This window comes from Glycine max, chromosome 14 (genome assembly GCF_000004515.6).
Source record: "Glycine max cultivar Williams 82 chromosome 14, Glycine_max_v4.0, whole genome shotgun sequence".
NCBI classification, from domain to species: domain Eukaryota; kingdom Viridiplantae; phylum Streptophyta; class Magnoliopsida; order Fabales; family Fabaceae; genus Glycine; species Glycine max.
The window spans coordinates 9,921,774-9,993,862 of record NC_038250.2 but is presented as its reverse complement, the minus strand read 5'-3'; the positions used below and the strand labels follow the sequence as shown (position 1 = coordinate 9,993,862).

At 31.0% G+C, this 72,089-nt stretch overlaps 3 protein-coding genes and 2 pseudogenes across 4 annotated transcripts; 1 reads left to right on the top strand and 4 right to left on the bottom strand.

Moving 5' to 3' along the window:
- Positions 1-2,232: 2,232 nt before the first annotated feature.
- LOC100500666 (alpha-crystallin domain-containing protein) lies at positions 2,233-2,986 on the bottom strand. Its single transcript, NM_001250695.3, has one exon. The coding sequence runs from the start codon at positions 2,905-2,907 to the stop codon at positions 2,428-2,430; it is 480 nt and encodes a 159-aa protein (NP_001237624.1). The 5' UTR covers positions 2,908-2,986; the 3' UTR covers positions 2,233-2,427.
- Positions 2,987-5,609: 2,623 nt separating this feature from the next.
- On the bottom strand, positions 5,610-6,347 carry LOC100500503 (alpha-crystallin-Hsps_p23-like superfamily protein). Its single transcript, NM_001248371.2, has one exon. The coding sequence runs from the start codon at positions 6,266-6,268 to the stop codon at positions 5,789-5,791; it is 480 nt and encodes a 159-aa protein (NP_001235300.2). The 5' UTR covers positions 6,269-6,347; the 3' UTR covers positions 5,610-5,788.
- Positions 6,348-13,472: 7,125 nt separating this feature from the next.
- Positions 13,473-17,993, bottom strand: LOC100797681 (solute carrier family 25 member 44-like; annotated as a pseudogene).
- A 5,707-nt stretch (positions 17,994-23,700) lies between these two features.
- On the bottom strand, positions 23,701-28,938 carry PHD4 (PHD finger superfamily protein). 2 transcript variants are annotated; one of them, XM_026125230.2, is made up of 5 exons: positions 28,606-28,938; positions 28,378-28,410; positions 26,202-26,430; positions 24,762-24,894; positions 23,762-24,279 (listed from the first exon to the last, which is right to left on the bottom strand). In XM_026125230.2, the coding sequence occupies exons 1-5, from the start codon at positions 28,694-28,696 to the stop codon at positions 23,995-23,997; spliced, it is 771 nt and encodes a 256-aa protein (XP_025981015.1). In that variant the 5' UTR covers positions 28,697-28,938; the 3' UTR covers positions 23,762-23,994. The 2 variants fall into 2 exon arrangements, with proteins under 2 accessions (NP_001237867.2, XP_025981015.1); NM_001250938.2 differs by lacking the exon at positions 28,378-28,410 and having other exon boundaries at positions 23,701-24,279; positions 28,606-28,858.
- Positions 28,939-71,870: 42,932 nt separating this feature from the next.
- LOC100797136 (calmodulin-binding transcription activator 4-like) overlaps positions 71,871-72,089 on the top strand; it is a 4,035-nt pseudogene continuing 3,816 nt past the window's right edge.

Genomic DNA, 72,089 nt, shown 5'->3' with positions numbered 1-72,089 from the left:
ATTAGCTTTTAAGAAGAGCTGGACTAAATGTCGTTGCAGTCTGATTCCATTTTTGTTGTTCCAGCTTTTAAAATTCTGAATTTATTCCTGGAAGGTTTAGAAATATATAGATGGTTTAATTTTTTACATTTTACTAAACATTAAATTTTAAAATATCTCATATTTTTGGTGAAGGGAAAGTGTACATGTATAAGTTGACCTCTCACATAAGCAATATACAAGAATCTTGTTGGTGGGATATTACTTGTTTTATTAGGAATGAATTCACTGTGGTGATAGTATTTTGTTTCGCAAATTACACCTTAAGACTGGCCCAATGATTAAAAGGGCCTAACTTTATTTTTGAAATTTATCAATGACAAATTTTGAATTAATACTCAAATAAGAATAAGTCATATCATTTTTTATGACTTCTAATAATCAAATCATAAAAAGTTAAACGACTTCAGTTTTTTTTTTTTTTTAAGTTGTAACAAGTGAATCACTTCTATTTTTTTAAATTTTTATATGAAGTCATAAAATAATTAACAAGTCCAAAGTTGTTCAATTTTTTTAATTATTTATTTGAAATTATAAAATGTTATACAACTTTAAAGTCATCCTAAATTTTTTATTTTTAACTTAATTTCTAACAACTTTAAATTAAATTAATATTTTCTATATTTTTGTATATTGTTTTATTTAATATTTTCTATATTTTTTTACTATTAAAGATTATTATTTGTTTTTTAAATTAGAAAAAATAATGTAAACAAAAGACTTAAATTTAAATGAAATAAATAAATGGTATATATATATATATATATATATATATATATATATATAAAAGTTGAAAAATATTTATAAATTTTATCCGCATTAATTTCATTCCCTTGAAAATAGAGATAAATGACCTGAATATTTAGATCTTATTTTATATCTGATACTTCAAAACAAAAAGACACAGTGAAAAGACCAGTTATTAGTATAATGAGATGAACGAATCAATTCCAAAAAGACCTAAGAAATATTTATTGTATAGAATATAATCACAATAATTATTCATACAAGCATGTTGACGACTAATATTATTTCTACTTTTTAATTTTATATTTGTGTTTAATTTGTATTGTTCATTTTATATTAATGTATTCTGTTATTTTTATTTTAACAACTACTTTTATTATTAAGTTATTTTTTGTTGTTAATATTAAAATAATTTTATGAAATAAAATTCATTAATAGTGCTATACGGAATTGTTAGTTTACTTAATGTTAAATGTAAAAATTAATTAAAATTTTAAAAAAATTAATATTATTTGATAAATTTTAAGTTAATATAATTTAAAAAATATTTAAAAAATTTAATATTACTCGATAAACTTTAAGTTAATATTAATTTTTAATATCAGTCATTTAAAAATAAAAAAAATTGAAGTCACAAAAGATTTTATTTAAAGTAGTAACGACTTCATATAAAAAAAAAAACTAAAGTCGCTCAGTTTTTTCAGTTTTTACGACTTCAATAAAAAAAAATCAATTTTTTATAACTTCATAACTCTATTTAGGTATCAACTCAAAATTTGCTCCCATTTAATAAATTTCAAAAGAAATTACCCTTTGGTCATTTCACCATTTAGATAGATTTCATGGGTTTGCTTAGATGCAGGATGGATTCTATCCAAGATTTTATGTATCTGTGTCACAATAAAATGTATCGTTTTCTCTCAATGAAAATAATCAAATTCTGTCGTCCATTATTGAAAAAATATTTAATATTAAAGTTTACATGTATTTTGATTCTTTATTAATATACTAATGTTTAATTTTATTTACTTTATAATTTGAGTTTTTATTTATGTTTCTTATTTTGTTAAAAAGACAAATCTTTAAAAATAATTAAATATTTTAAATTTATTATCATAAATCTAACGCATGTTATGTTAAGATGGGTTGAAAATTCATTTAATATAAACTTATGAAAATAATATATTCAATTTGGACCTTTTTTAACTATTATTCTGTATCGTGACACCTCCAAACAAAGCTCAGGTCGACCCTGATTAGATGCCCCCCATGCATTGTTCATGTATCTCTTTTTTCTTTCCTTTAATATATTTCCAGTGTGCTGCAATTGGAATTCCTATTATTGTTGAGTCTGAGTCTTTGCCTATCTTTCTGGAAGAAAAAAAAAATAACGCAATAAGTGGCAAATTAATTTCTTCAAAAAAAAATAAAGAGTGGCAAATTAATAAAGCATTCAATAAAATCTCATTATAGTAGTAGTATCATATTTCCATACACAAGTGACAAGCCAACCTAAGAAACAGAACCACTGCAATACAAACACAGAGGAACACCAATAGTTGGTCCTCACTAAAGCTAATATTGTTCCCGTTACATTTATTCGAACAAAGATAATTGGTTCGTGAGCATTCGATTGAAACCTCAGAAAACCTTAACCTCAATGGTTCTGGGTTTCTTGGGCTCAGGAGGAGGCAATTTCTGCACAGTGACACTAAGCACCCCATCTTGACACACTGCAGAGATTGCATCAGTGTTGGCATTCTCAGGTAACACAAACTTGCGCATGAACTTCCCAACCCTTCTCTCCATTCTCAGATACTTCACCCCTTCTTTTTCTTCATCCCTCTTTCTCTCCCCACTAATCAGAAGCACGTTGTCGTCTTCAACCTGAACCTTTATGTCCCCAGATTTCAAACCCGGCATGTCGATCTCGAACACGTAGGAGTTGGGATATTCCTTCACATCCGCAGGTGTTGCAGCCATTGCTTTGGCGTCTCGAACGTATGACCGTGTCGGAGCACTGTACGTCTTGTTTTCCCCTGCAGCGTCCTCTGACATGTCCATCATGTGTTGCAGCGTGTGGAACAACGGAGGCTCCAAACCCATCACTCTGAAATCCATGACTTTCAAAAAAATTGAAGGTTGCCGAAAGTAGAGTTTGTTGGTAATAGTTATTTGCTTTTGCCTTTATTTTTTCTTTGAGGACGAGAAAGGGTGAGTATGGCTATTTAAACGGGTAGATAGATTACTCGAGAAAGAAATGGAAGTTTCTGGAGAAAACATAGAGTGATGTGGAACTTCCAGCAGGTTCGGTTACATACAATAGAAGCTTTCAAATCCATCACGCTTTCCTTAATTTTCGATTGAGTCAGAGATATTTTTGGACATTCTGCCCTTAATTAATAATGTGTATTATATAAGGTTATTTAAAAGATTATCCGTTTTAAAGTTCTTATTAATTTTTTAAATTAAGGGCATCTTATTTTATGAATTTTTTAATGTGTAAATCTTAAAAAAGTAAATATTTTTATTTCTATAAAGACCAAAATAAAAATATCAAAAAGTTTAAAGCGTATCATTTTGTATAAAAAGGTTGTAATCCACCAATTACATATATAATATTCTATTCTAAAATGTTATCATTAACAAAAAAAAAAGAGTGAAATTATTTATTTTTAAGACCAATTGTACATATAAGAGTACGAATTCTTTCAAAAAATATTTGGCATTTGAATCCAAGTACAATTTTGCATATCAAGATTTTCTCTAAATCATTTTCATAATGGTTATTAAATTTGATCACATGGAAACTCGTTCAATTCGATTTAATATTGATAAAAAGAAAAAGAGAGAGAGAGAAAAGGATCTAGATCCACTAATTAAAGGAAAACTTTAAAGAATCAATCTGATTCGTGATCTCTAAAAACAGGTGGTATAACTATAATTTATATAAATGTAAGGAAATATAAGTTTTTTAACTGGTCACATACTTAGAAAGGAAACTCTTATCATTAGGGGTGGAATAGGTCAAGCCAGTCTATAAGTGTCTATGACCTGAATTACATAAAGTCTGGTCTGAACTGACCTATTTAATTAAAAGGTTAGGCTCAGACTTTTTTAAAAGTCTATTAAATTAAAAGTTTATTAAATTAAATAGATCAGACTTAGACTTATTAAAAAGTCTTATAAGCTTGATAGGCCGGCCTATATATATATATATATATATATATATATATATATATATATATATATTATTTTTTGGGCACCAATATATAATATTATTTTTTGAATACAATTAATTTTTTTTAAAACTACCAGACTTTGGTTACACATTAGTGCTCCATAACTTCTCCATAACTTCTATTCTTATAATCAAGGATTTTAATTACAATTTAGGTGTGAGTTATGTGCCTTTTATATTCCTCATTATTTTGATTGACTTTCTTTTTTTTAATTTTTCTATTACGTTCCTACTCCATCAAATATTTAGTGTGAAGAAAGCTTTTAAAAAGGCTATCAGGCCAGACCAAGTTTTTAAAAAAGTCAGGCCGAGCCAAAATAAAAGTCTTTGATAGGCTATAGACCAGACTCAGGCCTTTCAAAGCCTGGTCTGACCTATTCTCACCCCTACCTATCATGCAACCACATTTAGTCCTCATTATTTTTTTAATAGATTTACCTAACTATAGATTTACATAGGTTTCCCTCAACTTGAGTTTTGGTTCTTGTCCTCTCTAGTTGCTCTTGTATTTTGGATTCCTTTTGGATTATTAAATCTACTTTCTTGGTGAGTATTTTGAGATCAATTATGAAAAGAGTGTGAACCTAATTGAGATCTCTTGCGTTGTAAAGTCACCAACCAAGATTTATTTTAAAAAAAAGTGTGCTTATAAACACGGTTTAACTATTTAACGGTTTAGATTACTCTTTTCTTTTTAATTTTCAAAAATCAAAATTATTATCAAGATTGTTTGAGCTGCACCTGCTAGATCTGATGAAGGTTTTCTTTGCCTTCTAGTGTTATGGCACCCTAATAGAACCGTGATGTCAATCCAACAAATCAATAAATAAATCTCCTACCATTAGTCATTATTCGGGAACACAGGTTGTTAGTTCAGAAAGTTTCTTATCATTCAAACAAATACTAGAAGGGTTGAGTTCAAGCGATATATCACTCAATTAACACCCGAATTATTGTATCCAAATCTGAGTAAAAGTGACGTAGAAATTAACTTTTGAGCAATTGAAATTAATATAAATATTCATTAATTTAATTATTTATTTATTGCATCTAGTCCCCATACCAACCCGACAATTCTAGTTGAAAGTACAATTTCATTAGATTAAGGAAGAACGTAGTTTAAACTATTGAACTTAGTATCCTTGAAATGGTATGCAAATGATCAATTCTTCTTTATATCCTGTATAATTTCTATATTTAACCACTCAATACCATTTCTTAAAAAATTTCATTCATACAATCGTTGTACTTTCTTGATAAAGCATTCATCATTTAGTCCCATTAAACAAAATGATCAACTAAGGGCAGAGTAATCACGTTTTGCATTTCAACACTGCGTACATAAACATAAACACTAAAAGGAGTAATCACCTTTTGCTTTTCAACGCTGCCTACATGATTATGCAGAGTATTTGTGCTTCTACAATTATTTTGCAAATGTGGATATTATATTAATTTAGTAGTTCAGAAAACAATAAATAAAATTAATGTTCTCAATTTCATCTAAACGCATTCTGTTAAATTCTGTTATTTGGAGATTGGGATGGAAATTGGACAGCACAGAGTAACTTAGAAATAACTAAGATCAGCAAATACTAAACAACTGATATAGCATCATCTGATTACAACATCACAAAATCACAATACCATAAAACCATTGCTTTGAGAACAGAAAAACCTTCAAATCAGAAAAAACATTACTTCCCCTGCTTCTACTAGAGAGGGAAACAAACGTTTATTTAACTTCGTTCTACAAGTTGTTCAAGCAACCTTAACCTCAATAGTCTTAGGTTTCTTAGGTTCCGGTGGAGGCAATTTCTGCACTATGACACTAAGCACCCCATCTTGGCACACAGCAGAGATTGCATCAGTGTTGGCATTCTCAGGTAACACAAACTTGCGCATGAACTTCCCAATCCTTCTCTCCATTCTCAGATACTTCACCCCTTCTATTTCTTCATCCCTCTTTCTCTCCCCACTAATCAGAAGCACGTTGTCGTCTTCAACCTGAACCTTTATGTCCCCAGATTTCAACCCTGGCATGTCAATCTCGAATACGTAGGAGTTGGGATATTCCTTCACATCCGCAGGTGTTGCAGCCATTGCTTTGGCGTCTCGAACGTATGACCGTGTCGGAGCACTGTATGTCTTGTTGTCCCCTGCAGCGTCCTCTGACATGTCCATCATGTGTTGCAGCGTGTGGAACAATGGAGAATCCAAACCCATCACCCTGAAATCCATGGCTTCTGCAATATAGAAAAAAAAAACTGCTAAAAGTTGAAGATTTTTATTACTCTGGTTTGTTTGTTTTGCTGAAGTTTCTTGACAGACAAAAGGGGTTGGGTGACTATTTATATGGGGGAAATAGATAATTCGGGAAGAAATGGAAGTTTCTGGACAGAACTAATAGCGTGCTGGAAATGGAAGTTTCTGGAGAAAACTAATAGTGGTAGTAGTCTTCTGTGGAACTTCCAGCGAGTTCGGTTACTGGAATTAGTTTCTCAAGAGACCTATAAAGATAATTTTAATTAATTAATAGAGGATTTTTTTTATATGATTAGTCATTAGTACACTAAAATTAGATTCAAAGATTATTTGATACAATAAATAATTAAATTTTGGCTTTGATTAATTTGAGAATAATACCAGATTCAAATCAATTTAATTTAATCTTGTACACTTTAGATTGGATCAATTATTTTGATCTTTGTCATGTTTTTCTTTTAACTTAAGAAATAACACTGAAAAAGTGAAATTTTATTAACTAGAATATGACTAATACGTTAAATTTTTTAATGCTTAACTTTTCATTTTAGGGACAACACTCATTAAATCAAAAAAGCAAGGGTATTTTTCGTGGCACTACTACTTTCGTTATTGGCAATATTCACATGGGTGCCATTTTGTTTTATCCCAAAATTGCCTCTTGCATAAAAAATCATGATTATGTTATGTAATTGAAGAGTGAAAAAAAAAATAACAAGAAAAACACAATTTTGTTACTAAGGGTGAGTATACGGAACAGTCCAATCTATTTAATGTCTGGTATGTGAAGCCTCTGTTTTAGATGGGTTAAGTCTGGTATGTGAAATAAATAAACATTTTTTTCAAGGTCTATATTCGATATGCAAAAGTCAAGAGGATGAACGAACCAATCCACATATCCAAATATTAATTTGAAAAGTGAACAAATGAAAAGAAAAAAAGGTGTCTCCATTTCTTAAGCAAAAATCTATTACACTAAAATATATCAACATTTTAAACATAACAAAATAACAATAACAACCTAAATTAAAGATCAAAATTTTAACATAACAAATTAATAATACTTGCACATTAGACTTAGGTGGGTTAAACGGGTAGTTGACGAGTCCACAGATAAAGCTCGTTAGGTCTGTAGGCTTAACAGACTGGACTCATGAATTCAATATAATTATATGGACATTAAAAAAAAGATATGTTAATGGGCTAGTCTACAAACCTGGATTTGTATACACACCCTTATTTGTTTCACACTTATACAACAAAATTTGTTTCCGTTGTTTTTTTCTTTACTCCCTAATTACATAATGGCATCGAATTTTTTTTCACCCTCAAATATCACAACTGAATCATGATTCATTTATGATATTTGATTCCACTCCCAAATATATAATGGAAGTACAATTTCATTTTTTTTATTTTATTGTCACCCCTACTGTGCAACGAAATCATTCTGTTGTGTTTTTTGTATAAAAAGAAGTGTTTTAATTCTTAAAAAGTAAAATTTAATGTTTTTATGTTGTAATTTAACAATCATATCTATGGCTGTCTAACAAGCCAACAATGCTCCTGTAGTGCTCAATGCAATTTAAACCACCTATTTTGTTAGTGCAATCTTGGTCGTTGTTAATAATTGGGTCACGAGAAAACAATACAAGATGTCAATAAATACAACTAGTGGTTTGAGGCAGGTCAATGCTTTGTGTTGATATTCACTAGATTGGTTTGAGGATGGAAGGTGTCGTTGTTGTGTATTATGATGGTGATATGGTACCATCTTCTGAGGGGGTATTGTTTGGATGTCTTAATGGTCCTAAATTCGTTAAAATTAGCGAGGAAATGTTGCTTGATTTTATGAGGAAAGCAATTACGAATAGGGGTGGGTATAGGGACTTAGAACTGCGGACTGACCTGTTAAGCCCATGGACCTTGCGAATAATGAACCTCTTTTTTTAAAACATGCATAGTTATATCAAGTTTTTGAGTCCAACTCGATAATTCTGCAAACCTAACGGACTTTATCCATGGAAATGAAGTTAATTTGTTTTCTTCTAATTTTGTAAATTTTTCACTTTTTAAAATTATACTTCTATGAAAAACATTTTTTTCAAATTACTATTTGGGCTCGTGGACCAGTTCATTTATCCGTAGACTTTTGCAGGTCGAATACGAACCTTGAAAAATAAATTATTTTACAGACCAGACTTCTAAAACAAGGGATTTGTGGGTTGGGCCTTAAATAGGTTGGACCGGTTCGTATACCCATCCCTAATTATGGATACCATTGGAGGTGGAAGAAGCTTACATGATATTTTTAAACGTAAACATGTATATGCAGATGATTATTGTGTTGAGTACAATTGTTTGGAGCTTAAAGACCACAATGATATGGGGAAGATATTTTTCATCTTTTCACAATTTAGTTCTAAAGGACTGATCAAGTTGTATGCAATAGTTGACTGATCTCCAGAAGAAATCATTGCCCAGTTACGTAAACAAAGAAAACCAAGATTTATCGAAGAGATCATTATTTTGATGCATGGATCAATGTTGACAAAAAGCTCTAATGAAGTTGACAAAACTCTATGTAATCATGTTTTTTATTGATGAAATTTATATTTATTGTTGTTGTTTGTTTTATAAATTTAATAGTAATCTCATTCTTTGTTACATTATTAAGCGTGTGATGTTTACACATTTAAAAAGTTTTTTTTTTTTATATTACAGTTGCAATTTATATATTTTTTAAACCTAATGACAAACTTTTGGGATAAAGATTATTAAATCAAGTAAGGGAGTTTACACTTACTGACATGGAATAATGTACCTAAAACTACATTAACATTTAAATTATTAGAGAGACACTATTTTTTTAATTTATTTTTATTATAATTTAACTTCAAAAGCAATTTTCTTGCTTACTAAAATGACATTATTTAACTAATTTATTAAATATGTTATTTCATCTAATATGAGATTAATATTTTCTTACAAATGAAGTAGGAAAATTTATGAAAGCATGGACTTAATGCATGATTTATTATAAAATATTACATCATGTCAAGAAGTTTTTCATTAAAGATTTGAATTGTTTTGTGTGAATGTATGTATACATGATTTTGATGATGTCAATGATAAGCGCTTCTCAAGTTTGATCAGAGTCAAGAATTCAGAAATTTAGAAAATAACTCCTAAGAGTCACAACTCTTCAGAAAATAACTCATGAGAGTCACATCTGCTCAAGAGATTTTTGAATGGTCATCAAAGGCTTATAAATAGGTGATTTGGGACACAAAATGTATGAGAGAGATATTCCAAGAGAACTTCATTGCCAAATGCTCTCTCAAAAGAAAATCTTAGGCAAACACTTGCAAATCCATTAAGAGTTTCTCCATGGACTTCAATTGTAATATCCTTCTCTTCAAGAGAGAATTCTTCTTTCTTTCTTCTCATTCAAAGAGATTGATTAAGGGACTGAGGGTCTTTAAGTTGTAAGGATTTCTGAACATAAGGGATGGGTTGTCCATGTGTGGTTCAGACTTTGTAAACGGATTTTTATAAAAGGAGTGGAAAATCTCAAGTGGGTTGCTTGAGTACTGGACGTAGGCACGAACTTTGCCAAACCAGTATAAAAACTGTGTTTGCATTCTCTCTTCCCTTATCTCATTCATTTTATTGTAATCAATTTTGTCTTTCATGTTTAAAGAACATTATTAAATTGATTGTTGTTTCTTCTACATTCTGAGTCTATCTCTTCTTTTAGAAGGGGGTTAAAAGTTTGTTAGTGGAAAATTAATTCACCCCTTCTTAAGATTTCTGAAGCCACATGTCTAACATTTTGACATTTAAAAAAGTATTCTTTTATTACAATTTCATATTTTTGTAACCTAATAAAAACTGAATTTTTGAATTTGTCTTTCTAAAAATTAGTAATAGTCTATATGTTAATAATGTTTTTATCATATATATATATATATATATATATATATATATATATATATATATATATATATATTCAAAAAATAAAAAAATATATTTTATTGAATAATTTATAAAAATGACCAAAACAATACACCGTGCATAACATAAGTACCAAAATTAGGTTTTTTAAGTTGGACAAGTGGCCTCAGAAATTTTAAGAAGGGGGGTTGAATTAAGATTTTGTTGACTATTCCTAATTGAAAATTTCCCTTTCTTAGATATTCCCTAGATTCAATAATTTCTTTAATTGTAAATTACTCGAATAAAAAATAAGGAGAAGTAAACTTAAAGAAATATAAACACAACAGAAAGTAAAAGAGATTAAGGAAAGAGAGAATGCAAAACCATATTTATACTAGTTCGGCCACAACCCGTGCCTACGTCCAGTCCCCAAGCAACCCGCTTGAGATTTCCACTATCCTTGTAAAATTCTTTACAAGCAATGAACCACAAAGGACTTCCCTCCTTTGTGTTCAGTGATTGCAACCAAGAAGTTATTCTCACTTCTTGCAATGAACCCCAAGAAATGTTGGTCCCTTGTGTCCAGTGATAACAACCAAGAAGTTATACCCACTTCTTGCAATGAACCCAAAAGACGTTGATCTTTTGTGTCCAGTGACCAAGAAGTTATACCTGCTTCTTGCAATGAACCCAAGGAACATTGATCCCTTGTGTTCAGTGTTTGCAACCAAGAAGACCTTGTCTTGAAAACAGTCACCAAGAGTAGATCTCTTGAAAAGTTTTTTGTAAGAATGAAGGAGAGGAAGAAAATAGAATAACACAAGTTTTTGTCCAATGAACTTTTCTTGACAAAGCAAGTGTTGAACAAAAACTCTTAGAAAGATGTTGAGAATTACTGTTAATCAATCTTCTGAAATTTGTGTAATGGTCACATATTTATAGTCATTTGATGGCTCTTGAAGAACCATGTTAAAAGTTTTGACTCTTGGCAAAAAAACTAATCACTTTAAAAGTTGTGACTCTTTGGAAATTTATTTTTCAAAACCAGTCACTTTAAAAGTTGTGACTCTTGACAATTTCTTCAAAACCAGTCACTTTAAAAGTTGTGACTCTTGGCAATTTCTTCAAAACCAATCACTGGTAATTGATTACCATAATGGTATAATCGATTATACAGTTTATTTTATCAAAAGTTGTGACTCTTCATGTTGAGGTTTGAAATCCAACATAAACCACTGGTAATTGATTATAAATATTGTGTAATCGATTACACTATTTTGAAAATATTTTGTCACAAGTTGTGACTCTTGAGATTTGAAATTCAACGTTCAAAAACATTGATAATCGATTACATGCCCATAGTAATCGATTACTACTTTGTAAAACAGTTATAAAGTTGTTTTGGGCTTCTGGTAATCGATTACTGTCTTATGGTAATCGATTACCAGAGAGTAAAAACTCTGGTAAAAGATTTTTCTTTGAAAAATTTATTTGGACAAATTGTGTTATTCAATCTTTTCTTTGAAAAATTCTTTTTATACTTATCTTGATATTTTTCTTGAGGTTCTTGCATATCTTTGAGTCTTCTCTTGAATATTCACTTGAATCTTCTTGATTCTTTAATCTTGTTTGAATGAATATCTAATAATCTTTTATATCATCAAAATACTCTTGGAAGCTTTGCTTCTACATTTTATATTTGGGACCAAGAAAAATGTGTTTTCTTTTTTTTTTTTCTTGTATGAGACGAGAAGGAGTATACTTATAATCAAGTAGATCTTTAATTCCACATAAAGGTTATGTTTGGTAAAATTTTCTTATAAGTTATCTGAAAGCTTGTAAGCTACTCCCGTTGGATTCATATATAAGCAATTGTTTATTAGATTCAATTATAAGCAAATCTAACTAATTTTGTCATACTTCATGTTATCATTCATAAAACATCCTTCATTTAATTCTAATTTTATTTTCAATAACTTTTTTATTCATGATATCAAGTTCCAATAAAAGATATTTTAGAAATGACCTTATTATTTACTTGAGATTAGTAAAATTAAATGATGTTAATTAATTTTCTTAATTAGTGTGAAATTGGTTATTTTTGCTTATATATGAGTCCAAAGTATAAGTTAGGAGCTTAAAAGCTAACTGATTTAATTGAAAGTATTTGATAAGACTAACTAATAAATCAATTGATAAATGTCGAATGATATAAAATGACATATTTAATATTTCTAATATTTAAATTTTATTTCTAATAATTTATTATCTTAAAAAGTAGGATAATAATTTTTTTAATTTTGTATTATAAAAAAATGATTTAAATAAATTTTTAACCTCAAGGAACAAGTGGTGTTAATAATTGACGAGTTGGTTTTCATGTACATGTAAGAACATAAAATTAAATATGAATAATTTTTTAGGCAAAGAACAAAAAAGATAAGAGGGTTTTAAAATTGAATAAAAATATAAAATAGAATTTCAAATAAATTAGTAAAGATAAAATTGAAAAGAAAAAAAAAATAATTTATAAGTTAACTTATTTTCCATAGTCTACTTCAAATAATTTATCAAAATAAACTACTTGATGTAACTTATGAAAAAGAAACTACTAAAAAAATAAACTCGTTTATCAAATAAGTTTATTTTAATAAAAAAAATTATAAACTTGCCAAAAGTCTTACCAAGGCATAATCTTAGCATCCATATTCACGGCATTTAAAAAAAAAATATTAACTCTTGAATGTTATCATTAAGACCCTTCTCAAGAGAAAAAGTCCCACCGGGCCAGGTAAAAAAAAAAATACATGGAATGAAATTAATTACATCTCAATTCTTACTATATTATTTTGAAGGCTAGAGTATTTAAAAGGGGTTTGGTCTACTATTAGATTGTTGGTTTGAATTATATTACACTCAAGATTATCTCAAAGTTAAATCATGTGAAAGAAAAATACATGATGAAAAAAAAAAGAATCTCATTAGTCAGAAGATTAATCATATGAATTTTATATACCAATAACATGATTATTAAAAAAAAAAAGGAGAATTTGATCTGTTGGAAGAGTGCTTGGCCCAGAAAGTTTGAAAGTGTATAAAAAATACTGCACAAGCTCGATTCCTGCAGAAAGTATCCCTTAGGAGGAAGAAGGTTTATTCATGTCGCTCTAACTTCCAAGACTATGAAGTTCCCTCTTCAGAGTTTTCGCATCAGAAGAAAAAATCTTTACTGCTAGAATTACTACACAGTCAATCTATCTAGATTCTTAGCAGACACGCGTTTCAAGAACTCGTAGGTAGTAATCATGGTTGCCGCAGACATGGACATCGAAGCCCACCTTGGTCCCAATCCTTTGTAACAACCCAAGATTCCCCCTTTCTTCACCGAATTCCGAACCACTTGCACAAGAGTCAGTGACCTCCTTTGTCCCTTAATCTCTTCTGAATCCAACACTTGCAGCTTATGAAGCATCCACACTAACACAAAAATTGAATACGACACAGATACAGACATGTGATATCTGTCAAACACATCAAATTTAATTTAGACATGAGTGTCGTTGTTGATATCATGTCAGACATCAAACATGACAAGAGACTAGAATATCCGTGCTTCTTTCTTAACTTGTCTTGATCGAGTCAAGTGGCATAGCCACAACAGCCGAAACCCCACTAGCCATAACCGCACTCAACCATTGCACACCCACAATCACCTTGGAATCGCGTCCAAAATTAGAGTTACCACAACCACCATAGAATACGAAGCCCACCAAACCGCGTTAGAGGGAACATAAGTCACAATCGAAACCCCGAAGCCTCTGTAAAACCCCCTTGGCCCATCAACACCCAGAATTTTCCTTAATGCCTCAAAACCATTCCTGTAACACTATAAACAAAAAACTTAAACAATTAGAGACAAAATCAAACGACAAAGTCTTTTGTCATTAATACAAATTAAAAATTTATTGATAAAATTTTCTAAACTACATGTAATTTGTTTTGCTGTTAATTTTGTTTTTTATGGTCTTATTAATCAGTATCCAAAAAATACCGATTAAAAATAAAAAAATAATATTTATTATTGAAATAATAAGAGTCAAAAAATCATAAATAATATAATTTCATGTGTTTCAATAAAATTATAAAGGTACTAATTAATATCTTCTTTTTTATACTAAATATAAGCACTCATAAATATCAAAATGTGGTTGTTTCGGGTGAAAACTGGTCTTGGATGAGTTTGTTTAAATTTTAAAAAAATAATTTTAAAATAAACACTTATTATAAAAATACATTTTTTAATAAGTAGATAGAATTTGTTTCTTCAAAAAAAATATAAAAGTATTTATTTTAAGTAAAAATAGTTTAAATAAGCACATCATAAACATAAAATTGATTATTTTCTTATTAGATCTTTTAAGTAAAATTTTTAATTCAAGTTTTATATAAAAAATGTGATTAAAAAAGAAATTTTCTTTTTTAAACAAGGGAAAAAATCAAAATTGGAATGTTTTGAGTGAAATTGATATTAGATTTTTTTAAATAACATTTTAAATTTAAGTTTATAAATTTAAAAAAAATGTGATTAATAAAAAAAACTTTCCTAAAAAATAAGCAACTAAATTCTCCTACAACAGAAATTAATCACCAACTAAATTATGTAGTAAAAAATAAAAAAGAACACTCAGAATACTCAGAATTATTGAGATCATGGATTAGATTTAAATTACTTTTGTTGCTTCCTTGGACCATGAGTCTTTGGCTCACGACATCAACTGGGGTCCACAGCAATTGTGCGGGCATGCGGAAGCTAAGCCTCCGGCGGCATTAGCTATGGTAGCGGCCGAGGTATCGGAAAACCCCAAGTGAACGGTGGCGGTGCCAACGTTGGACTTTGTGACTTCAAAGGGAAGACATGTGGAGCGCACGTGCGGAAATTGTTCCCATCAAGGAAGTGCCGAAACCTCGGAAACCCTCGCAGCGCATGATGGCGCGCGACATGTTGCCGCACGAGACTTTGGCGGAGGACACTTGCTGACGTGTCTTTAAGACCACGGCGGGGTAGAGGGCGGCGGAGAGAGCGGAGAACAAGGATGCTCCGAGGAAGAAGAACTTTGACTTGTCGAGCATGTGCCACTCTATTTCTTTCGGCGCGTAAGATTGGGTTTGGGACTCTGAAATTGAATCTTCTTAGGTTGTTGTTGGAGTCGAACACATGTTGGACTTGGACACTTACTTTGATTCGTTTGTTGCAGCTTTTAGTAGGAAAAAGGGTTTACGAGGGGAAGAAAGTTAAGGCTAGTGTAGCTAAAAGGACGTACACGAGAAGGAAAGAATCGATGGAGTTGCAACGAATCTGGGTTGGGTGTGAGTGTACTCAGAAGGAAACGAAAGACACGTGTGAAGAAAGCGAAATTGACACGTTCGCTATATAGGCGACAAAATAAGATTTTATTAAGTTAAATTATAAATTTCATCATTTTTTAATTCGTTTTGGTTGTTTTATTTTAGTCATTAATGTATACCTTAATCAAATAATTTAAATTTGAATTCTAAATTGAATATGAAATAAAAATATGTTAAGTGAAGAATACTTATCTTCTGTAAGATGAACGTTAATCACCTTTTTTTAACGAAAGTTATTTAGTACCAATATATGATTAGCAAACAAAGAAAATATTTAATGGATTAAAATTTAAATAAATTTAGAAAAAATTATATTTTAAATTGATTAATATTAAATGATTTTTTACTTAGTGAAAAGTTGATTAAGTTTGATCATATTTAAGTTATGAGGGAATGGGCTTTTTAGTCCCACTGAATACCAGGAAAAAAAAAACTTAGGGAGGACTACTTGTTAATATTTATATGATAAATGTTACTAACACATTTTTTAATAATCTTTTGAATATATTTTTATTATTAATTAAAATTTATTGAAAATTATAGTATTTTTAGGGTCACACTTTTAAGGAATATTTTTCTTGAATTTGAAAATTTTCAATTAACTTTAACTCACGATTAAGTGTGTTAAAAAATATACTATTACTATTAGAGAATGTATTACTAGTGCTCCTCCAAAGTCACATATAAATAAAAATAATTAATTTTATATTAATTAAAAAAGTTAGTTGACATAATTTAATTTTATTAATCTCAAATAAAATAAAATTATTCTTGTAATACTCCTAATCTCAAATAAAAAAAGAGATATTAAAAATATAATTACAATTAAATGAAAAATATTTTGAAAATAATATTATTAAATATGATAACAATGGTTAAAATTATTTATATTTAAGTCTATCACACAAAATAACTATCGTTGTATATATTTGAGTAAAAAAAAGTATTCTTCTACTTATATTTCTCAATCTTTTCTTCTCTAGATATTAAATATATATTTTTAGAAGAAAATATTAACTAGGTTAGTATCCAACAATCTTTTTCCTAAAAAAGAACATTAATGATTAGACTTACGGTGATATAGATTATAAAATTTAACAGTTATATATATATATATATATATATATATATATATATATATATATATATATATATATATATATATATATATTAAGTCACTTTCTTCTACCAACTGAAAATATGACAATCATATTAAGAAATTGATCTATATTATTAATATAATACAGTACTAGTGTTTTTATATTCTGACTATATGTATATTAACAAGAGTTTAATGCACATAAAAACAGTGACAGATTCAAGACGCGGGTCAACAGGCTAAAATATTTTTAAAATAAATAATATTTATTATCATATATATGAAAATAAAATATATAGTAAAGTAAAATATGTTTTGTTTTTCTAAATTTTTAGAAATTCAATTTTAATCTTTCAAAAAAATAATTTTTATTTTTCGTCCTTAATTTTGAAATAAATCACTTTTAATACTTAGAACGTTATCTAAACCACTTTGTGCTGTTCTATAAAGTGTTATTTAAATAATATTGAGAAGCAAAAGTGATACACATTTCAACATTAATTAGGAGACGGAAAGTGAAAAAAAAAAAATAAAGAAACTAAATCCGAACTTCAAAAAAGTTAAGACAAAACATATTTTTCATTCTAAAGAAAAATGAAATGTCCACCAAAAGGAACAAAACATGCAAAAGAAACTAATTAATAAAAGAAAAAAATTATAAGCAATGGGTTAAATGACAAAAATAGGGGATAAAAAAAAATAATAGCACTAACTACATCCTTACATTTTCCACAAAGTCGGGTGCATCTGCACCCCTAAATTGTACCTAGGTCCGCTAGTACTGCATACGTATACATTATTAGTAAAAACAGTTTTTATACTATTAGTTTATCAGAAATTATGTTTTTTTTTTTTACATTATTCACTTTTTTTTGTACGTATCAGAAATTATGTTTGATCTCATTTTTAAAAATAACAATTATTTACTCGAAGCTGAAAAGGAAAAGAGCAACCTTTCTTATATCTTTGAGAACAGACTCAAATACTATTTTGGTCTCTACAAAATTTAGGATTGGTCATATATTAAATTTTTAAAGATAAAAATTATTATATTCATTCCTAAAAATGAAAATGTCCCTCAATTTAATTTATTTTAGATTATATTTGTGAAATGTACCGTAATGAACATGTTAGCTACTCGGTCAACCAACGTGTAATCCATCTTTTCCACACAGCTATAGTGGACACTAACTCGACAATTATCAAGTCGGTAACTGTTATGCCTATAAGCAGAGTATAATCAGATAACAAAAGCATGTCTTCATTCATACCAAAAATACATCTAAAACATTTAGAGTGTGTTTTGTTAGAGAATTTTAAATAAGGAAAGTAATTTATCAGACAATTTGAATTTTTGTAATCTAGAAGTCATTGTTTGGATGTTTCTTTTTAAAAAATTTAAAATTTTAAAATTTTAAAACAAAATTTTAAATAACTCTGAAATTTCAATTTCCTTCTAAAAATATAAAATTAAAATTCTTTTCTTACATTCTTCTTCAACAAAAAAAAAAACACTGTCTGACTCATGAAGGAACGTGTATAACTAACATATAAATCATATCTTTTCTTTTTTTAATTCATTTTTTTCACCCTCATAAGTTTAATTTTTTATTCAAACACAATTTTAAAAATAAAATTTTAATGAAATATTTGAAATTCTTAAAATTTAAAATTTTTGAGAATAATAAATTCTCCCATCCAAAGATAGTGTTATTCACTTTGGCATTAGAGTTCTTTTGTAGGTATTCTCACATTTCGCTTGGCTGAGAGATCGGCTAAAGGAGAGAACATCAAAGCATATAAAGATTAAAAAAAATTGTAGTGAAAATGAGATGAAAAAAAAGTTCATGTATAATATAATTAATCAAATAACAGTGATAGATAATTTCTTTGGTAACAATGAGAAAAACATTTATATGTTTGAGAGGTAGATATTTTGAAAGAAAATGAAAGAGAGTAAAATTTTCATTTTTAATACTTGTTAACTAAATTAATATATTTTTTAAAAAATGAAATAGACAACCTACACACCTACACTTAATGACTAATCTTTTGTTTATCTTTATAAGTTATATAATAATCACAATTTAAAAGTAAAAATGTATCCTCCCTTTCATTTTTCTCCAAAAGTACACTCTCGGGATATTCTTATAAGCTAATCTTGTAAATTTTTTATTATTAATGAATTAAATTGCTCAGCTTTATTTGAAGGACACTTATTTCCAGTTATCTCTTATGATTAAAGTTGTTGTGCTCTAGAAGTCGTGATACGATTTACTCTCCTCTTGAAGATGGTGGGAAGGATAGGGGATGTGGCTTTTACGGTCTTCAAAGGACGTAGGTCTACTAACACATTGGAAGGTCTTCACTCTTCACTCTTCACTCTTCAGCTCCAAAATCCAACCTAAACAAAAAGTCCAACCTTTTTCAATTTTTTTATATGTTAATTTTCTTTCTCTCTATTTTTCGTTTTATGTTGTAAATACAATTCCACTGCCTATCTGAACCCAATGTTTCTTCTCCATCAATCTTTGTTAGTGGCAATTTGACATTGTTAACGTGTGATCGATGAACTCTTCGAGAATGTGCTTGAAAGATGGAATTGAAATTTTAATTTTGATTTTAATTAAGCCTTTTTAGAATTTAATATAAAATTTATATATTTTAATATTTTATGCTTGAGTTATGAAAAGACTTCGGCGTAAAACTAGAGTTTTAAATGTAGTTTAAATTTTATTATTTGATAAAATAGAAATAATTAAATTAATGGCATGTCTCTTGTTTAAAATTTATTTAATATACTAATAATTAAATAGCTTAAATATTATTATTATTATTATTATTATTATTATTATAAAATATAAATTAATTTAATTATATTGGACTAGTATGTCATGTTTAACTCATTTTAACATCACTAGTTCTGAATGACCATGAATCAGGTTAAGTTTGATAAATGTTTGGCCCAAATTAATTAATTAACTAAATTATTTGAGTTGAATTGATTTTTGATAAAATATTTTATGTTCTTAATCCAAATCCAATCAACCTAACAAAATTTTAGTTGATTTGTTTTATGTTTACTTGACTAGCAAAAACGTTACTCTATTTAAAACACTAATTTGAGAAGGGCGGAAATGATTATTTGGCTGGGTCCGGCAAGTTTGAAGTTACAACGAATCAACTCAAAAGGAGAGAATAGAAGGAAAACAAGTCAGGAAGCAATACTTCAATTATTTGGAGGTTGGAAAAATATGGAAGAATTATTTACACCATTTTTTTTAAAGAATTAACGTGGATCTCTTTTCTTATTTAGAATATTTATCTCATTTTACACACTTTTTTTTTCACTTTTCATATAAACAAAAAAGAGAAAACAAAAATAATTTTCGTATTTCTATCTTTATTTTCTCTTTTATTAATTAAACAACTTAAAAAATCATGAGTTATTTTAGTCCTTTTTCTTTCACTCACCTACATTCTTTTTACTTTCTTTTCTTAAGCCAAATAGACAGTAGAGAATGGGATGAGTCAATTCACACAGGATTACTCATATTCATGCCCACTCCTATCTTTACTTTTTAGATGTGAAAGTGATAATTTTTAAATATAATGTTAATTAAGAATATATTAAAAATAAGTTATGAAATAATTTATAATTCTCTAAAATTACTATAAACTGTTATTTTAATTTCAAATCGACCATCAAGCATAAAAATTAAATTAATGAATAAATTCAATTCCAGTTTTTTTAATTATCCTTAAAACTATATAACTCCGCACCGAATTTCATTCGAAATCCTAAAATTTTGGTTTCAGAATTTTTTATTGGGACTCATAATCTCTCTTTCCACTACACCTGATCAATTAATGTATCTTATTCAATCCTTACAAAAAAATTATCTTTCAAATATATAACATTATTTATTGTAAAGTAATAAAGGATATTTGGGTAAAAAAAATTAATACAAAAGATAACTTAAAAAGAGTCTTATAAAAAAAGATAAATAAAATTTAAAAAAATATTATATTTAAGGACGAAGGGGGTAATTATTAACATTAGGGTTTCAAATTGAAATTATATATTTTATTTTATTTTCTTTAAGGAATTAATAATTGTATGTGTGAGTATATAAAAAAAATAGTTGTACATGTAAGATCTACATGATATATTTTTTTCCAGATCTACTTTATATTTAAAATGAAATGTGAAACTAAAAGTTACTAACATAAGTAGTTCGGGATTTGGACCATTTAATTAAGGTCTCAAATTCAATCCTTCTTTTAAGTATGGAGTCACAGCTATAAGTATTATTTTATTCCAAAATGGGTTAATTTAGTGGGAAAGAATTAGTTGGATGTCAAATAAGAAGTCCTTTGGTTAAAAATTTGAAATGTGAAGAAATTTAACAATTTTATCTAGTGAAAGGAGTAATGCAAAATGAAAAGAAAGATTTAAAGTTTTTAAACATTATAGTTAACTAAAGTGAATCGCCTAATCCACATTTTGTTCCCAAGATTGAGGGACTTTCCATAGGGTAAGTATTTTTCATTACAAGAAAGAAAGAAAAATGAGTATGTAAATTATTTAAACAAAATAGTAATGAAACACTAATAAATACCAACACATTTGATTGATAATTAAGTTATTTAAAGATATTATCAAGGTTTGGACTCATGACCATATGTATGGATGGAAAAGACAAAAGTCATTTTAGTTATTTTTACATTTCAAAAGGAATTAGTCTTCAACTATTGATTGAGGATATTCTTAGTGAAAACCAAAACAATAGTAATGAAGTTATTTTAAATCACCATGGCTAAGTCCAATTTAACAATCTAATTCAATATAACTTCATGTATGCAAGTATTTCATTGGGTTGAGCATTCATCCAAGACCTAGTAAAGCTATTTTATCAATACAAAAAAAAATTTCCTCCTTGCACACTTTCATCTTGTTCATCTTAATTTTGAGATGAGCAATGTCTAATCAAGGATGACAAAATCGATCCGGACCCTATGAGTACTTGCAAAAGTATTTGCAAGCGGAGAAGATAATTACTCACTTATTAAGACTAAGGATGAAAACAATATTTGCCCGCAATTTTTTGTGAAAATGGACGCATATGTGAGTAGTATAGTACCCACCCCACCCTGCTCCACACATGTCAAATATATTATATATTAATGTAATTAAAATATGTTACTTAAATAAATAATTTATATTATGTGTATACTTTTTTGTAAAATGTTGATGTCATAATTAAGGTTATTAGACTATTAAGGATTTATCATTGATTTTATTTCAAATAAGCATTTTTATATTGTGGTCAATATTATTCATATGCTTCCAAACAACATTTTGTGTATGGTAACAAGATGGTATTAGATCATATCTTATATTATATTTGCTTCACTCTAAATAAGAATAATAAATTTATGTATATCGTCATTACATAATGTCCAAATTTAATTAGAGATTCTTTTAAGCGATTAAAATATTAACTTTAAAAATCATTATATTAGATGATTATTTTGTAATGTTATTTATTTATAACTTAAGTTTACATGAATTAATGTTATGTTTGATTATTTTTAATATTAAGAGAGGATGCTTAAATTATTTAAGAATAAATTTTTAATTTACTTATAATAAATTTTTTAATTAATATAATTTTTATCAATTTATTAATTTTACATAAGTAAAATGTAAGTGATATAGATATATAGGTACCTATACAGAGATGCCAAAAACTTTGGTACCAAAAGGTAAAGAAAGTTGCATTCTATCTGGAAGTGCATGTTTGGATTTTGCCAATTTGTGGGGACATGCATTCCGAGACGCATCCAACGGACGAACGCAGAAGATACACCCCTTCGATCCATTCGCGAAATGCCATTTGAAGACCAGTCACCGGATACTCTAACATATTTCAAATTCCATTCCATCACCACTTGGTCAAGCCTACCTATGACCCTATCATTGGAATCCAAGTACGTGTCAGGGGATGAGAATATTCAACTTGGTGTCTTCTTTTCTCCACTGCCAAACACTAAAATGATCAACAACCACTCCATATCTCCATTATGTATAACAACATTTTTCATATTAAATTAATGTTATCTTAATTTTTCAAAGCTACAGATAAAAATAGAAACTTTTGTTTTAAAAAAAGTGGATAAATAAAAAATAACAAAGTTAACAATTTAAAGCATTTAATTTAATAAGATATACTCAATACTTTCATATAATATTTATAAACAGTTAAAAAACACATTATATATATTTATAAAAGCAAAAGTATTGAGTGAAAATCCAAAACCGAGATCTTGTTATATCTCACAGAGAAAGTATTCATGGTTTATTAAGAATTAGTAAAAGAAAATTTCTAAGCCAGATTTAAATTTATTTCTAAGAAAAATAGAATTGTATATACAATAAATTTGAATAAAGTACATCCTAAACTTTTACTCACCTTAAATAAAAAATAAATAGACCTATAGCCTTTTTCCCAGATTAAAATAACTAAATCTTGCACTATGGTGTTACCTACAGGCTACAGTTAAAAGATTAAAGATTATGGCGACTCCAAAGTCACGATACATTGTAAATATAATTGGTAAAGTTGCTATCGTGACACAAAAAATAAAAATACTTACATAATTTAAATTACTAAAAATAAACGTGCATATCATGTTAAATTAACTCATTAAAAACAAAAATTATCAATAATTATCTTTAAAAACCTATTTGCAAGTTATTTAAATGTAAATAAAACTAAGTCATTCTCTAGTTTTTATTTAAACAAAAATAGTCAATATTTAATGCTTGATTTTTTAACGTGTTATTTAATGAAGCTAGCAAGTAATTGTTCTACTATCAAGTAGATTCTTCCCGTCTCAAGTTTCACCCATCTTTAACATGAGTTAGAACTTGAATTAAAAAATATATATATGTATCCCAAAAAAAAAAAAATAGAGCAGAATTACACCACGGCAGATAATAAGCTATGGACACAACACAGTTACACAGCTACATAAAATTTAAAGAAACACATAACAGAACAACATTCAAGTCCACTTATGAAATAAACATCCTAATGGTAGATGAATCGACAGCAGCTCATAATATACCTAATGTAACATCTGAAACAATATACCTGAAATTCACAGCAAGACTAATAAACTTGACCTACTAAACAAATTAGTAGTCATAAAATTGCCAAGATTATAGTCACCACCATCCTAGCCATGTTTGTCAAGGTCGAGCTCGCTTGTTGCTGCAAGAAGGACATTTGTACTGCTTGATATGCTCAGCCCTTGCAGGGGTAATCTTCACGCACTTTCCATGGAACCATTTCTCGCAGATGTCGCAGCAAATCCAGAACTCATCAGCAGCATAGCTCTCTCCACATGCCCCACACAAGGTATCTCCATGTTCCTCTTCGTCTTCGTCTTCCAAACCCAAACCCAAACCCGCACCACCCTCATCATCCTCGTCCTTTGATTGCATTGCTTTTGTATACTTTGATTCAGAACCTCGCTGCATTTTTGTCAACCCAAAAAGAGATTAACAAAATGTATAGTCGAATACCAATAAGAAACCAAATCACAGTACAAATAGTGAAAGACTTTTTTGGCTCCCAAAATACTTTTCCCCTCCTAGTTCAAATGATAGCATCTAAAAAACAACGTACCACACTACTTAGTAAAGGACAATCACTTAAATAGTTCATCCCCCTTTCCCTGAATTAGAAACCCCTGCTAACACACCTAAAGTTGAAATCATTAAATAAAACAAAATGTGATTATAAGCATATTTTGATGGGGGAAGGGGGAGGAATGCTTTACCTTTCTAGCTTTCCAAGAGAACTTTTGAAAAAAATAAACAAAATATAAATATTTCTAAAATGTAATCAGTATCCAAACATGCACAAATTTAGGAACTAGCTTCATTGCTAAAAGCTATATGATACTTAGCAGACTACAGCTAGTGAGAGCAGCTTGATTTTCAGACTTGCTTACCTTAGAGTTTGACTTAGATTTGGTACTGCTATGATTTGAAACTGATGACTTTTCCTTTCCTTGTTTCTTGGCCATCCCTGTAACAACCTCAAATATTGTCGGAAGATCATTTATCATATTAAATAGTCGCTTCCTGCATGAAGATGAGAAATAGATATTACTGAAAGATGACAACTTCTCAAATTAATTACAACATAGAGAGGTAAAACCATCAATAATAAGTCACAAAAGAATGCAAACTGAAGCACTGTTGACAAACTAAAACTGAAGCACTGTTGACAAACTAAGGGCAGGAAGGAAGAAAAAAACATCAAAATCCAGTAAACAGTATTAGAACTGCTAGGTCATTGAATTCAAGCCAGGTATAGAAAGTTTACTCTTGTTCTCAAAAGCAAAAGATTCTCTACTTAATACAACTTAAAACACGAGCCGTACAACATTACAAGCAAGAGTATCTAGGAAATGAAAAAATGATTTTCTACTAAAAGGAAAGAAATTATAGGGAAACAGTAAATAACTACCTAGTTAACATTTTATATATTATTTGATATTGACATAGACAGATCCAGTGTTATCTCTCACCAAAGCCTTAATTCTCAAGTTATATCCAGCTCTACCGAGTGCAATATTCTTTTGTCTGTGCCATCAGAACTCATAAACCCCATGTACTAACTATTATATTTTTATATTAATAAACATCATCAAATATTCCATTGAGCTGCACAAATAACAAGACAAAAAACAGCATGTGCATAACATGGGTTCCACACTAGTAATAAAGAAAGACACCAACCAGAATCCCATTAACAACGCAACACAATCATATTATTTCAACTCAGTTCATTTTTCCTCAAATGAGCCAAAGAACACCATACTGAAAACCAGTAGCAACTGTCAAGGTAGACAACATTACAAGAGGCAATTAAGGACATTCAGTACTACACAATCAGATACTTCCTACTACTCTTATCTTTATTGCTTATGCATGTACCTCTTTTGTGTGTAATCATTTCTTTCTTTACCCTAATACTCTGTTTACTTACATGCAAACAAAACAGCAAAAGAAATATGTTTCTAGAATAGGTTCAAACCATCCTTGAGTTTAAAATTTATAAATGATGTGAAAACAATGTCCAATGATACAAACAGTTGGTCAAAGCCTAAGCTACCTAAGATCAGTGTCACCAATGGCGGATGGTGGAATATGGCCGAAGGCCAAAATTCCACCACATAAATATGGCATTGTGGCCTTTGGTGCCACCATAACGGGGCTTTCTTCACAAATTGCCATGGCGGTTGGCAAAAAATCTGCCATGCCATTCCAGCATGGCATCCCCATTTAACAATATTGCCCAAAATCAAAATACATGCATCACTTAAGAGAAAAAATAATAATCAGCTAAGTCCATATACATATTGAAGAGAAAAGAAAATATGTACCTATCAGCCTTGTCAAATCCAAACCTAGCACCAAAATAAAAAGCCACAGCAAGCAACCAAGCATCACTGTGTACAGCAACCAAAGACAGCCAGTCCTTTTCTTGCATCCCGTCTCTGGCAAAGTTAATGCCCAATGCTGGCTCTGGAAGCTCAGGGGGCACCTCCTCAGCTGGCAGATTGACTTCCCACTGCTCACTTGGAAATCCATAAAGGCAAAGATTTTCCTTCTCTGCATCACAGTTCACAAAGCTCACATAAGTTGAATAAAATATCTAAAGTCTCAACAAAAATTTCAACAATACAAAAAACATTAAATGCTATAGCAATACTATAATCAGCAATTGGACTATGCCAATATGGTAGCATGGTGAAACAACTTTTATCCATCACTTAGTAGATAAAATACCCAAAAAGAAAAGATTCATATTAGGTACTATATTGGATACACAGAAAAACAAAATTAAACAGATGTCTGAAATTTGTTTCCGAGAAAATAGGTCACCTCAAAGACTAAACCCAGTATCATGAGTTAAAATGTCCCTACAGGTATTCTTCATATTTAATTAATGACCTTATTCCAGTCAAAATAAATCCCTCACCTAACCCATCTATCTTCTGAAATCAAAAGTATCTATAAATTTCAAGTAACCTACACATTCCCCTTCTATTCAGATTTTCTCACTATTATGCAGTAGGGCTAAAAAGTACCAGAGTATAAAATCAACAAAACTTGCATATTATGTTTTAGCTCACATTTTGCACATGAAAACTTGCATATCATATGCCAGATTTTGGGTAAAAATTTTGGATTTGAATTTTTTTTTTTTGCACGAGAGGAGGAACATAAGATGGCCTCACATAATCCACACATCCAAAGTCTTCCATAAATTTGTATTAACCTTTTAATACTCCCCCAATTTGGACAATTTTAAACATCCAAACAAACTCATAAACTTCCTTCCCTTCCCTTTCTCATCATTTTGTTTCAAATACCACCATTTCCAACTCCCATATGTAACTATATGATCTGCATAATATGGCTTGATCGCATTCCATAAAGACCAACCCAATGGTTATCTGCACATCCCTTGAATAATCATACCTAACTGAAAGTGAATCTCAAGTCCATTAACATTAAACAAATGATTAGACACAAAAGAGGTGCATATACTCATTCCACATCATGTCATATTCATACTTCCCAGGAGGGTTAAGGATTAGGACAAATGGTCCAGAAAGAATCTACAATGCAAATAAAATTTAGCATTTTATTGTGACCCACCAAATGTAATTCATATGAAAGGAAGGGTGGCAAGTTAATAAGAAACAGCAGAGTGAACCCATTTAACAAAAACCTAATTCTCCATATTTCAAACAAAGTTTACGGGCCCATGTACAATTAAACATAATGATGCAAGCCAAAATTCAAAGCTACTAACTGAAAATTTTGCACTAGAGTTTCTTCCCATTTGTGGTAGCATATGACTGCTTCAGTCCATGCTACATTAAAGCTATAACAACTAAAAAATCAAAAATAGATATTCACAAATGACCACATTGAAAACAAAATATAGTACCGTTTATTAGATAAGAAAAACAAAAACTTCAAGTAGTAGCCATTTACGAAATTGAGAAACCGAGCAAATTAGGTATACAGCGTTTTTCCATACTTTCAAAATTTAAGTCTGAAAATCCCACACAGCCTCAATACTCAGCTAAATTCAAATTCCTTTTCATATTGAAACAAACAAAATATAAACTCCGCTTACAAAAAACATTGCAATTGAGTTTCTGGGTTTCCGTTCAGGGTACATTAAAACAACTAATAATAAAAAGAAACAAAATTCCACAAAATGACCATATTGAACAAAAAAAATTTACAGTTTCGCTTATTGTATATGTGTGTGTGTGTGTGTGTGTAAACTTCCAGTAGCCATTTACAAAACCATGAAAGTACACTTTCGAAAAATTAAGTTCGAAAACCCCACGGCCTCAACACTCAACTAAATTCAAATTCCTCTTCAAATTGAAACAAACAAAAACACAATTTCCACTCTCCACTTCAGAAATCAGTTCAATTCAATGTTCCAGACAGGGGGGAAAAAACAAAATATGAACAGACCAAAACAAATAATAAAAATACAATCTTTTTCTTTTCTACGAAAAAAAACGTTACCGGGATCGCACTGCTGGTAGAACTCTTCAACATCTGAAGGAACCACACAGAAACCAATTCAATTAGACATGCAAGAATGAGAGGGAAAAAAAGAACCAAATAATCAAACATTAGGGTGTCAAAAAAAGATTTTTTTTTATTTTTTTGAAAGTTAAGGAAAAAAGAAAAAAGAAAATTTAAAATGGAAAAAAGGGTAAGAAGAAAGAAAGAAGAAGTAGAAGTAAGAACCGGTGGTGAGGGCTTTAATCAAAGCAGCTCTGCGACCCTTGAAATCCCTAAAGACCTCTTCGACGGTACGAGGATTGTAACCTGCCTCCATGATGTCTGTCTGAGGTGTTGTGTTGTTGAATGGAAAAATGGAACTATGGAGGGAAAGAACCAAAGGTTTTAACTATTTGATCCTTTTCTTTCTCTCTCTTTTCTCTCTGTGTAAGTGTGGAGAGTGTGCAACAACACACACACCTACAACATCACATAGTGTAGTACACACTGCACTGCACAGGCTTTTTTATTAACCGGACTTGAATCGAGTAGAATTGGATTGTATTAACCGGATTTGATAAAGCCCATCGAGTCCGTTGCAAACTCAACACTTAAACCCGCTTACGTTTTTTTCTTCTTCTTTTTTTCTTTATGCCCCTTTTTTCGTCTTTTGGATTTAGATACGGATTTGAATCGGGAATAATTAAGTGCGTCTTGCGGACTCGGGTACTAGGGCTACTAGTCCGGGCGAGTCCGAATTTACGGAACTTAAAAATTACTTTTGAAAACTTTAATCTAAATATTTACTAATTGGTAAATTAGATTTTTCAATAAAAATTAATCATTAATAAAATTATTTATAATTTAAAAAATATAGTTAGTGTATCATTCTATCTCTAAAATAATGTATAAAGTAAATGTATGACATATGTTCCGATATCACATGTCATTAATTATTTTGACAATTTATATTTAAATATATACATGTATTATTAAAAGTTATAGAATTTATTGATATTTAAAGAAAAAATTAAATAATTTTTAATTACTATAAATATAATAAATTGGGATTTTAATTTTTTATTTTTTAAATAATTTTAATAGACAAATTTGATGTTTTTGAAAATAATCTCCGTCATCATTTATTAATAATATAATATTCATTTAAATATATCTTATTAATGATTACTTAACATTAACATATTTGAATGCATGTCAACATAAACGAATCCAAAAATACATCAAAGGAGTTGAATCATTAAATTTTTTTTACTAATTTTAATATATGAATTTAATGTTTTTGAAAATAATCTCTTTCATCATTTATTAATAATATAATATACATTTAAATGTCTTATTAACGACTATATTGACATGACATCTAACATATTTAAATACATGTATTATTAAATCGTTATAGAATTTATTGATATTTAAAGAAAAAATTAAATAATTTTTAATTACTATAAATATAATAAATTGGTATTTTAATCTTTTGTTTTTTTTAATAATTTTAATACACGAATTTGATATTTTTGAATCAAAGAAGTTGAATCATTAATTTTTTTACTAATTTTAATGTATGAATTCAATGTTTTTGAAAATAATCTCTTTCATCATTTATTAATAATATGATATGCATTTTAATATCTTAATAACGATTATATTGACATAACATCTAAGGGATGAATCTAATAAATTTAATGATTTTGGAAATAATATCTTTCATCATTTATTAATAATATGATATACATTTAAGTATGTATTATTAACGACTACTTTGACATCACATCTAATATATTAAAATGCATTTCACCAAGGTTTTAGTCCATGGTACATTAAAACAACTAATAATAAAAAGAAATAGAAATCCACAAAATGATATGTAATTTTTTTCTCAAGAATCAGGTTGAATCTTCTTTTAATTTTTTACTATTTTTAATACATGAATTTAATGATTTTGGAAATAACATCTTTCATCATTTATTAATAATATGATATACATTTAAGTATGTCTTATTAACGACTACTTTGACATGACATCTAATATATTGAAATGCATGTCACCAAGGTTTTAGTCTATGGTACATTAAAACAACTAATAGTAAAAAGAAATAGAAATTCACAAAATGATATTCAATTTTTTTTCTCAAGAATCATGGCTAAAAGTTTTAAACTTTTCTTTTTTTAGTCCCGCCTTGATCTTTTTGTTACAAAAATGTTAATTTGATTAGGCCAATGTGTGTCATAAAAAAAGATGACATCAACATATTCCATTTTAGCATAATATCATGTTTGCAAAAAAAATCATGTCATCAATATCACATTATCATTATAACATGGAGACTAAATGAAATAAGAGAATGTATAGGGACTAAAAATAAAATAAATAAAAAAGACACATATACTAAAAGGGAAAAAAATGACATATTAGTATACATAAATAATAATTTAAGCATTAAATACAATGTATAAAATTAATTTAAAATTATCTAAAATAAAAATAACAATAAAAAATTATTTATTTTAAATTCATGCATTCTCTCAACCTTCCTCCAAATTTTCCCAATGTTCAACGCTATAAGGTTACTCGCACATTGCATAAACAGGTTAGGTTCTATCGCTCCCCTCATACATCATTCATTCTCTCTCAAATGCATATTCTTCACATAAAAAAAAACACATTCCATACACTTTCAATAGAAGCACACACACAAACCATTAATTCATCACTTGTTCTATTTTTTTTCTCACTTAACAATCTTACACACTCATTTTTTCTCACATTTCTTTTATTATCATTCTTATTAGATATGGGTGAAAATAAGTAAGGGCCTACTACTTGACTAATGTGAGGCTTGACCTATTTCTTCAAAAGGTCAAATTTAGGTTTTCTACAAAGCCCCTTTTTTTCTCCAAAAATAACCTATTAGGTTTGATGGGCTTAAACTTATTTGTTTAATCATGTATTTTTCCATTGTAAAATAAAATTATAGATAAAAAACATTTTCTTCTATTATTTACACTTTGAATATTTTTATATAAAGGCCGAGGGAAGACTAAGCATCAAAATAGTCTAAATAATTCCAACTAGGTTGGCACCAAAAATACTAAATCATATGCCAATAACCTCAAAAATATTGTTAAACCAAAGATAAAAAGTACAAGGCAAGTAGGGGGACAAAAACCAAAAACCCACTACATAATTAAAAGAATTTGTAATTGGGTAAACCAATTCTATCTTTAGCATAAACCTCTCTAATAAAATCAGGAACTTTATCCCATCATGTGAGACTGGTCGAATGAAAGTTTGGCTTGTTTTATGAGCTTATTTAACAATCATGTTTCTCTAATAAAAACATTTTTTCTCCATTACCCTATGAAAGCTCTAAGACCATGGATAAGACTTTTTATATTTATAACCAATGATGGATTTAGAGGGGGGCAGGCAGGGGTCCTAGTCTTCTCCTCCCCCTCTCTTGGTACTTCTTATGTAAATACATTAATGCATATGTATTTTTTTTAAGTTAGTTAGTGTAATTGTGTAAAATTAATCTTATATGGTGCAAAATAGTGGTAGTTAAGGTTAGATGGTGTAAAATTATGACAAGTTAGTTGTGTTTATTGTTATTACGACAATGGTTAAGGTGATAACTAGTGTAAAATTAGTTGTGTTTGTTATTATTATGATAATAGTTAAGATTATTCTATTTTTAAAAAAATATTTCAATTTTATGTTTAAAAATAGTAAATATTTTCAAAAAATTAATATTTATTAGAAGTTAGATATTTAAAAATGACAAAGGAAGAAAAAAAAATTATAGCCCCCTCTAATAAATTTATGGATCTGTCCCTATTTATAACTCATAACAAAAACACAACCCATGACTTCAAGCTAGTAAACTTTTCCTTGAATTGTTATAGGTGGAGATTTTTCATATAACTAACAAATTAAAGAAAAATATATCATAGATCATCGACATTCAAGAGTACATACCTTACAATAAAAGATTGTTCCTAAAAAAAAGTTACCTTGAGAAACTCAAAAGCATAATCAATCCAAAGAGTACTTTGGACCAGATTGCTTGGTTGTTAGTTTTGATAGGTTGCTTAAATTTAATTCGTATTGTCTTAGAGGAAATACATTGACATTGTGATGTTTATTTTATTATTTCCTAAGAGATATATAGTATTTAATATATCATAGTTGTATATCAAATTTATTGTATGAGTACATGTGTTAATTAAATTTGTCTTAACTTAAAATATTTTATGTGATCTTGCCCCTTTTAATAAAATTTTGGCTCTACATTTGACTCCAAGTGAGAAGGGGTGTGCTACATGTGACACTTCTTTAGTGTTATTTTGTGATTACTAACAATAGCCTCATAGATCTAGGTTGGGTACGTACCAGGATTATTGATTTTGCATGTACATCATATCAATACATTAAGACTTCATCACTTCACATCATATATAAAAAATAATTGTTTTTTAATACTTTGATAATATATGCTTGATTTAATAATAATTATTTAATTTCTATGTTGAGCAACTCCGCTATTTCATTATCTTGTTGAAGGCTAAGGATTAGATCATGTGTATCACCATGTTGGAGGTTCTACACTCTGTACAGGTCCTTGCCTAGGGTCTTTCTCATCGAAATGTCTTCATCCAAAGCATCCAAAGGAGATTGAAAGCAAAGTTTCTTCCATCCAAATTAATATGTTGACTATTACATAATCAACATTGATCATTATAATTATGTATTTTTTCAATCAACTGAGAGGTATTTTAATTAAAAATAAAAAAACTAAATAAAGGAATGGAAACTAAATCACAGTGATGGTCGTTCTTCTCCAAAACCTATAATCTTCATCGTCCTCTTCTAATCTCCATTGTCACCAAATCAAAGAAGAAATAAACCACCAGAGCGTCATTGTAAACCATTGTGACGAAACACATCACCGGAGTATGATCGTGCCATCGACCATTTTATCTCTGTGCCACCTTTTCTAAAATTATGTTCCTTATAACTCCCATTTTAAATTAATAACATGGATACCCCCATTTTATTTCCAATGTGAATTCGGGTCCCCTCCCACCAAATTCACGTCTTGTTTGCAGAAATTTTTTTTGCACGTATGTTGAGAATTCAATTTTAGAAAAACTGAATTCTTAACAGGATTTATTTATTTATTTTATTATTTTAAATTATTAAAAAAATATTTTTATTAAGGCATATTATTTTCCCCTTTTTTCTATTTTTGTTTTGGTCTTATACATTTTAAAGCAATTGTAAATTTTGATTTAGTGAATTAATTTTAAAATTTTAGTTTAAATGTTGTTTTTGTGGGTAGCTTTTCGTGTTTTTTTGTAATATTTATGATGTTTTATGTTTCAAAAATTAGTTAACTTCAATTGTCCTTATGTAAATGAATCTAATGGTATAAGTTTCACATTTCATATCTTGACTCGGTTTAAAAAGGTGTCTCAAAATGCAAAAGATCATGTTTTACACTTTAGTAGTTTCATGATGATCTGTGTTTGTATTCTCTTGTTTATAAATATGAGATTACTTTGTATAAATAATACATCATTCACATTATTTTCATGTTGGTGAATGCAACAGTACAACTATCACAACTTGAATTGGTATAGAAAGGCTTGTAAATCGTGTCTGTAAATTATAAAAATTAGTTTTTCCACTTAGTAAACTCCTTTTAGATTTAGCAATGAATGATTTTTTGTTCAACAATAAAAATAAAATCACACCTGAAATTCATACAATGAACATAAAGACTATTTAAAAAATATTATTAGGCAAAATAATTACATACTATCAATAAAAAAATGCAAGTAAGTCTTTATCTTTTAAAATATTAACAAATAATAAAACCAAATAATATAACATTAAATATTTGTAACAAAATTATAATTTTTTTATTTAATTATATTTTGATAAAATATTTTACATTTTATAATATAATTAGCTAATTATGAGTTAATATATCATCTTAAATAATAAAAGTTAATGTAAACTGGAATTGTTAGTATTATTAAAAAAACATTGTGGTTGAACTTAAATGATAATCCATAAAATAAAAGTTAATAAAAAGCATACAATACAAAAATAAAAGCATAAAATACAACAATATAAGAGAATTTATTGTGGTTGGCTTTAAGCTCCTCCCAGTCTGTTAGGAAACTTGTTTTTGGAATTACCAATCGTTCGACATATACTACTTCTTTTTGGGTGACCTCTTTCTCTCATTTCCATCTTAGTGCGTATGCAACTTGATTTTAGACAACCACAAGGATTTCTTCAATTATGTAGATCATGACAACATTCATTTCAAGGATTTTTTTGCCACATTGATTCATCGGGAATTATCCCAAATGAATGGCTCTACACACTGATTTATGCGAACATGTGCACAAGCAGCAATCACATGCTGGCAATGCATGTGAAATGCCTGAAACTTTCCACAGTCATTGTGCTTCTAAGTAGACCTTGAATCTCCTTGGAGGTCGGCCAAACTCATGTGGGTTTATTGTTTTGGTCATAGTGAAAATTTGATTATGAAGATCATAGGATTCAACATGATGAGTAATAGATTTTGCCATGGTGTTAGTAAGAGACTTGTTGAAAAGTTTTCCAAATTTTTGGCTAAATGTAATCATTGCATGTTCTTTGATCCCCCTCTTTGCGAAAAGTATACCAAGTTTCCTGCATGTTTTTTTTACTATCGTTATTATTGGTAAATAACGTGTACCCTTCGACACTAAATTGATAGACCCAGCAAGGTTGGTTGTCATGTGTCTATTAACTCCTTGACAAGTGTACCAAATTTTCAAATTAATATTAAAATGGTAAAACCGAGTGCTGAGTCCACATGAACTTTGATTGTGCTCAGAGTTTGTATATACAATATTTTAAGCAATGAAATGACTAAAAGTGGATATATTTTAGAATTAAAGTGCAGAAATGTAAACTTCAACCATGATAAAGGACATAAAACCAGAGCAAGCTGTAAGAGACAAGAAAAACAAACACTTGGGTGTGAAAGGTGATATATAGTGCAGATTTTTGTGAAAATGTTGGGTGTTTGGCCTACCAAAATTACTCTTGATATAATGCTAAAGATTTTTCACCATTTAAAGTTATTCCAACTATTACTTTCATCAGCTAAACTACTTAACCATGATTTCTCATGTGAAAGAGCCTAAATCACCTAATTTCACTTACAATCCCTTAAGAGCTAAATCAAATAATTTTCTTTAAGAATAAACATGCATAAATAAGGCTAAATAACACCATTTTATCCCTAGACATGGATTACCTAGAAGCTCCTTCAAGTTCTTAGGGTAAAAAATTTTCCCAATGATTAAAACCATATAACATACATGTGAATGGATGATCAAACCATAAGAAGGAAATAAACTTAGAAAGGAAGCAATAATATTGAAATAACATTAAATGGATAGTAAAGATCATTACATCAAAGAGTGTTTGGTATCCGAGCCCCCAACAATGGATAATTTAGCCTCTCATAGTCATGAGAGGCTTAAAAATAAAATATGAAACAAAGGAAATGGATGAAAATGAAAGAAGAAGAGCTCCAAAGTGAGTGAGTTTGCCTCTCCTTTGTGTCCTTGTTAACTAACTCCCTCCAAAAGCACAGTCTCCCCCTTTTATAATCTTCAAAATGTTGTACAATCATGTTTTTCGAAAATGATTGTGCGTTAAGCTTGCATGTGCGCATTGCACATTGAGTGCACATGCAAAGTACATCTGGCTTAAGTGGCCATGCATTAAGCCTCCAAATGCACGCTTAGCACACATGCACGATACAACTGGCTTCTAGTTTGGCGTCTCACACTAAGCATGCACTGACATGCTGAGCGTGTAACTCCATTTCTTCAACATCTTCCACACCTATGTTGTTGTGTTAAATTCTACAAAAAATTAGAACCAAAACACTGTGAATTCAATAACTTTAGCATTCTCTGGATAAAAACTCAGAAGAAGCTAAATTCTTATCTTTTAAATAAAAAAGAAGCATTAAAAGACAAGAAATTAGATAATTGCTATGTAATTTAGTTGTACAAATTAAGTATGCATAGCAATTAAAAGTGTTCCCACCATCAACCTTCAGCAAATGCTTGAGCTCTTTTTTGCTTTGGGATGTGTTTAAGCCAATCTACATCCTCCGCATTATTTGACTTGAGATCATTATAATGGTGATTGAACATCATTTTCGAAAATGGGTTTGCTAAGGGTATTGTTAGAATTGTTAGCATTGTTACATATATGATACAAAAAATGTAATTGACATGAATGTGTTACTTGCCCATTTTAACAACTTCTTTGCCCATTTCAACATCCTTATATTTTCACAAGAAATTTTGTCCAACATGTTGAATGCAATACACATGAACTACTTGTTGTCCCCCCCCCCCACCCATTGTCCTCTCAACATTAGGCACTCTTGATAGTTTCGTGTCTATTCGAAATCTAACAAAGTCTCATTTGGGGTGTGACATGCATTCTCATATTTTTGAGAAAGAAGAACCAATCGCCTATAATCTCACCCTCAACAATGGCAAAGACAATTGGAAAGATGTGATTGTTTTCATCTTGTGCCACGATGATCAATAGAGTCCTAGTGTATTTTCTATATAGTTAGGTCCCATTAACTTGTACAATTGGGTTACAATATGCAAACTCTCTTATGCATGGTTCAAAAGCCCCAAAAAAGTCATTGGAATGTTGTCTTACCTAGATCCAGATGACCTCTTTTGATGGTTGGTCACATCTCAAAATCTATGATTGTTCCAGGAAAAGAATCATTCATAGCTAGGAGGCATCTGGGTAACTGTTTGTATGATTTCTCCCAGTTTTCAAATACCTTCTCAACTGCCCTTTGTTTTTCCATCCATGTTTTTTCTGTAGGTGGTTGTGTAAGTATAGACTTTTTTTTTATTTCTTATCAATACTAGTACTGAAATTGTTGGATCTTTTCTTATCAATGACAAAATTTGTTATGCAATCTTCTATAGTTTAACTTGGAATGATCTTGAGAAATCGTGCATGTCGCACATTGATGCGAACCTTCTAGTATTTTTATCTTCCACATCTTAGTCCTCTTTGAAAAGTGTGTTCTATAATACCAATCACATCCATTGGAACAATATACAACTAATAATTGGTAAGACTTGTCTATCTTGTATCCAACATTTTCCTTTATAGAAAACTCTTGGATTGCATATTTACATTTATTTTTGTTATGAATTGCATCCTTGTGAATGTATGTGTATGAAGGTTTTGATGATGCCAAAGATAGAAGCAACACAAGTTTACTTCAAGTCCAAATCAAGATCAAGAAAACAAAGATCAAGAGAAATGATAAGCCTTAGTCTATTTTTGTTAAAAGAATCTCTTAATGATTGAAAAGGTTTGGCCTCAAAACATAATTTTTAAATTTATTATAAAAAGTTTTAAAATATTTTCCACCGGTAATCGATTATAATGTCTGGTAATCGATTACCATAAACAAAAATCATCTTAAAAGCTTTTTCAAAGAGTTTGAAATTTGAATTTTGAAAACTATAATCGATTACAACTTGTATGTAATCAATTACCAATAACAGAACTACAAAAATTCAAATTGAAAAGTCATGACTCCTCATTACATAACTATGTAATCGATTACCAAAGAACTGTAATCGATTACAAATGATGAAATTTTAAAAATTGCTTTGAAAAGTCACATCCCTTCATGAGTTTTTGAAAAGCCACCAAGGGCCTATAAATATGTGACTTATCTACGAAAATCTTTAGAGTTTTTCAGAACCTTATTGTCTTATTCTCTCAAAAACAAATCATTGGCTAAACACTTGCAAATCATGTAAGTATTCTTCTAAGAACTTCAACTTGTATCATCTTCTCTAAAAGAGAGAAAAACATTTGTACTATCTAAAAAAGAATTGTTGTGATAAAGAGACTGCTTGTCTCTTGAATTGTGAGAATCTTGAACACAAGAGAGAGAGATCCCTAGGTGGTTCAGAAGTTGTAAAAGAGTTTTACAAGGATAGTGAAAATCTCAAGTAGGTTGTTTGAGGACTGAACGTAGGCACAAGAAGTGGTCGAACCAGTATAAATCGAGTTTGAAATTCTCTCTTCCCTTATCTCATTTATTTTATTGCAATCAATTTTGTCTTGCACGTTTAAAGAACATCGATTAAATTGATTGTTACTTCTTCTTTTGCATTTTAAATCTATCATATATCATTTAAAGAGGGGATTAAAATTTGTTAGTGGGAAAATTTTATAACTTAATTCACCCCCCTTCTTAAGTTATTGAGGCCACTTGTCCAATAATCCTAACTCATAGTATTCCTTTGGGCTCTATTGGAATACTTTCACAATTGAAAAAATGATTGTATTATGCATGTTGGTCGATTTCGTCTAGGTTCAGATCAGACATGTGATGACGAGCTTAGGGGGTGTTTACATTTAAAGTAGATGGGGATTCTACAACAACCTCATCATCCTCAACCTGGGTAGAAGGGGTGTTGTCTTCGTGTTCATCAAAAGACCCTATGAGTTCTTGATGTATTGCAATCATTGGATCTTTTCGTTGTTGCATTAACAAAGTGTCTTGTATTGAGAATGATTGGTCTGAGGCAACATAAAGTCAAGGAAATCAAATAATGATTAGCCCAATAGTTTGGTAAAGGGTGCGTCTAATTCTATTGAGTCGAAGGCTTCGATTGTGTCTGTGTGAATGTAGGGTTAGAAGAACAATTAGGTTGAGAAGAATAATATCCTTCAGAAGATTGATTGGATTGATAATATGATTCCTCAGAAATATCCTCCAACTCTACGTAAAGTTCAACTAAACAAAGAGAGATAACTAGATATAACTATAAACATATTGCAGATGCCTTCGTCATAAAAAAATGGTGATGATCCATAGTATATGTAATCATCTTCAATGGATAAAGGTTGGCGAAAATATACAGTGGCAACCCTTTGATGTGGGGTAATGTGGATTCATTGTTGAATCTTTTGTTAAGGAGATGTTTCTCTTAAAGGAAAATGCCTCTAGGCAAAGGCATCTATACAATGCCCCACAAATTTCTTAAAAGAACATTTCTCCATTGTAATAAATGAATAAATGTTGTTTACTCAAACAAGAACTGGTTATGATCTCAGAAGAATTTTTAGGTGAGGAAGGATTTTAGGTTGAGTATAGCTATATAGAATGTTGATAGCAAGGTTGTGTTGTGTTTTGATTTAAAACATACTACTTGTATTTATACACGGTAAAAGATAAGCATGCTAACTCATGTTTTGACGTAGCATGCTTATACATGCTTTATTAAGGCATGCCCTGAGATGCATAAAAAAAACACATGCTTAATATGTTCTGCAAAATATTCGTAATAGTGGAACATTCACATTTTGTTTTTCCTCATGAGGGAATAGTAACATTCAATAATGTCACGCTGAAGTGTCATGTCTTTTACAAACCATGCTTGCAATGTTAGTATTGAGTGATTCTTTATGGAAGAACAATAACATTTAGTTATAGCACATTGAACAATCACATTTGGTAACATTATGATGCTTGGCTGGGGTTCGTAAAGTTGTGTTATGGTTGACAAAATATACCTCTGAGAATATGATCATGTAAAATTTTTTTGGATGAGGCGCTACCCCACACCTTGCAAGGGATCCCTATGCTACTCTGCGTAGTGTGTTAATTCGAACATATTATTGTTGGCATAATTGTAACCCTTGTTTTTTTTCTCTACTAGATGAAAGGTTTTGTGAAGAACTATTGCCTACAAATATAGTTGGTATAGGTATTACCTTTCCACACAACATCATTAGTCTATAATACATATTCATAATATCAAAGCATTGAACATTGCATCAACTTCTCTTTATTGAAATGAGTTTAGTTGTTATTTGGCTTTGCATGCTTGGTGATTCTTCATTGGCGGATAGTAAATCTCATAATTGCATGCTCAACAATAATATTTCTTTTCAAGACACATTTTCCAATTGTACAGAAGACAAGAACGTTTAAACATATGTTGATGCACCACGCTTACCCATGTGTAATTAGAAAGATTCTTGATGAAGTCCTAGTGTATTGATATGATAGAAATAGTGGGTTGGCAGATATTATTCACGCGTGATGGATTCTCTTAGTGGCTTGTCATTTACATAAGGAAAAAGTAATGATTGTGATTGCATCGATTGTTTAACAATGTTCACACTCGAGATGACACTAATTCAAATGCCTAAGACTAGTATAAATACATATCATTCACTACAACTAGTCACATACTTGACCATTTTCATCAATAAAAAAATTATCATTTCTAATTATCATTATTTCCTAACTTACCAATACAATTATGCAGACTTCAACCTTGTTATTGAACTAACATCAACACAAATCTGCAACAGTGGATAACATTGTAAGTTTTAATCAATTTTAACATAAACGATTGTTAATTTTTATCCCATTGGCACTGTGTTGTTGTCAAATTTATAGCCTTGCTTTTAGAGGCACTCAACAAGATGTAATAACATCATATTGTCACTCTATGCTTGCTCTGAATCCATTAATCAAATCATTGTTATAGTGATCTGGCTTTGCTAAAGTAGCAAAGCCACACCATTTCAAGATTGACCATCATTTGGTTACTACATTGGTAGAAGGGTGAAGACTCAAGTCACACACATTCCATCTTCTAGTTGATGAAAGCACAATAACACTACAAGATATGACACTCTAACTACAACTATGAGTTGATGGAAAACTAGTAACTGGTTCAACCTTTTATGATTAGTCTAACATGTGCACAAGATATCTAGGTGTTGTTTTGCCTAATGGGGGCAAAATAGTAGGATTAGCGCTTAAACTTAAATGGTTGCGCCAAAATATGATACCTCTGCCTGAAGAACCAACACAACACCAATTACAAGTTCATTGTAGTACTTACATCCCAGGGTTGATTGGGGGGGGGGGGGACTAATTCTACATAAAATAGACAACAAAGTTTACATTATGTATCTAATGTTGTTGCGAGATATTAATCATGCTTGTACATATAGTTGGGGTTCAACTTGTTTAGCGACTCTCTGCAAAGAAATGTGCAAGCCTACTAACCCGGAGACAAAAATCATTGGTAGGAGTTCTTCATTGTTGCAAGGTTGGACATGGTATCACATGCCCTTCATTGCACCGAGACTCAATCACAAGCCCACGTATCCACTACTTATTAGATGGAGCAGTGGCGAGCTACAACATACAGGAACACCTCATGGTGATCTTATAGGATATAGATCCAAATTGGATAAGATGAAACTTGAACAGGTTAGAAAATACTTCATTCATTTAAAAGAAATATTATTTATGTTTCTTTTATTATAAATGTACTAATCATGCTTGATTTTTTAGTTCTTGTGGATGTCATACAATGCTTGTCAGCAAATTTGGCCACCATAAGCATTCACAGATTCAAATATATGGATTACATGCACTGCTCTAATTTGTTATGCAACCATAGTGTGACAACAAGTAGGCATGGTGAGGCTCAAGTTTAGACTAGGTCAAGAGGTTCCAAGACAACCTAGAAATCTTTATAAACTCCACAAGATCGATATGCAAGGACATAGTGACAAAAATTGGGGACAAAAGCATGCAAGGTAGATTGAATTGTAGAAGGAATGAGACCAAATAGTAATAGTGGGATAGTCTATCCCTGGTCCTCCCTTACAAACCCATGAATACATAGAATGTTATTTTGCAAATTTGATACCTTTCCTGACTATGCAAGGCCCATAGGTTACAGTTAACATGGGGGTTGGTAACACAAGTATTGAAATAAATCAAATGAAACCCCAACAACATGCACGAAAGAGAATAGCTTCGCATCCCAACACCTCCAATCATGACACCATGCCCAATGAAGATCTGGAGCCACTTTGTCATTCACTTGTATTCTCGATATCTTAACAACATCCACATTTAAATATTGACAGTCGTACACAATCATTTGCCTCGACTTCGTAAGAATTTGTTAGCAATTTGTTTGGTGCAAACCTTGGAATGCCAAAGTTAGCTCATGCATACATGTAAAGTATGTACTCAGCTCAATACCCGTCATATCATCATAATGATGCTAGCAATTCTTCACTTGGTGTGACACTTGGTAGTTTTACTCCGCCGTGATTTAATTTAAATATTAGTCAAGATGTGGATGAATTACATCAACAAATTGTTGACGATGGGCACAATGCAACACAACAACAACAACAAAAACAAATAACTCACCAAAATCCTCCACGTAATGGGAGACGTCGACCTTGTGAAACTGGACACCACTATGAGAACTAATTTTAATTTTTTGCATTTAGTTACTTGATAAAAAAATTTCAATATCATGTGGTTAATTAATATCAACTATATTTTTTCAAAAAACACAGGTTTCACATTTGACATCAGTATAGTGCATGCATCAAAATCAATGTGGTTTGCATAGTCTATTATCGGTACAATCTTGGCCACTACTTTTATTGCTACAAGTGACAGATGATTATAAGATTCCTTACCAAATAAATGGTGCATGCATGAAATTTGATTTTGTTGACAGCAATGACAACCCTTCATTAATTTTTCTGTCTCATTAGATGGAAACTTTGTTTTAAAGTATTTTTGCCTATAAATATAACTAGCATAGATATTACCTTCCACACAATATCATTTTATTATAATCCATATTCATAACATTAATTCATTGAGCGTTGCATCAACTCTTCTTTAATTAAATGAGTTATTTGTTGTTTGGGATTTTGTATATTACAACGACCAAATGATTACAACTAAGCGCAAATCCACATCGTTTGTCAATGATGATACATGGTTAATTTTCCTTCATCGAGACATGACACTTGAGGCCATAATGTAAGCCATCTAGAGTAAGTCACGTTTGCATGACAAAAAAGTAAGTGACATCTATTATTGATGGCCTATATCCAATGTTAATGGAAATATTGAATATAGGATGTGGAAACTTGAAGATGATAAGGATGTACATACATGTTTTCTATATTCGTAGAAAATCCCAACCTCATGTGTGTGAGTTGTGCGCCCATGTCAAAGCACAATCCCAATGCAATCTTTGGAACATTATGAAAAAATTGCTTCATAAAACAACGAAACTTGAATGGCATTATGTAGAGATTATAATCTATCTTTATTGAAATGTTTATTTTCATGTTATTTTGATTTTTAGGTTAAGTGTTTGTAATTTCAACATTTGTTTACTATAATAATAATGTATGTATTTTGCTTGTGGGAAATGTATTAATGTATGTATTTCTCATTTTAGTTTTTTTTATTAATAAATATAAACAAACAAGTTGCACTAACACATCATGAATCAAGTAACCCATCAACAATTCACAAATAAACATGTTTTGCATTCTTTTACCACATTCATGCGTCAGAAATCCTGCAAAGCTTTGTCTTTTTTGCCATAAAAGTAGTGGTCGATATAGCTCCCCAAAAAATAATGACCCAAAATGCATCGATGTAAACAAGGTTACTGTTTACTCCTCAGGAATCTTGCAAAGTTTCATCTTTTGTGCTAGAAAAGTAGTGATCTAGATAGTACCGATGACAATCAACAACTCATAACACATTGATGTAAATGAGGTTAATGTTCACTCACTAAGAATCTTGTAGAGCTTCGTCTTTTGTGCCAGAAAAGTAGTGGTTGTAATGACATCGACGACAATGAATGACCCAAAACATATTGATGTAAATGAGATTACTATTCACTCATTAGGAATCTTTTAGAGCTTCATCTTTTGCGTCAAAAAATTAGTAGCTGAGATAGTACCGATGATAATCAATGACCCAAAATGCATTGACGTAAATAAGATTATTGTTCACTCATCAAGAATCCTTTAGAGCTTCATCTTTTATGTCAGAAAAATAGTGGTCGATATACCATTGACGTTAACCAATGATTCAAAATGCATTAATGTAAATGAGGTTGCTATTGACTCATAAAAAATCCTACAGAACTTCATCTTTTGTGTTAGAAAAAAAAAGCGACCGAGATAGAACTAGAAGAAATGCTCGATAATATATTTCATTAAAACTATGTAAGAATCCTTTAGAGCGTCATCTTTTATGTCAGAAAAATAGTGGTCGATATACCATTGACGTTAACCAATGATTCAAAATGCATTAATGTAAATGAGGTTGCTATTGACTCATAAAAAATCCTACAGAACTTCATCTTTTGTGTTAGAAAAAAGAGCGACCGAGATAGAACTAGAAGAAATGCTTGATAATATATTTCATTAAAACTATGTTATCTCTTTCATTCAAAGCTCGACTCATTTATGTGTATAAATATAGGCAATGTATGGATGTTAACTTCAATATTTCATCATCTTTAAACCATTTAGTTTTCTCACAAAATCTCTTTCATCATGGACAATACACCGTGGAAATTCCTTGACATTGACGACTCAAACCTCCCATCCTTTGTTTGCCCTTCTAACCCAAATTTCTCATTCTCAAGTTCAAGAGCACTTATTCTTGGTCTCACAGGGGTCATACAAGCTGTCATGATGAATCGACAATCTAGGGAGTCACTCCCAACTCAAGAATTCATAATGTGTGCCCATCAAGAAAGTCAACATGAATTTAACAAGAATACATGGTTATGTGCTTTAGATTTTGTTCAATCACAAGGTCAAATATCATAAAATATTTATTGTATTTGATACACCTAAACCCTAAATTGATTGTTGAATTAGTATAATTGTAGGATTGGTAAATGTTGATGACACACCTCACCTGACACCATTAGGGTCCATTGACTATACTTTTGATTGTGTACCTTTAACAATCGTCATTGTTAAGACTTATACCCCCAACAATTTTGGTGACATGAGAGTTACGCTCAAGGTAGGCATGCTTAATTCTATCTTTAACGATTACATTGCTATTTTTGGAATATTCATTCATGAGAGTTTTAATTTTAGGATACTACATACATTATTGATGTCATTTTGCGACAAACAATCATACAAGGTAAAGATTTTGGTCAATATATAGTAGTTGGTTTTGTCTTAGTTCTGCGAGAGGTAAGTTTCTTATTTTTGTTGTTAATTTCTTACTTTGTGTGTCACATAGAGTTTATTTTTTTATTGAACTGAATTGTATACTCTACAAGCAATTGTGTTTTGTCCATTTCCTCCTCACTCCAAATGTTATTTAAATGTTACACTGCACAATGTTGTCAATGTAATGTTTTTGCATTTTAGGTTACCAATAATTTTGGTATTCACAAATTTGCATTGTATGCCCATGTGTTGTTAATATGTGACACATGTGTTTCTGAAGGAGAATTGATCCTATGTTAAGAAGTATGTATTTCGTGCATGCTACATGTCATCAAGTATGACAGATAATGTTCTCACAATATGTTCGAACAATAACTTTCCCGCTTATGTTTGTTTTTTATGATCCTGATTATGTTTGTTTTAGAAATTTCACGTGTAATATTCTTTTTATTGTAGAATAGTAAAAATTTTCATTGGTAAATCTAAAATGAGTTTACAAAGTGCAAAAATTAATTTTTACAATTGTTGGACACGGTTTTCAAACTTTTCTAAACCAATTCAAGTTATCATAGTTGTACCGTTGAATTAATCAACATGAAAATAATAGGAGTAAATTGTTGTTCATATCAAACAACCTCATTTTCATAAACAAAAGAATGCAAAAAGATATTTTTTAAAGTTTTGAGCCAAAATTTTAAAATTCTTTTTATATCTATTCAAGTCATGAAAGTTGAACCATTGCATTCATCAACATGAAAACAATGCAAGTGATGTATTGTTCATAAATAAGCTCATATTCATAAGCAAAAAAAAAAAATGCAAAAACAAACCATGAGGAACCTATTAAAATGCAAAATATGATTTTTTTAGTTTTGAAACACCTTTTTTAAGTCTTTTTAAAACGAATTAAGATGTAAAACTTATACCATTAGATTCATTTACATAAAGATTATTGATCTTAACCCATTTTTGAACCATAAAATATAAAAAATATTTTAAAAAAAGTCACCTCCACAAATAACATTTAAACTAAAATTTTAAAATTACTTCACTAAGTTAAATTTCACAATTAAAAACCCAAAATGAATGTTTTAAAACGTATAAGACCAAAAAAATAAGGAAAAAATAATTTGTCTAATTAAAAATATTTTTAATAAAAAAATAAATAACAAACAAAAAAAACCGTTAAGAATTGGGTTTTGCGGAAAACTGAATTCTCAACATTTGTAAGAAAAAAATTATTCAAACAAGAAGTGAATTCGATTGAAGGAAAACCAAGTTCACACTTGAAAAATAAAGGAGGATATCCGTTTTATCCATATTATTAATATGAAAAGAGTCTTTTAGGAAAGGTGACATAGAGACAAAAAAAAAGAAGTCCCGTGCCATCAACTAATATTGGTGTATAAGATTAAAATTTATAGCAAATATTACTTTGAGATCTTCTAATTTATATTTCTCTACATTTAGATAAATAAAGTAGTATTTTATTTTATATATTACTATTTCAATCAATATTTTTAATAGCTTTATTTACAACTAGTTGTAGAATTATATAATAATTAAAAGAACATATCATTAATTAGTTTTCAAAAAATATTATAGATAATTACAATTTTGTGTGTGAATTAAAAATGAAAATTTAAGTTTAAATATTTAAAATACTAATAGATAAATCCTGAGTAATTTTATGTGTGTATGAACGTGTGTATAGTTGATATTTATTAAGTAATTAATTAAGGGAACGTTAGATTCAATTAAATAATTAAACAAGTGAATTAGAATTAACTAAGCTGGGGGTTAGCATTAGACTAGTGGGGTTACTTTTTGGTTCTCTTGGGCTTTGCAAAACTGCAGGACCCAATTGCTCTTGGGAACTACTATTGACACTACTCGGCTTTAAAAAAAATTCTTCCAAAGTTCCCTTCCAACTGAAACTCGATTTTGTTAAATAAATCTATATTGGAATCATATTTATGTTGCACGTACATGAGATTTTTTCATTCTGTATACGATTTCATTCATTGTTGATGGTTGAAAATCCCCATACGTGCAACAACACAGATTCACCACCTCGATCACCATCCTAAACCCATCGAAGGTGGCAGAGTCGTGGGTTAGGGGAGTGGAAGTGATGGGGGAAGGGGAAGGGTCATCCTGTGATGGTGGGGCCATAGATGAAGATTGATGGTTGTTCGGGGATGAGAATAATTTGGTGAGTGAACAAAAGAGAAGTTTCTTCTGAATTGATAGTGTCATTAACAAAGTTGGTAGTGACAATAGCCACGCACCCCTTGCTCTTTTAGGTGTGTAGTTATTTTTGGGCCAGTTACACTCTCCAGAGTCCAGCCTAATTCTAAACCAAGTAAGGGAACAATTATTATCAATCTACATTCTTGGTGTCAGCTAAGAGTGAGTTTTAAAGGAGATTAGACTCTTATAAAATAATCCAACGGCCAACATTTTATGGGAGTTACTTGATTTTGTTTTTGATATATGTGCTGAAACTGTATTCTGTGTTGATAAGATTATTGTGGTATGAGGCTAGTATGAAATTATTAGTTAAATTTGGATTTAAATTGTCATTTGCTTGGGAGGGAGTGGGAGAATGGTGAGACATACAATTTTTTTTAAGAGACTCATTCCCCTGTGAGTCTGTAACCTTGGTGAGAAAATGATAGAGATATGAGATTATTTTTTGAATTAAAGCAATTGGGGTTTCTGCAGTTTTAGGTGTTGCTTTGGCAAAACTCTCCTGAGAATCAAATATTGTTGTATGGTGCATTCCAGCACTAAGGGATATGCTAGGTGCACCCAGCAATATTGCTGGTGCACCCAGCAATTCAATGAAAGGTCAATTTTGCCCTTCAGTTAAAAATATAAAAAGCATTTTTTTTCTTCCCGGAAGCATTCTCTCTTTTTCTCACTGTGTCTCTTCCGCAAAAAGCTTCTTCTCTTCTCTCTTCCCCGACAAGCTTCTTCTCCGCGAGCTTCTCCGACAGCCCTTGGACCCATTTGCTTTCGAGGTAGGTGGCCTTCTTCTTAGCTTTGGTTTTGTTATGCACTACATTAGGGTAGGTTAGTGTAACGTTAGGTTAGTGGAACCTTAGGGTAGAAGACGGAACCTAGGGTAGAAGACGAGAGGGGAGAAGACGAGAGGACGCCGGAAAAAATGGCGGAAATCGCTGACGGAGGAGTCTTCCGGAAGACCCCTTAGGGGTTCTTCCGGAAGTTCCGGAAGAACGTTTTCCGGAAAGTTTCCGGAAGAAGTGTTCTTCCGGAAGTAACCAAACGGCTTCCGGAAGAACACTTCTTCCGGAAGACTTCCGGAAAACGTCTTCCGGGAACTTTCCGGAAGAAGTGGTTCATCCGGAAGAATTCCGGAAGACTCGCACTTCCGGAAGAAGTTTCAAACTTCCGGAAGACCTTTCCGGAAGAACCCTTCTTCCGGAGTGTTTCCGGAAGAACCACTTCTTCCGGAAGTGGTTTTTTTGTTTTTTTTTTGTGTTTTTTTTTTAAATTTTTTTTAAACAGAAATTGTTTTGTTTTTTTTAAATGAATTATTTTATTTATTTTGGTTATTTTGTTTTTTAGATTTTATGAAAAATGAAGTTTGGGTTTTTGATGTCATATTTTTTTTATAATTTAAATTGTGTATTTTTACTAAATATTAATTTGTAAATTAATTTTTTTTTATAAAAGTAGTTGTGTTTGTTTTTGTTTATTGTTTTTTTTTTAAATTAGTGTTTTTTCTTTAAAAATGAAGTTGTCTATTTTTATAATTAAAGTTGTGTGTTTTGGAAGTTTTATAAAAATACTAATTTTTTATAATTAATTAGTTTATTTTATTATAAATGAAGTATTTTATTTACTAAAAAAATTGTGGATGTTTACTAAATAATTTTTTTTTTACATTAGTTGTTTAATTTTTTTTAAAAATTAAGTTGTGGATGTTTAGTAATGAATTATTTTTATATTAGTTGTGTTTTTTTTTTTTTTTTATAAATGAAGTTGTTTAATTTTTTTTAAAAAAAATTAAGTTGTGCATGTTTATTAATAATTTTATTTTACATTAGTTGTTTTTTTTTTATATAAATGAAGTTGTTTATTTTTTTTAAAAAAAAATTAAGTTGTGCATGTTTATTAATAATTTTATTTTACATTAGTTGTTTTTTTTATATAAATGAAGTTGTTTAATTTTTTTTTTTAAAATTAGGTCGTGTATGTGTGAAAATGATTTGATTTAAGTTAGTCTTATTTGTTTATAAATAAAGTTGATTTTTTATAAAGAAAATTGTGTATATTTTGACCGAAAAAAAAACGTATTAATAGGACATATGCATCATACACGACTATATTAAAATTATCACTATATTCTAAATTTATAACTACATTATTTACTTAAACTAAACTTATCACTATAATAAACAACTAATAAAACATTTTTGTACCATTATACATTTAAGTTACCTAAATCATTTAATATTATACCATTATACCTAATTAAATCAATAATCCACAACATATATAAACCAGAAATAAAAAAAAATTATAAAACAGAAATATATATACCATTATAAAACAAAAAAATTATAATCCACAATATATATCATTATACCTAATTAAACCAATAATTCATTATTAACTAACAGAAATATATATAAAACAGAAATTAAAAAAATTATAAAACAGAAATTAATAAATTAGTAATAATTTAACATTCCGGAAGAAGGTCTTCCGGAAGTTAAGAAGCCCAATTTCGGAAGAAGTGCTTCCGGAAGTAGTTTCCGGAAGAACTTCTTCCGGAATTGGGCTTCTTAACTTCCGGATGAAGGTCTTCCGGAAATAGTTTCCGGAAGCACTTCTTCCGGAATTGGCCTTCGTAACTTCCGGAAGACCTTCATCCGGAAGTGGTCATTCCGGACCTTCCTGCTTCTGTGCCTAAAATTTCTTCCGGATACATTTTTTACTGTTTTTCTTCTCTAAAAGCTAACCGGAAAACGAAATAAACGCGTACCTCCGACAAAATAGGAACAACAGCCACTAATAAAACTTCAAATACGGAACACGGGACCACCAAATCTTCAAATACTTCACTTCACGGGACCACCAACAGACTGCTGAAGGGACCACCACCGAAACAACAACAAACGGAAGAAGAAACAAAGCAAACGGAAGAAGAAAGAAAGAAAGCGCAGTAAAACACAGCCTGAAGAAGAAAGAAAGAAAGCGCAGTAAAACACAGCCTGAAGACGTTAATTTAAAGAAATTTACACAAGGGCAAAATCGTCATTACATACGCATTAAAAAAAAAAACTAACTTCCGGAAGAAGCTTCTTCCGGAAGTCTTCCGGAAGAAGCTTCTTCCGGAAGACACTGGAATTCTTCCGGAAGAAGCTTATTCCGGAAACATTCCGGATGACGTTCTTCCGGAAATTGTCTGTGAGTATTTCCGGAAGAATAATTGCTGAAGGGCAGTTTCGCCACTTCACTGTTTGCTGGGTGCCCCAGCAATAATGCTGGGTGCACGTAGCAACTCCCCAGCACTAACCACGTTTTGGTCCAAACAAGTCTGTAGATAAAGCCTATATATACTCATAAACTAATATCCATCTTACAAGCCCAAATTATCAACAGGTACCTATGGATTATTAATTTCTAGTGACAGACTTTTTCCATCACTACAAGTCAAACTTATTGTATTGATCTCCACTATATAACGACTAACTATTTTAAAACATTAGTCTTTTATGGCTTAATTTATAATTGCTCTCTGGATTATAATTAAAAATTTAATTAGATTTTTTAATTATTAAAAAGTTTAATTAGATCTCTTAATTGTTAAACAATTTAATTGGATTTTTTAATTGTTTAAGAACATTTCAATCATATCCTTTTTTTCACGGAAATAGATATTTTTACTTCAGTTTCTAATATCATTAATGTCAAACAATAACTTTTTATATCGGTTGCATTATAAGGCATCCTTATTAAGATATGTGATTGATGTAATTAAATATTTTTATATTAGTTTTCAATATAATTGATGTAATTTTACATCAATTATTCAATGTAAAAAATTCATTCAGACTACTTTTGTCAATTAAACTAACGATAATATTTTAAATAATTAGAAGATCTGTTGAACTTTTTAATAATTGAAAGATTCAATTGAATTTTTAATTATAATTAAAGTAACAAATATATAATTGAGCCATCTTTTACTTATCATATAAAAATATAATTTAAGAAATTAAAAATATCATGAATAGTGAATAGTTATATGATTATGTTTTTGGATATTAATAATTATCAACCATTTAGTGATAATTTATAAAAAAAAATTATTTTGTAATCTATTTTTTCCCCTCAAAACCTGATAATACCATCGGACTATAGTGAAAATACAATAGAATAATTATTACAAAAAAAAAACATAAAAGAGTTTTGGTGATCATATTGGATGCTGCACTTTTCTCAAGTGTTTTTCTGATTCTCTCTAAATCTATATAATATAACTCCACTTTATTCTTTAGAAAAAATATATTAGTACAATATATCTTTAAAGATTTTTATGAACTTTAAAATTATAACATATTATGATTTTTTTATAAAAATAATACACATTGATTAAAAAATTATATATATATATATATATATATAATATTTTTAGGTGATAATGACATATTATATGAAAATATACTGTAGGAAAAAATATAAAATTAAGGGACCGTTTATATAATAGAATCTTATTAAATTTTTAAGAATGCTTTTTTTCTAAGAATATAACGTGAAAATATCATTTGAGTATTTTTAAAAAAATATGCTTGGTTATATTCAATACTCTTAAGAATAGCGTTAAAATTTAAAATAATTTAAATAAAAATAAAAATTACATGTGTATGATGTTAGATTCCATTAACTGTAGGGATTAGATATGATTTAAATTTAAATTGTAATCGATTCAAATTCCTATATATTTTCTCTTTTTTATTTGTGATTCTGTTTTGATATTTTGTCCTCAATAATCATGGAAAGATGGTAGAGAGGATCATGTATTTATTCAGTGCTTCATATCAATGAAAATTACCATATTCCATTTTCTTAACATGGTATCAAAGCCAACTCTAGAGCTAGGTTGAGGGAGTAAAGAAAATCGTTCCGCACTGGGGACAACCCATCGGGGACCTGTTGTCCCCGGTGGATCTTTATACCTGCCACACCTTTTGTGGAAAACTTCTTTCCTATGTTTCCGCTTTCTAGGAGATCTTTATGGTCGTCACATTTATTCTGACAACTTGCTTCTGCTTGGCGACAGTCTTTTTCTCCTTTTCTGGAAAGCTTTTCGGTCATCACCGGCTACCATCACTTTTTTGGTGACCCACTGTCCCGGTGGACCTATATGCTCGTCACCCATCTTCCAACGAGTCTTTTACGCTTTTCTGGCAACATATAAATCTTTGCACCAATTGCAAGGGGTTACACTAATAATTTGGGATTGATTACCAAGAAACCTTTGCACCAGATGCAAGGGGTTACACTCAATCCTTTGGGGTTGATTACCAAGAAACCTTTGCACCAGTTGCAAAGCTCAATACAGTGAGGGTGTTATTATCACTAGCATCAAATCAAGATTGACCACTTCTTCAATGGAGATTAAAAAACCCTTAGTAATTCTCTTGACAAGTTGGGAATGTGTGACATCTATGAACCTTAGTAATTCTCTTGACAAGTTGAAAATGTGTGACATCCATGCACCAACTTGAGAGGGGGTGTTAGAATCTATTAATTGTAATTAATAGGATTATATATTTATTCACTGTTTTATATCAATAAAAATTATCAGATTCCATTTTCTTAACATATTAGACAATAAATTCTCATATTTTCAAGTGAATATCACTTTCTCACCTCTTTTTTTGGAAATAAAAATATAGAAAAACATGATAAAAAAGAAAATATAACATTATCAGAAATTAAAAACACTTTTTAAAATTTTATAACAAACATAAGAATATTATATTATAATATATATTTCTAAAATATGTTTTTAATTTCGTGAGACATACACACTCAAAGATATGCAGCGATGTCTGGGTAGTGGCAAATTTACCTAAGGGGGCTTATTTTAAAAACTATTTACGGAATGGGGTCTGTTTTAAAAGAAATAACGGAGGGGGTCTGTTATTGGGTGGAACCCGCCATTGCCACTGGCGGCAAAGGTGGAGAGAGGAGAGTATCGCCACTGGTAGTGGCGAGATAGGCCACGTAGGAGGGAGAGAAGAGAGTGTCGCCAATGCGAATGGCGACACTCCCCCAGCTGAGCCGCCATCAGGACTGGCGATACAGTCCACGTGGGACTCGCCCACAAGGCTGGCGAGACAGCCTGGGTCTCGCCCACAGGACTGGCGAGACACCCCCTCCCCCATTCCGCTTTTCGTTTTCGTTTTGGCGGGACAAAGCTGTTATTTTATATTATTTTATCAGCTAGGGCACTGTTAGGGCACGTTATTTTATCAGTTCTAGGGCACTGTTAGGGCACATTCTTGCTTTAGAAGCATGCAGTAGTAGCAGGTCTAGGCATGTAGGAGGTGACATGCATTCAGAAGCATGCAACAGCAGCAGGTCTAGGCATGTAGGAGTTGACATGCAAACAGATTTACTTTAATGGCGTGTAACGTTCCATGTAGCTTCAGCTTTTGTGTAAATTTTCTTTAAATAGAGTAAACTTCCAACGACACTCAGCACTTTCAAAAATTTAACACTAAAGAGAGTATTAGTGTGGAAGAGGAAGAAAAAGTTTCATTTGAAGAGAGTATTTTGAAGTTTGCTGCTAATTCTATAGTAAGGATGCTTTGTATTTATTTAAATAAAGTCTTCTTTCCTTTTGTAACAAATATTATTAGAATCAAATTTGAAGCTCAAATTTAAGTGTATTAATTTTGTAAATTAGATATTAAATTTAAAAATTATTAGTAGTAATTATTTGTAAGCCTTTTTATTAATGGATTTTGGGTCTGAAGTATTATTTGACATATAATTTAATTTAAGACAAAAACTAATTAGATGTTATTTCTTAAGTATTTTGTGGTTTGTTCTAAGTAGGAAGTTTCATTTTACTTGTAATAAAATTTAGTATAAGTTAACAAAAAGAAATTGTAATTTTAATTATAAAAACAATAAGAAAAATATTACCAATTTTAAAAGTCCCGTCATTTAAATTTATTAACATAAAAACTAGCATGGGAATAACAAATTTTTGGTTACTATATTTATTAGTAATTTATTGATTTTTAATAATCTTAAAAGAACTTTACTTGGATTTATAGATTATTTTATACTTTATGGTAAATAAGAAAAATATTGAGACAACAAACTAGCACTAGATCAGGTCTAATACTTCTTCACTTTTCGAAAAATAATAGGTGAATATTCTATCTGTCCAAGCAATCACTAGTGCAAAAAATTAAAAAAATATAGTTGAATTAATTCTTTAACACTCACTAATTTCTATATCTTTGTTTTTATGACATATATAATATTAGTTATTATACTTTAATTGTATATATTTGTTTTATCTGTTTGTCTCACTAAGTTTCAAATTAGTTGTTCACCGAGTATTTTTTTTTGCCTTTCATAGGAAGTTCATACGTGGTGCATGTAGTTAATTAACCATTGAGACTATTGACTGGAGATGGAGAACAATTAGGCCTTATTTGTCTCTCCTCCACTCCTATATATAGAGAGTATACTTTCCTACTAATTTTGTCATATGTATATATATGATATATCCTTCATTACGGAACATAAAACGGCTTCGAAGATACAAATATTACCAGTCGTAGGCGTGTTGGCCATGTTCCGTCTGAAATTATTTTAAGTGTATTCCTTTCATTTATAACCCTTCTATTTTGTGTAGTTTAAGTTTAATAGAGGAAGCAAATAAATATTTTATATTTGTATCATCGACAGAATATTTAATTGAAGTAATAATTTTATTTGTTAGACTAAAATTTTAAGGTATAGTTTAAGTGAATTAATTTTTTTAATTAGAATTTTTATTATAAAATTAATATGAGTAATTATTTATTTTAACAAAGACTATTGTTATGATTAATTATTTTTAATTTTGTTGATGTAGGTATATCATGAATTCAATTATTACAGTCTTGTATTTCAACGGAAGAGTATATGGAGACAATGATGGTGTAATATTTGAAGGCAGTAAAAGGCGATTCAGATTAAACGCGGAATTAGTTTCAATGCTTTGAAAAAAAAAATTGGAGATAAGGTAAAGTTAGAAAATAATGAAATTATTTCTACCATAAGTTGTAGATTTTTAGTTTCATGAAAATATGTTGCGTTGCAAATTTGTGATGACGAAGATGTTGAAACTATGATCGAAAGTTTTCAACAACAACAACAAATGTCAGTTCTAGAATTGTACGTAGAAAAGGATGTTGCTGGTGGTTCTATGTTTCATGTTGCAAATTCTGTTACGTCATGTGGATGTAATGTATCTCATCATGAGTCGGAACTGCCAAGAAATATAAGCAATTTACATGTTGGTGAAGATGATGATGATGATGATTATCTTGCATCTAACTCATACGTTGAAGAGTTTTTCGATGACGATGATAGTGATGATGGAATATCTGATACAGAAGATGAAGTCACTGACATCGTTGAACTAGTTTCAGTTGTTCACCCAAGCGAAGGTAAATGTTTGTGAAATGCAAAATTAGTTGAATACATCTATCTTTTTATGAGAATTGTATTTAATGGTAACTAAATAGGAGTAGTTTGTTGACGAGAATTTTTTTTATAAATTATTAGGTGTACCAGAAATTCAAAATCCATTTTGGAATGATGCTATGCATTATAATAATATCAATTGGAGTCATCCGGACGAGGAGGATATTTGTGGTCTGGACATGCCAACGACTTTTAATGTTGGACAAGAATTATATGTTGGCATGGATTTTGACAGTAAAGATGCGGTCAAAAATGCACTCAAGCAATATGTGATGAAGGTGCATCAAAGTTTTAAGGTTGTTGAAACAAAATCACACAAATATATCGTTTGTTGCCCCAACAACACCGAAGAGTCTCCTTGCCCTTTTTATATGAGGGCAATTTTATCCAAAAAAACTGATGTATGGAAAGTGACACAATGGGGTGGACCACACACATGTCTAAATATGACTATGACACAAGACCATGAGAAGCTTGATTCAAATTTAATTGCGACTTGCGTAGTAGGTACGTTTTTTATGTTCATATTATCCTACTTTTGTGTTATTTGTTATTTTAATTTGTAATTTTATTTAATTATTTGAATTACAGACATGATTAGAGAAGATCCATCAATAAAAATTTCTTTGATTCAAGAAAGGATAAATAGTGAATTTTCCTATAAGGTTTCATACAGAAAAGCATGGATGACCAAACAAAAGGCAATTGCAATTGAATATGGCGATTGGGAAGAGTCGTATGCGAAACTCTCGTCATGGCTAATACACATGCAAAATCATTCTCCTGGCTCTTACTTTCAAATACTACATGACGATTTTATTGTTGGTAATAGGGTGAGTCGCGAACATCGTCAGTTTCATTGAGTATTTTGGACATTTGGTCAATGCAAGGAGGCTTTTAAGTACTGTAAGCCAATCATACAAGTTGACGGCACACATTTATACGGCAAATACCATGGGACCCTGTTAATGGCCACATCGCAAGATGGAAATGGTGGTGTTATTCCTCTAGCATTCGCCGTGGTCGAAGGCGAGACGCTAACAGCATGGTCCTGGTTTTTGGCCCACTTGCGTGAACACGTCACAGATAAGAATGAAATTTGTCTAATATCTGATCGTCACGCGAGTATAAATTCTGCTGTCGCTAACGAAACACTTGGTTGGCAACCTCCCCACGGTTATCATGTGTACTGCGTCCGACACATAGCCTACAATTTCAATCGCAAATTCAACAACGCAAAACAAAAAGAGATGTTCAAGAAATTGGGTAAGGTTTATTTTATACATTAATTTAATTTGAGTTTCAAGTCTACGTACAACTTTTGATGATAACAAATTTGATGCAGCGTACACTCCTTGCAAGCATGTGTTTGATCAAAACTTAGAAAAATTTCGTCAATTGAGTCCAGCCATAGCAAGATGGATTGATCGCATTTCAAAGGAAAAATGGAGCATGGCTTACGATACATCTGGACGACGATATGGTCACATGACAACCAACCTATCAGAATGTGTGAATAAGGTGTTGAAAGATTGTCGCAGCATTCCAATAACAGCGTTGGTCAAGTCAACATATAGTAGGTGCCGAAAGTACTTTGTTGATCGCGGTCGCCAAGCCCAAAGACAATTAAGAGAAGGCCAAGTTTATTGTTCTAAGCTTGTTACAGAACTTAGGAAAAATCAAGAACAAGCTTATTCGCACATCGTTCGCGTGTATGATATCCACTCGACAAGGTTTGAAGTAGAGGAGACCTTCAATCCTATAACGCAACGTGGCGGAAAAAAATGGGCAGTTAACTTGAATGGCCATTATTGTCAATGCGGAAGGTATTCTGCACTTCACTATCCATGTTCACACATTATTGCAGCTTGTGGTTACGTGAGCATGAACTACTACCAATATATAGATGTTGTTTACACCAATGAGCACATCTTAAAAGCATACTCCGCACAGTGGTGGCCTCTTGGGAATGAAGCGGCAATTCCTCCTTCTGATGAGGCATGGACATTAATCCCTGACCCAACAACAATTCGTGCGAAAGGTCGGCCAAAATCAACAAGGATAAGGAATGAGATGGATTGGGTCGAACCATTTGACCACCGACAAAAATGTAGTAGATGTGGAGCTGAAGGGCACAATAGGCACCGATGTCCAATGCAATCTGACCGTGGGAGTAATTCATTTAATTGATTTATGTATGTTACATGATTGACTTGTATTGCTTTAGGTTTTGTTCAATGTATTTACTTGTTGGTCTTCAATGAAATCGTCAGTTACTTTTTGTTGAATGTGTGCTTCTAATGAAATAAAATTACATTTAGAAGTTGAAATAAATGGAGTGGATCAACCGAGGTTGAGTGACATTGGTGTTGATCGTTAGTTAGAAACGTTAGTTATTTTCTTTTGTCTATCTTAGGGTTAGGGCTAAGTTCTTATATTTGAAGGGTTAGGGTTAGTTCTTAATTTTTAGGGGTTAGGGTTTAGTTATTTTTTTGTTAGGGGTTGGGGCTAAGTTTTTGTTATTTTAGGGTTAGGGTTAATTTTTTTTATTTAGGGGTTAAGGCTAAGTTTTTTATTTGAAGGGCTAGGGTTTAGTTCTTAATTTTTAGGGGTTAGGCTTGAGTTCTTATTTGCTAGAGGTTAGGGCTATGTTTTTTTATTTTAGGGTTAGGGTTAATTTTTTTTATTTAGGGGTTAGGGCTAAGTTTTTATTTGAAGGGCTAGGGTTTAGTTCTTAATTTTTAGGGGTTAGGGTTTAGATCTTTTATTTGAAGGGTTAGGGTTTAGTTCTTAATTTTTAGGGGTTAGGCTTTAGTTCTTATTTGTTAGAGGTTAGGGCTATGTTTTTTATTTTAGGGTTAGGGTTAATTTTTTTTATTTAGGGGTTAGGGCTAAGTTTTTATTTGAAGGGTTAGGGTTTAGTTCTTATTTTTTAGGGGTTAGGGTTTAGATCTTTTATTTGTTGCTTTAGGGTTTAGTTCTTATTTTTTAGGGTAATAAAATTACATTTAGAAGTTGAAATAAAATTACTTTTTTTTGAATGTGTACTTCTAATGAAATAAAATTACATTTAGAAGTTGAAATAAAATTACTTTTTTTTGAATGTGTACTTCTAATGAAATAAAATTACATTTAGAAGTTGAAATAAATGGAGTGGATCAATCGAGGTTGAGTGACATTGGTGTTGATCGTTAGTTAGCAACGTTAGTTATTTTTATTTTAAGCGTTAGGGTTTAGTTTTTATATTTTATGGGGTAGGGCTAAGTTCTTATATTTTAGGGGTTAGGGTTAGGTTTTTTATTTGAAGGGTAAGGGTTAGTGCTTATTTTTTAGGGTTAGGGTTAGTTTTTTTATTTTAGGGTTAGGGTTTAGTTCTAAACATTTTAGGGGTTAGGGTTAGGTTTTTTATTTGAAGGGTAAGGGTTAGTTCTTATTTTTTAGGGTTAGGCTTAGTTTTTTTATTTTAGGGTTAGGGTTTAGTTCTGAACATTTTAGGGGTTAGGGTTAGGTTTTTTATTTGAAGGGTAAGGGTTAGTTCTTATTTTTTAGGGTTAGGCTTAGTTTTTTTATGTTTGGGTTAGGGTTTAGTTCTGAACATTTTAGGGGTTAAGGTTAGTTTTTTATTTTAAGGGTTAGGGTTTAGATCTTATTTTTTAGGGTTAGGCTTAGTTTTTTTTTTTTATTTTAGGGGTTAGTTTTTGAGTTTTATTTGGTTTAGGGTTCATTGATTATTATAGTTTGATACGCGACATAAATTGTATCCATAAGTAAGCCTTAATAAACTAAATATCACACATTACGCCATGAATGTCAAATTACAAATATAGAACAAAGCCTTAATAAACGAAGACATGCAAATCATTCATTTTGGTGTCCATGATGCCGTGAGGATGTGCCACATGGTCGATCCCATCTTCGTGCTTGGCGATCAGGATTTCTTCTGCCCCGATGCCTCCCTGCTTCTTCTTCGTCAGCCACCGCAGAAAATGCATGACGCAAATCAACACCGAATAAGTCACCCGTATTAGGTATTTGTCCCGGTACATTCCATTGTGTTCCTAACGGGGCATTAGGTGTTGGAATTGGGCCATGATATTGCTGTGAAGGGGTCATTGTGGGCCATGAAAAACGAGCTTGTGTTTCCGCAACACCACCAAACGATTGTTGGCTTGCAGAAGTATCAGTGTGATGACCCTGAAAAGGATACTGATACATCTGTGTCGGATACTCAGCAAATGTTTGTGGCGTGTAATACATTCCATGGCCACGCTCCAGCATTTGTTGGGAATATTCTTCCCCTTCAATAGTCTCCCTTCGTCTATCTATGCCCTGAGTTTCAACACTTGACTGAAGCATATGAAACTGTTGTGCGGGAAATTGTCGCTCAGATGCAGGACCATGTGACACTGGCTCAGTGACTCTCTCTTGCTCTTCGGATAAAATTGTAATTTTTTCCACATAAGGCACGAGATCATCAACTGTCCATGTATTCCTCCCTTGTGGAGACACCATGTATTGTAATGTCTCCGCAACTTCAGCCTGCAATTATAAGGGTAAGAAAATTAATGTCATCATTAAAAAAATGTTCAAGTTAAATATTCAAAAAAATTAAAAAATACCAATGTAGCCGTCTTTGCATTTTGTGGGTCAACAAACATCTTTGTCTTTCACCTATACCAGGCCATGTAGTCCGAGTTAAAGCTCAATAGGCCTTCTTGTCGGGGATAAGCGTCGACCCTAAATGCATGGCGATTATTCCACTGATCAATCATTGGGGCGAACAATTGCCCCCAATTTTCGTCATGTTTCCCTTTTAATGTTATGCCATGAATGTTTAAGGGTTGTGAAGGAGACTCTGGAATTGGTTGCTGCATCCCAAATTGTCTCAATACTCTGTCCGGTTGGTGCCACTCAATAACTTGGAAACAAATTAGTGGCACCACCGCGTACCATGCGAGACTTCCGACTAAACAAACGGGAGGCAACAATGATATAACGGTTGATGGGTACGGCTCCCACACAAACTGCATATAACAACATAGTTGTGAACATTTTAGTAAAATAACACATATAATTTTTTATTTTACAAATACAATAGCATGTTCTTACCTCATGACGTTTCATAATATCCAACTTGTGACGAAAAACTCTCACATCATCATTGCCGATATGTTGGTTTCCACGTCGCTGCCACCTACAAAGATTAAATTTTAATATATGCTAAAACCATTTATTCTATTGAAATAAAAGACGCTGTTAAAAATGACTAACTTGTGCCCCAGTGGTGTATTTTCTACTTGGGAAGGAGTCCTCTTTGGAGCCAAGGTTGGACATTGTTCCCATGCCCACATTTGTAGTAAGATGCACATACCTCCGATTGAGATTTAGTTTTATAATCGGTGGCATTGCACATCTCCCTGTATAGAAAACCAAGTACGACAGCTCCCCATGCATATCTGCCACATTCTTCAAAGTCACGTAAAAATTGAAGGTACCTTAGCGAAACTTTGTTACTGCTTTTGTCAACGAACAAGACACCTCCAATGAATCTCAGTATCCATGCACGGGCAAACCTTCGTACTTGTTCTACGTCGTCGTCATTATTTATTTGGGCAAAATGGTGAGCCAACCAACTTAATTTAACCACACTACCTCTAATTTCATCTTCATGTGGTCTGACTCCCAATAATTCCTCACATAAATCAGCCCAATCAAGATTTGTTGGACCGATTAATGGTAAACCATCCACACTTATACCTAACAATACAGAGACGTCTTGGAGAGTAATAGTACATTCTCCGCATCTCATGTGAAAGGTATGTGTTTCCGGCCTCCATCTTCCTATCAGAGCACTAATTAATGATGCATTTATTTTTAAGTACCCCATCTTGATAATCTAGGCGAAACCAGATTGTAGAAGAAAAGGAAAAATTTGCTCAGGAATTTGTTCTTCCCCTTGATACGTGGGGACAACTCGTCTGATATGTAATTTCCTATCTTCTTCCTCATTCCAAACATGTTCTGAAACATGCTTAGGTTGCATCCATAATACATCAGCATCGATGGGGCCAGACTTAATGTTAACATGTGATGAAGATGATGATGATGAAGATGCCATTGCTACTACAAAAAAAAATATAATACATTATTTGTAGATAATATAAATTAAATTAAACTACGCACATTTATAAAAACATTATTAAATATATAACAATAAATTTGAAAAAAATCAAACTGGCCAATTTTTAATATATTCTATACATAAATTAAAATACATGTGAACAAAACTTTAAATAAATAATTTTTTTTTCTACAATTAACAAAAAAATAATTGAATAAAATATGGACTAACAAATTATTTATAATACAAACAAATATTGAAATGCAAAAAATTATTTAAAAATATATATACAAAAATTATAATAATGTACAATCTATCATATATTTAATAACATAAATTTCCTAAAACAATTAATATTAACCTACAAACTAAAACTAACACTATCTGATCATATATATATATATATATATATATATATATATATATATATATATATATATATATGTATAACTAAAAACTAAAAATAAATAACTCAAATAATATTAACTTATCAATTCATTTATTTAAAACTATACTATCTATATATAACATACAAAAATAAAACATTAATAAGGCAAATTTACGCATCTCTAATATTACAATTATTTATTTACGTGTAAAATGCTTAATATTATAAAAACTAAAAATTTATGTCTACCTAAAATTTAGAAATATATACACTAATATTAATTTATGCCTAATATTTCTACCCTATCTAATATTACGTGTGTGCCTAATATTTCTAAGGCTAATATTAAGTGTATCGGAACCTTTGGTTGTGGCTTACTAAAGTATCATATATATATATATATATATATATATATATATATATATATAATATCTAAAAATACATACTACAAACTAAATAATATTTTTATACTAACTAACCTAACCTAACCTTCAAATATCTATTATTACATAAAAATTAATAACAGCATACTTATTAATAATAGTAACTAACCTAACCTTACAATACCTATTAATCCTAATTAACCTAAACTTACCATACCTATCTAGCTAACCTATTATTTTAAAAATATTAACAAACAGAATATGTAAATCATAATATATAAATGTTATTTAAGAAAATCACTTACCAAGGAATTAGGAATTATGAATTATGGAAGAAAAAAAATCAGCAAAAGCAAAGCACCAACAGCACAGCACGCAGAACACTCAAGAAATTCAACAATGGAGAAAAGCAAAGGTAAGGTAGAAGAAGAGAAGTGTGAATCCAAAGTTTACGTTGAAGTTTTTTTATAGAAGAAAAGCGTATACAAATGGTCAAAAGCTACTCAAATCCTACTCTGTATATGCTGCATCCCTAAACAATGCAAAAGCAGAACCTAATACTGAAAAGCTGAAGCCCTGCAAGCCCCTGAAGCTTCACGTGAAGCCTGGCCTGTCTCGCCAGCACTGTGGGCGAGTCCCACGTGGCCTATCTCGCCAGCAGGACTGGCGACTCCAGCTGGGGGTGTGTCGCCATTCGCATTGGCGACACTCTCCTCTCTCCCTCCTACGTGGCCTATCTCGCCACTACCAGTGGCGATACTCTCCTCTCTCCACCTTTGCCGCCAGTGGCAATGGCGGGTTACACCCAATAACAGACCCCCTCCGTTATTTCTTTTAAAACATACCCCATTCCGTAAATAGTTTTTAAAATAAGCCCCCTTAAGTAAATTTGCCTCTGGGTAGTTCGCCATATTTCAAGAATTATTGTAATATTTTTAATTGAATATTATAATTTTGATGATAGGATTAGACAAGGTAAATGAAAGGGAAATATGGTGTGTGTGTGTCGGGGGAGGGGGGGGGGGGGAGGGCTTCACGTGCCAAACGTTGTCCAAGTATATTCGAGTCAAAGATTTATATATATATATATATATATATATATATATATATATATATATATATATATATATATATATATAATTGTCGTTCATATGACATCATGTTTCAGAGCCATATGCACAGTAAATGGTTTACCACTTCACGTGCTAAATAGTGGTCCTTTGGTTCTAGACCTAGATCACTATAGTGGAAGAGGTATGTGTTTAATTTTCACATGATGTTATTGTTTATTGATTAAAAATTATTTTATATATAAAATTTAGAATAAATATTTAAAATTAATAACTTTTAATTATGTAATAATTTATAATTAAATAATAATATAGAAAATTCCATATTATTAAAGTATTTTAAATATTCTTTATTAAAAATAATTGCAAATGTAAATATTATAAATCTATATTATATTAATAATGATATATAAAAAATTTCATTTTATTAATGTAACACCCCAAACAAATCACACCTGAATGAGAAAGATTTACAATTTGTGCATGTATGAGACTGATTAAGAATGACCTAAAAGAATTAATTGCTACTACCTATATTAACAAGATGCATCAACTTTTCGGTAAATCATCACTTAAAAACTTCATAGTTAAGTGTGCTTGGGTTGGAGCAATTATGGGATGAGTGACCTTCTAGGAAGTTTCTTGAAAAACATGTGAGTGACGACAAAATACGTTGAAAAACTTTGTATTGGTCTATGGAGATAGTCATTAATCCTGAAAGCAGCCAAAACAGATTGTCGAGGTCTCAAAAATGACTACCTATGAAGGATTTTGACTAGTGGAAGGTTCTGACCAACGAGGAATTGAGTGAAGTGTTATCGTGTGAAGTGTTGTAGTGTAAACTGGTAAAAAGTTGATAATCAAGGGCGCAACAGAAGCTGGTGGACATGTAACACCCTAGACGAATCACATCAGAATGAGAGGGATCCAAAGGTTGTGCAGGTATGAGACTGTACAGTTAAGAATGACTTGAAGGAATTAATTAGTACTACATATACCAACAAAATACATGTACTTTTCAGTAACCTATTACTTAAGAATTCCACAATAAAGTGTACTTGACTTAGAGTAGTTTTGGGATGAGTGGTCTTTTGGGAAGTTTCCCAAAAAGCGTGTGAGTGAGGACAAAGTACGCTGAAAAGTTTCGTGTTGATTTGTGGGGACAGTCAATGATCTTGAGAGCCATCGAGTGATGTCAAAGCTGATTATCGAGGTCTCAGAAAGTACTACCTATGAAGGATTTTGACCAGTGGAGGGTTCTGACTAATAAGGACGTTGAGTGAAATGTCAATGTGTAAATTGTCATAGTGTGAGAGCCACCAAGGAGCTAACAATCAGGGGTGTTATAAATGGTATGAGAGCATACCTCTCTCCCAATACAGTGTGGTTTGAGGACGAGCTAGGCATAAGCTGGTGGGCATGTAGCACCCTGAACAAATCACATCAAAATGAGAGGGGTCTAGAGGCTGTGCAGGTATGAAACATATAGTTGAGGATGACTTAAAGGATTTAATCGGTATTACCTATACCAATGATAAGCATATATTTTTTGATAGCTCATCATTTAAGAATTCTATAGTTAAGCGTGTTTTACTTGGAGTAATTATGGGATGGGTGACCTTTTTAGAGCTTTCCTGAAGAATATGAGTGAGGACAAAACACGTTGAAATGTCTCGTGCTGATTTATGGGAAAATTCATTGATCTTGAAAGCAACTGAAATAGATTATTGAGGTCTCGAAAATGATTACCTATAAAGAGTTCTCACCAACAAGAAATTCAATAAAATATCACCGTGTGAAATATTGCTAACAAGTCAACCATCATTAGCATTTCAATTAATGTATTTTAAATGAACTTTTTATTATAATAATAACAAACATAAATATTATAAATCTATATTAGTAATATAATATGTTATACTAACATTTGATGCTTGATATATAGTATATTACATCTATAGTTCATATCATTAAATTATTTATTAAAATAATATATAAAATTTTGCTAGTATGAACAATGTTAAACATTAGAAAAATATTAAACTTTAAAAATAAATATTTTTTATACATCTTTAAACATAAATATACTTTTAAATAAATTATTTTTTTATTAAATAGAAATATAAACTATGTCAAAGAAAATTAATTTAACCCTTGATAATTAATAAATGGGTATTTTTAGTATATACAATTTTTTTACAACAGTAGTAAAATAAAGCTTAAGTTTCGATGCATTTGCTTAAATATTATGGAACATAATAATGACACATGAATTTTTTTGAACACATAAAAATGTCAATGCTATTCAGCAAAAAGAAAAGGTCAATACTATAACGAATTGAGATTCTTATTATTATATTTTGGAATTAGGATTAAAATACCACTTTTTTGAAACAAAATGATAAAGTAAATAGGTATTTTGGTCCCTGACTTTTGATCCTTTTTGTAAATTAGTCCCTATATTTTTGAAATGTAAAAAATAGTCCTTATCTTTGCATAAGTTTTACAAAATAGTCATTGCCGTTAAATTTGAAAGTAACGCCGTTAGTGAGGTGTATTGTTGACAATTTTAGTACCACATACACTACTAAAAAAATGCCTTCTACATCGGTTATGACCAGTGGTGGTAGCCAGTGTCGTTGAAAACCATAGGCCCTTCAACATCGGTTGAACGACTGTCTTTGAAGGGCATGGGTACGAAGACGGGCATGGTGCCAGACCCGTCTTAGAATAAGGATTGTTCTACGTCGGTTGTGAAGGGACAACCGATGTAGAATGTGAGTGTTCTACATCGGTTTCGAGGGTAAAACTGATGTAAAATGGGGAGGGTTTCTACAGCGGCTATCAGTAAACCGATGTAGAATGGGGTGTGTTTCTACATCGGTTATCAGTCAAGCGATGTAGAATGAGGCTTTTTTATTATTATTTTCGTGAAATATAATGAATAAATTAGTTAATGAATAAATACAAGAAGCTACATTGCTTATATGTAATACAATCCAAATATAATGAATAAATACAAGAAGCTACATGTGCAAAGTATAAAGAAATTGAACAAAATATTTTGAATAAGACGAATTTCCTAACCAACAGTCTGTGTAGGTGCTACACCTCCAGTTTCAATTGCAGTGTCAGGAATGGAATCCATGACACAATGCATTCTCCTAGGACCCTTGCATGTTGCATAGATTGTAAGTATAGCATGGTAGGAATATAAAAAAATGCATAGTAAGCTAATATATTTTCAGCAAACACTTTGGCTGCACAAAGTCAAAGCAGTAATGTCCACCAAAGAAAACTACGGATGACAGGTAATAGCAGTAATGCCCACCTAAACTAGTAGGAGATAATTGAATTACAACAACTAGGCAGCACAAGAAAACACAACTCAATGTAAGATGCACTAAGTATGCCAATAATAACAGTGACAATACCCAGATGCCACTAAAAGTGGTCCTTCACAATGTTGTTCAGTATGAATTAGAGAGTAAATTCCAATGTAATGTTCATAATATTTATAAAATTGACATGACTATATAGTGGTCCCAGCCACTCAGGTACTAATACATAACATTCAATCATAGTGAAAGAGAGGAGAAAAGAGTATCTAGAATTATGCCAAAAATATCCACAGATAGTACAAGTTAAATTGAGTTAGATTAATTGTAAATTTTCAATATTTTCAAAGACATTTAACACTTGCATTTGATTTTATCCACTGCCAAAATCTAAAAATTTGACAGATAGTGCCAATACATTTTCTTCCAATATCAAATTCAGTAATTAGTATCAATATTATTAAAAGAATGCATTACCTCTGATATCTTGTTGTGTACTTCCACATTTAACACAACCCTTCGCAATACTTATTGCTATTTCATACTTCCAAGTCAGCAATCTTCTAACAGGATGCTATTGGTTTACTTTTCATATGTCTTTTCATGTGGAATTCAAAATTATATCCATAAAGCCCCTGTGAAAATTAGAAGGGAGTCTTTGTTGATTGAATTGTTTGACTTTCCCATCATATGAACAATTTTTATCACTCTAAAAATGCAAATTTACATGAGAGTTCATTCGTCACTTCCATTGCTAATTCTACCTGAAATCAGAAGATCAAAATAGCAGATTATATCATGGATACATATCTCTCAAAGGAAGATGGGCAGTAGAGTAAACAAGGTTCCAACTTCTTCGACAACAACTCATTGATGAGCTGCACGCGTCTTCCCTGCAACCACCATTAGCAAACATAAGCGTTAAAAAAATTTATTTAATATTGTAGTTAACTTGTGGTGCATTTAGATATGTTGTTTAACACATGAATGTGAAATTCATGTAATAATAGGAGAGCACAATAAAGGATGTCACTGTAAGAAATCAGCAGGTTGCCTTAACAAGTACTGTGAGTGCTTCCAGAAATGGATTTGATCAAGGACATGCCACTAACACAACCCAAGAGTTGTAGAGTTTTTTTTTTCTAGTCAACAATGTGCAGGTAAGCTTGACTATATCTATAGACTCCATTTTGGATGTATGGGACGGAAAAAAGAGAGATGAAAATGAAAAAAAAAAACAGTTATTGTATGATTACATATATTCTTTATAATTGAACCAACAAATAAAAGTGAAGGTACCCACTTGAGAAAAAAAATATAGAAAGAAATTGCTGGGTGAGTTGTTGTATTTGTACGTACCAATTCAGTGCCCTGCAAAGTGGACCATATTTATGAACCCCTTTAACGACTGATGAATTTAACAAGAATTCAGTATTAATAAGTACACCAATGGCACGTGGTGACAACCACAGTTGAAAGCTATAACTTGAGTCCAAAGCCTAAGGGTGTTTTTTCATGTAAGAGATGGGATAATTTGGAGAAACTAGCTAGCAAGAGTACAAGAAACTCTTTGAATAAGTTTCTTTAGAAACCATTGTAAATAGGAGAAGAAAATAAAAATAAAAGTTTTTTTTAAGTTAAAATAAATTTTTTATTAGTTAATTATTGATTAATTTCTAAATGTTTTTTTTATAAATATTATATAAAAAAGATTTTATAAATTAATTAATGAGAAACTAATTTTAACTTACGAAAAAAAAATTCACTTTTTTCTTCTCATAAAAATTAAGACTGGGCATAAAAAAATTGAACCTGTTGCAGTGAAATTTGTCTTTTGTTTGTAGATTCCATGCCACCGTTTCGGGATCGGTCCAAAACCTTCATCACTAAAACTCTTGGGTTGAGGCCAAATAGAAAAATAGAGAACTGTAGTAGAAAATAGAACTCAAACAGAATTCAAAAGTTACCTAGTATCATACCAAAATGACTTTTTATCAAGTTCTCAAATTACAAGAATGGCATTTATGATACAAGCTATAGCTACCATATCACATATCTGTAGTAGAGAAACATCCAAAACTGACTATTATACTAGTTACGTTCTCTAAATTCAAGACTTTTGTCATCAATTAGGCATTTTAGCAATCTTTTTTGTCTTGAAGTATCATGGTAGTATTAGTATAACTTCTTAGAAACTAAACTAATGGAGAACTTTCTAACATCTAACAAAAATCAAATAAGAAGTTAAAAATTCAACATGGAATAAGCTGAGTAGCTGACACTAAAACCAAAAGTTTCTTATGAGAGAAATTTAAAGAGAGAACTCACCCCAGTATGCATTTGGTTTAGCCCTCCATTTGTATGAACAGAAAGGTAACCACGTGACCTTCCAGGAGCTAGATAAACAGTCAACACTTCATTTAAAGAGTGAAAAGAAAAATCGAACTTACAAATTGCTACACAAGTTCAAGTTTCTTACTTGAGTGGAGTAGGCTTTGTACAGGGTATAAACCCATGATTTGATGGAGGCTTCCACAATTTCTCGTAGTCTGAATCCTTTCTTGAATCCTTCAACTACAAAACTAAAGGAGTGAAAACAAAGAAAAAGATGCATAATTGCTTTGCAGAATATAAAATATATTGTATCTGCTAAGATACATGACACCCCAACATAGCTGACAAGCACTAAAACCAAATAAAATAAGAAACTCCCCACTAAAAGGCAATTAGCAAAGAAGAAACTTCTGCTATTGATAGAAAAAAAAATTACACAAACACCAACATGCCCAAAAGAGAATTTATACTAACTAGAAATTACATTTTATCAATAAATTACTTGTTGGTGGTTTCGGGAAGGTCCGGTGCCGATCTCGAGTGCGGCCTTGGGGAGATGCGTGGGCTTGCGAGGGCGCAGGTTCCATGGCTTCTGCACGACGTCGTCTGTGTCGTCGTGTTCGGCTTCGTGCATTTGTGGTGGCGATGGTTTGAGGGGGAGTGAGAATAGGTTGCCCGTGGTTCTGGATTTGAGGCAGTGGGGGTAGGAGTCAGGGTTGGAGGAGTTGGGTTCAGAGGCGTGATCGGAGGGGCGACGGAAGCGGTAGTGGTGAGCGGTGGTGGTGGTGGTGAGCGGCGTTGGTAATGGTTGCTTCGAAACGTCGTCGTAGAGAATGAGAGAGAGAGTGAAGAAGCTGCGCAGCTTAAGGTGGAGGAAGGAATGTGGTATGGTATGGAAATTAGAGAGAGTTGGTTTGATTTTATTCTTTCTTTCTCTCTTCGTGTTCTGCTGCTTAAATTGGGGGAGAAGGGAAAGGAGGTGTTCGCGGAGCGCGCCATTGCGACTCTTGGGAAGCTCGAAGCTTGGATTCTAGGGTTTGCGACGATACGTGCAAATTGTAACGATGAAGGGCTTCAATGCAAGGTGGGAGTTGAGGTTCTGCTATTCAAACACGTGCTTGTTTTTTTTCCCCAATTACGATGATCTTTAACTTAAACCCATCATAAACTTTATTGCATATAACATTCTAAGGTGGTTTTTAATAATCGTCTTAGAATGTGTGTTGTAAAATGCAATTTTTTTTTACAATTATTACAAAAATGCCACCGCACCACCTTTTAAATCAGGTCTACAATAACCGTCGTAGATCTGACGTCATAAAAAGTACTTTTTTTAGTAGTGATAGACTATCCAACGTGACAAATTGTCCCAGATTGTGACACATAAACTGGACTTTGATGCAAAATTTAAAAAGTTGTCAAATATTTTCTTCTTCACTTGATTCTTCTTCCTCAAATTAGGGTTTCTAAAGCTTTTCTCCTCTCAAATCGGAACACCTTGAGAATATCTTCATCTTCATTTTCATTTTCGTTGATTTCCATCTCTTGTTGAAAACCTCGTAAACTAGCTCCTTTTCTCCTCCATCGTAAGACAACCTTGTCCAAGATTCCAACTGCCCATATTACCTTGTAATGCCTCCTAACCTGGTAGCCCCTCACATGAGCCTGCCCAAATAAATTAGAAATAACTAAGGTTGATAATAATGCCGTTGAAGATCGATCAAAGTATGCTCGTGCATGTGATATTATTTTAAAAGATACCATGAAGAATATAACATGACATACTTACTGGGTGGGGATAGCCAACCTGAATAAGGATCCTAATTAAACAAGGAAAATACTAAGTTTAAGGAATAATTCAAGGAAGATACTAAAACAGTCTTGAAGTATACTTATACAATGGATTTTGGGCTCAAAATCACACTCAAGAAGATAAATCCCGGTTGCAACAACAAGAGGCTCGAAAGGAGCTTTCTGTTGATATCATATGGGCCCTGTAACTCCAACTAGATAAAAAGTTATGGTTGTTTAAATCTCACTTTCCTATTCAGAATCTATGGGTCATACGTGTGGGTTTCCGACACTCCGCTCACTCTAAGAAATCTTTTGTTACATTTTCCGCCAATGATTTTTTTGTGAAGTTATTGTGGATTTGCCTCTGCTTGAAGTTT

Bases quoted from the DNA above. Each gene is read 5' to 3' on its own strand.
- LOC100500666 (NM_001250695.3), bottom strand. From the start codon at position 2,907: ATGGATTTCAGAGTGATGGGTTTGGAGCCTCCGTTGTTCCACACGCTG.
- PHD4 (XM_026125230.2), bottom strand. From the start codon at position 28,696: ATGGAGGCAGGTTACAATCCTCGTACCGTCGAAGAGGTCTTTAGGGAT. The intron at 24,895-26,201 runs GTACATATTTTC...ATCTTCATGCAG, and splicing joins GGATTTGACAAGGCTGATAG to GAAGCGACTATTTAATATGA. The intron at 24,280-24,761 runs GTAAGCAAGTCT...ACAAAAATGCAG, and splicing joins AATCTAAGTCAAACTCTAAG to CGAGGTTCTGAATCAAAGTA.
- LOC100500503 (NM_001248371.2), bottom strand. From the start codon at position 6,268: ATGGATTTCAGGGTGATGGGTTTGGATTCTCCATTGTTCCACACGCTG.